The sequence below is a fragment of the Pleurodeles waltl genome, chromosome 2_1, assembly GCF_031143425.1.
Source record: "Pleurodeles waltl isolate 20211129_DDA chromosome 2_1, aPleWal1.hap1.20221129, whole genome shotgun sequence".
In the NCBI taxonomy this organism is placed as follows: Eukaryota; Metazoa; Chordata; class Amphibia; order Caudata; family Salamandridae; genus Pleurodeles; species Pleurodeles waltl.
In genome coordinates, this window is record NC_090438.1 from 814,390,575 (window position 1) to 814,462,663 (window position 72,089).

A 72,089-nucleotide genomic window follows, 5' to 3' on the forward strand; every position below is an offset into this window, starting at 1 on the left:
GGTGATCCCATGCAACACCCATGTATTTTGACACATCCCTGGATTTACCAACCCTGGTAAACCTGAGATGCGCCAAAACCTTATACCTCCCCAGGTGAGGCACAAGGAGGAGAAATATGTTTATTTCTCTTGTTTTTTCCTCTTTCTATGTGTGCTGCATTTTGCAGCACACATAGAAAGAGGAAAATGCCTCCTGGGATTGCTTTTGTGCAAGAAGGTACCCCTTCCTACACAAAAAACAATCCTGCATGAAACACAGGTACCCTTGCCCCAAGGTGCATGGGTGCCCATGTTGGTTCTAGGCAAGAGGAAAGGACAGAAGTGTGCTGTATTCCTTAAATATGGTGCATTCCTTCCCTTTCCAATTAAAGCAATGCAGCGCAACAAAGTGGCTTGCTGCACTGCACTGCAAAACTTTTTTTCATAAATCTGACCCTTAGTTTCCAGACAATGGAGCAGATTTAGGGCCAGATTTATTGAAAAGTGGTGCAGCGCGGTACTGCGCAAAGATTGGCAGCGCCGAGCTGCGTCACTTTAGAAACGTAGGGATGTGCTGTATTTAACTGAATACAGTGCACCCCTGCAATTCCCCCTGAGCTGGCGCTAAATTTAGCTGCCAACGCAGGCATCCTTGCACCATCGTGCAAGGATGTTTGTGTTGAGGGTGTGATTGTTTATGTGTGAGAAGGTGTCCCTTCCTGCACATAAACAATCACTACTGACGCTTTGGCACTTCTGTGTGTGCTGCACAATGCAGCACACACAGAAGTGCCAAAGCATCATGTTCAAATGATTGTTTATGTGAAGGAAGGGACACCTTCCCACACATAAACAATCATTTCTGGCATTTTGCTCTATCTACGCGTACTGCAGAATGCAAAAGTATTCCTCCTCGTTGCGCCATTCTAGTGCCTGGCGGTGGCTTTAGATTTTGGCACTGCCTCAGGTTTATGAAATTTCATAAATCTGAGACAGCGTCAAAATGTAATAGGTGTTGCTGTGGCACGCCCACAGCAACACCAATTGCATGCCCCTTCCACGTACAGTGCTGCGTGGGAAGGGGCCATATTTACAAGGTGGCGTTAAGCCGCAAAAAGTGGCTTAACGCCACCTTGTAAATACGGCGCAGTGCTTAGCGCCACAGGAGCATCACAAAACATGACGCTGCAGTGGCACTAGGGGCCTATAAATACAGCCCTTAGAGTTTGGCGGGAAGAGGTAAATCCGTAAGTATGATGGAGTACCAAATTTAGGGCCTCATTTACAAGAAACTGATGCGCTCTCTAACGATTCCCTAACAATGCCATGGATGCACTGTATTTACTATACAGAGATCCATGACGCACCTTTCTACAGATGTGTCAGAAATTGTAATGCATCTGTGGCGCTAAACTGATGTATTGCTGGATTAGCATAAAAAAAATTATGCTAGTCCAGCAATGTGTGGAATGCTTCCATATGCTTCCATATGAAAAAGCCCTGCATCAGTTTAACGTCTGCTCTGAGCAGGCATTACATATTGAGACGTAGTGAACTCGCAGAACGATGCAGTGAAATGTTGTAAATTTTACTGCGTCAGTTCTGCGAGACTTTTTGCCAGGGAACGCCTACCTTGCATACATTATATCTGGTGCAGGTATAATGTGAGGCAAGGCTTTACAAACTAACGCAGTTTGCCAAATACATCAGTTTGTAAATATGGAGCACTGCTTAGCGCAACCGCTGCGTCAAAAAAATGACTCAACGGTGGTGCAAAGGCCTTGTAAATGAGGCCCTTATAGTTGTCCTTTCGCCCTGCAGACAACTATAAACATTAGCAGGAACTGCAATCACAGTGGTTCCTGCCAAAGTATTAGCGTTTAGCAGATGGTACCAGCAAAATTATGGTATAAGCTTTTAACATGTAATTTGTTTGAAAAAACAAACAGTGGTGACTTCCACAGCATGGGAGTTTTCTCTCATGGTGTGGCGGTTATTTGAAGGATTTATGTTTTTCTTGGCTTTCGACCACCCATTTTAAATGAGCAGCCAAATGGCCAAACCTCGGATGGCCCTTAAGCCATCAGGCTGTCGGAGGAGTATGTTAGTGACAGAGATGAAGTAGTCTCAATAGCTGACATACGTAAGGTCTGCCCGCCTGTAAATCAGGTGGGCAGACCTTCAATTTGGTGGAGAAGGTACTCCATCACCTTGAGATAGAGTACCCTCTCTGTATGGATTTATGGTAGCCTGGATTCACCTCCATGACTGAAGAGGAACCTTATAGAAAGAACCAAAGCGCCATATAACTAGCAAAAAGGGAAAGATTATTACCTTTCTTTTCTAAGGTTTATTAAAGAAACATCACCACTCAGGCCTTTAGAATACCTTATGCGTGTGATTTACAGTAGGGGCAAAAATACAGATTGGCTATTGTCTCTTGTGATACACCGTGGGGAGGTCACCGTAACACACATTATACATGAAACCTTAATGCAATGTATAGTCCCCCTTCCCCACCCCATGTGTGTTGTTTGTTTGATCTAATCTTCTTCTCCTGGTAATTTCTTGTGGAAGTTCATGGTGGGTAAAAGTGGACTAACCGCACATTCATGGAGGGTGGCACAGGACCAGAAACAATGGGGTATTGGGTTAGCAGCTCACCTCCTTGGTGAGGGCCTTCTCTTGTTCCCCTGCCTTTGCCTTCTTCTTTTTTATTTTTAAACGGGAGCCCTTTCTCTGTAATGCTGCTTCATTCGTTTTTGTTTGTAATTGAGTTTTCTCCCATTACCCTTTCTTTAAAATGAACTGGGCATCCAGTTCCACCATGCTTGTCCTCCCATTCTCTATTTTTTATGAGGCGAAGAAAGTGTGACATTTGGATAGAGGGTGCACCAGCGGTATTTATTCCGGTGGCAGAGATGCTGCGGCAAACAAATGCACATTGTCATTTGCTAGGGGATCTTATATAGGTAGTGGCTGATGAACCTAACATTTGGTGGAGTGTAAATTAACACTTGAAATGAACCCTTCAGATGAATCTGTCTTGGGGATGGGGGAGTTCTCTCATCAATCTTAAAAAAAGAATCTATAGGATTTTTAATCAGCTTTGAAGAGCATGAAATGTATAATATTTTTATGCTGTGCCATAAAAGACCGGGCTTCCTAAGGGGTGTTAACTTACCAAAGAAAGCTCAGTCAATTCACATAATCTGTGTGCACATTTGACATGGACTCCTACCGGGTTTTAGGATGTCTAAACTTTTCACTAATTTTTTTTTTCATTTTCTCATTCAGTACCTTTCAAGTAGATTTGCAGTCATATTTTATGATAGAGAAATTTCTTTCGAGGGGAAAGGTGGAAAAAGAAGTTACACAGAAATCTGAATCTCAGTTTGTAGCCAGGGGAGCTATCACTCAGGTTGGAAAAATCCCACACACTTCGAAAATAGAGCTACCACTGAGGGTAAAGAGACCTAACACGTTCATATAACCAATGCATCCTTGGCCTTTAACTGCATTTATGATGATACACCAATATAGTACCTCAGCTCTTTACTGGGCACCTTCTATGTGCAGCCTAAGCAGTCACCATTTACCTAATCAACAGGGCACATTGACTGATGCAGACTTCTACATAATCTTTGCAGAATGAACAAAACGATTGCAACAGCAGCACCTTCCTCTCTTACTTCAATCTCCCAATAATAATGGAAAGCATGACTATGAAGAAGCCTTTCAGGACAAGTTGGAAAGTTTTGCCTCGTCTCCTCACTCAATCCAAACACCATTTACAACCCATACTTGAACTGACTATTCCTCAATATCCTTCAACCTCCTTCACTCCAGACCTACCCATCAAAGACAGTCTATGCCAGTGAAGCACAGTTAAGAAATCTCCCAATCAATGTCTCCCAGCATAATGTAAGGGCTGGATTTAGTATTCGGCGGACCAGTTACTCCGTCACAACGGTGACAGATATTCCGTATGCAGAAATCGAAATCCCATAGAATGTAAAGGGATTTAGATTTTGGCGGATGGGATATCCATCACCATTGTGACGAAGTAACACGTCCGCCAAGCTCTAAATTAGGCCTTAAATTCCTTTACAGCATCATCGGAAATTAGCACAGGCAGATGTGGGGGCAAGATGTTGACTGCAAGTTAGCCCCCGCTATCAAATTTACTGAACACTGGATTTCTGTGGTACCAACCTTTTGCTCCACACAGCTCAGATTTGCCTCTGTGGCTCAGGCTTGGCATATCTAGCGGTATGGAGTGAGACTACAAACTCCTTAACCACTTATGTGCTGAGGAACAAAAATCGATTAATGGAGCAGGTAATTGGGCAAGTGGTGGCAGCAGCCTTGACAATGACCTCAACATCAACAGCACTAGGCCCAGACAGTTCAGCAGGGCTCCTCGGTACTGAGGAGAGGAAGGCTGCTTTGTCGTCGAAGCGTTTTCTTGTTCCCACCATAGATAACGTGTGACACTTTAAAGTGCATCACACATAAAAAGAGGAAGTAACAAGGAGAAAAAATATATTTGGTGAAGATGTGGAACCAGTATAGAGGCTTGCAATGTTCATAGTTGGAAGATTGTTATATACAATGACATCCCAGTTTCACAATATTGCCACTTGGTTCTCTCAGGATATTGGTCTGGATACTGAATTGGTGAGGGAGATGATAAAGCGCACCTCATTGAGGATTTTCTTAGTGGGTGCAATGGCACCTTAACCTCACAACCAATAGATTAGGAGCACCAATGGTGTTGGCTAACTAGGAAGATCCAAGTAGCAATCTTACTGCCTGCAATAAAAGCCTCCATTCACTGCATCCTTTCTCCTCCTATTAACAGTGCTCACCTGCATTGCTTTATTTGATTGTCTTCGAGCATCACTCCGCTCTCATTTTTGAACTTTGACAAATCTCTTTAGAGTGTGAAGCATCCCTTCTTTCTACAAGCACTCTACATCAGTGGTTCTTAACTTGTGGTCTGTGACACCTGTTTAGGGGGTCCATGATACCTACTTCAGGGGTCTGCACCTATTCAGACAATTAAATATTAGTAGCAGATTAATAATGTGCACATTCATACAAAAAGCAAATGTGAAGAAATTTGAAAGTGGAATCTATAAATTAAATTGGTATTTTTAGCTTGCTTCGTGGGAACAGCAAACGAAACCTAGTATGGACGATTGTGGGCCTCGGCTGAAGCCCTGATATGTGCCGAAAAAAAGCCTGTAGTAAGAGCAAAAAAACCAATGTTCTATGCCTGAGCCTAGCCTATTGCTTCATATATTAGAAATACAACTGCATTTTGAAGAGCTCAAACTTTCTAATTAAAATTTTAATGTTTGTATATTTTTGGGATTTAAATAAAATATTTTGTAGTGTGTCCATTTCTTCGATACATTCTTATTTCAGTATTTTTGTGTATTGTTTGCACGTTTGAATCGTAGAAACTGCTTAGGCTGGGGTGCCCTGCTTCCAGTAGTGATTTGGTCCGGGTGCACAGAAGTCAGAAAGGTAAGAACCATTGGTCTGGAGTTTTTTTAACCCACTTTCACCCAGTCAGCTACACTTTCATTCACCTGCCCACTGGTTTCTCCCTTGGGTTAGCGTCTTCACTGCCTAAACATGCTCTGCAAAGCACCATGAGTGACATATGAAACATGTTTGTTTCTGCTCTGACATACAAAGCTGTCTCCAGAGAAACACTCCATGACATGCCGAATTCGCCACAATTTCAATTTCTAACATCACCCAACAAAATAAGCAGTCTTAATTTATATTGAGGGCTGTCTTTACTGTGCTGTTCCTCAGTTTTCACTAGAGAATAAGAAACCAAATCACTTAATTATAATTGTAGTGAAAAAGTACAACAATGTGATTGCATTACTCCCACTCATTCGCCAGTGCTGGCCTTCACACCTTGATGAACCAGCACTGTTGACAGGGAAAGGTAGCGTGCAAGCAAGAGCTGTGGCAGCAGCTTCGAAACGGAGAGTTAAACTACCAGAAAAATGACAGCATTGTTAGTAAGAACAATTTGTGTACATCTACCCCTTGCGGTCAGTTTCTGTGGGCCGGAGCTGGCCCAGACAATCCCAGACATTCATCTCCTATTAGTCAGTAATGCCTGTTCCTAAACACAATGTCCATTCATTGACAGACCTTGAAAGAATTCAGGGCAAACATTAATTAGCTCGTTGTGTAGCCTACACAATGCCCACTCTTTGTTTTGTGGAGTGAAACTGAGCATTTCACTACTTGCAATACAAAACAACGTTGCACTAAGTACTGTCCTGTTTAGTTCTTTAACAGATCACTCAGGCATATAGGGCCAGATGTAGCAAAGGGTTTTACCCATTCTGTCCTTATGGGAAAATGTGTTCGTACATCTGGCCCATAGTTATTTGCAGCACTTCACAAAGATATTTCCTTCCAGGTTATCATAACTCTCAAACTGGAAATCTGATTCCAACAGCAAGAAGCCTTATAACATGCACGAATATGTATCTCACCCAAAGATTATGCACTTACAGCCAGAGGCGTAGCAAAATAGCTGTGAGTTGCAATGCAGGCAAAAAATGGACTCTGTACCATGGATGAGATATAAAATACAAACATGATCAGGATGCAGTGCACTCCAACACCATGTGCCCCGGTGTCACTGCACCTACTGCACCGTGGAAGGATGGTGGGTGATGGAGAAGGAATACTAATTGGCTGAGGGACAGATGAGGGAAGACATCTTGCTTATCATTTGGTCACCCTTCTTCCTCCTAAACCTCCCTGCTTCTCTCATCCAATTGACAGTGGCCTGAAGGTGTGCTGTAGTGGTGATTCAGGTGAATGAGGGAGAAGATGTGCCCTGTTAAAGTGGCCCTTATTTAGATGTGCAAACAGAATTTTACACTCTTTAAAGTGCATTCTTATGTGAAGTGTTAATTTGGAGGGTCACAACAGTAAACTTGTGATCTATTTGATTTAAATTGTGTTAAATACTAAATGAAGAGTCAAATTTAAAATGAGTGCAAGTACCATTCTAACCCTCAAAGTGTCCTCTGATCAGCATTTTACACTTATTTTTTTCCATAAAATGACAATGTTCCTGCCCTTACTCTCCAAATATTCATTCAGTCCAAATAATTGTAACTGAAAAATCAAGCTGGACCAACTTTTTATTGCCCTGGGAAAGGATCCTCATGTGTGAATTTTCTTAGTCATAAAGTCTACTGCATACCGAAAGACTGCAACCATGACATCTCCCCCCAACCTTCATATGAAGTGTACTGAACTATCTTAAGTGAAGGGACAGAGATTGTAGAAAGTCATGTAACTGAGTGGAAGGTGCATCAGCAGTCAGTAGTAGTATCTTTCTGAAGGTCTCGTTCTCAAAGGGGAGTTAGGGAAGTGGAGGTGGGGAGGAGGCAGAGGTTTGCAGAATTGTTAGAACCTGGAGATGTCAGACGCAGGGCCTTGGCATATTGATCTGGGGCCGAGGACAGGCACAGGTCAAGGGATAACCCTGGCTCAGGTTAGTCTGGTCTATAAGGTGTCGGAGGAAAGGCCAGCTGGGGACCTGAATCAGTGAGGAGATGGAATTTCCCTTTGGGCCCAGCTTCAAGGTACCGCTTAATCCAAGAGATGCTGCAGCCTCAAATGGTCGGTTTTGAGGCATTTGGAAATTTTGATTGGGATGAAAATTGGATAAGAATCTGATCTCTGTCTTGTAGGTTAGTGGGCTTGGCCTTCATTTGGCCGTTATTGTGCAGTCACTTGTTTTAATTGTTGGCAAAGTTGATAACTGCTGTGATTCATGACGGGTGTGAAAGGATCTTTCCCTGCATAGAAGAGGCTGCCAAGGATATGGTGGAATATACTTTAGCACAGTGAGTTGTGGAAGGGTGTTCTCTCAGGGTCTGATGCTCTTCCAGTTCAGCATTCTGGTATTGTTCTGCTGCAATGAACAGTGGTTTTGTAAGACTTTTCTGTAAGTGTTTTCTGCATATCCATTGGTTTGGACTCACTGGTTTCAACATCTGTTTACCTACACTCTAGGGTTAACAGTTGGTAGGGTCGGACTGGGGCAGAAAATAGGCCCAGGCACCAAAATTAAAGGGCTTCCATTAGCAAACCAAATAGCTACAAAAGTGGCCCACATTTGGTAATTGGGGTGGATTTGAACTTGTAGAGACACTATAGATGTTTTCCAAGGTGTGGGAGACTGTATGAATTTGTTCTAGCTGTTGGCAATGTTTGTGGTAGTATCAGGGAACTTACCGGTAAGCACGGACCTACCAGACCATTAAACATGCTCACAATCACCAACAAATCGGCCCACACATTGTCCTAACGAACCAGCCCTTTTGGCACTGCCAGACAGACCTATAAGCCAGTCTGACCCTGACAGTTGGTGCAACATGCCTGTGCCACCCTGTTCCTTATTTCATTGTTTCCCTACAACATTGTATGTGTTTCTGTTCAGAGAAACTGGTTTCATGAATCACTAAATGGTGCTCCACGTTATTTTTGACTGTTGCTTCTCAGCAGAGTTCTAGAATCTGCTTGAAGTGGACGAGCAACCTATTTTTAGGTTGCAGTCTACCAGACAGCTCAGCAGTCTGGTTTGCTAAATACATTTTGGGGACATTCAGAAAGTTGAACTAAGAATGCATTCTACCTGTTGCTTACCATTGGCTTTGTGGTTTGTAGCTCACATTTGCTGGCTTTATTTGCTTTAGGCTGTCCAGCTTGATTTTGTCTGTCCCGTTCCCTATAATTATTTTCTGCATTCTTCCACAAACTCGATTTCTGTAAAGAGGGCTTTAGATCTTCACGTTTGCTTGGGATTCAAAGACAGAGGTCAGATATCAGGCTGTCTTCCAGGGAGCTTGGTGTTTACTTTGATTTCACTGACTTAAAAGAACGAGTGTTCATAGGAAAGATGAATGGAGATTACTCTCCAAATCAAGCCCACTCATGCTCTTCCTACACTCCAGTGTTCGAGGCTGTAACATAACCTTTACATACGGATGACAGTGTTATTTTGTGAGTTACTGATTTTAACACAGAGATCCTTTTGTTAACTGCAGTTAATAAACTGTAATCCTTCTAACATAACGCAGTAATCTATGAAGGACATGTGACTCCTGCACATTTTAGCCGACTATTTTATGCAACAAACATCTTGTACATTGAGGTACATACTTACATGAGTTTTTGTCAATGTATAATATGTATATTATGAAAAATGCTCTGACACCCTGCAACGGGATGAGTAGAGCTATAAAAGAAATAAAATAGTGGTATTTACATGGTTATTTGTACAGCTACTGAAACAAACAAACACACTTGACATTCTTACAGTGCTTGCATTTCTCTTGTACATAGGGACTGAACAAAGTCAAAATGCCCCTTATGCATCTGTGAAGTGAAAACAAGCTGTGAGCCTTTCTTTCCCCTCCGTTCAATTTGCATCTAAGTGTGAGCCTTCAGACCGCACCCAGCCAGGATCAGATTGGAACAAAGGGAGGCCTGATGGCCCATTATCTTCGACCTTTATCTTTCGCCCAGCTGGAGGTGAAAATAAATTCAAAAAACCTTCCCTGCCTGCATGTTGCTGCTTGGAATGGAAGCAGACAACAGTGCAGGCTTTGATAAATGTGAGGTGGTGACTGAAAATCACAAGTTCAGTATAGGCAAAGTCGTTCTTCACGAACAACAACAACAAAACATTACTGCTCTTCTAAGGACCAAAACTACCTTCTCCTTCCCTATCCTTTGAACACATTCTTCCAGGAGCTTAATTTATTATTAGCTTCCAACATATTTAACTTTGTGAAATACCCACTATGCTGCCATAAGCACAGTATATTAAAATATAAAATTCCTTCAGTCACAGTATATAAATGTATACAGAAAACAGCAGCCAATGCACAAACCATAGCTTAACCGATTCCAGATTAAAATATATATACATATATAAATAAATCTATTATATCCAATATGGTCATGGGTGAACACCACACACAATCTGCTGGTGCCGGTGGCAGGGAGAGATCAACCCCCTCACAATACTGCATACAAAAGAGGGACCACCACCCTCTAGGATCTCAAAAATATTGCATTTAATGCAAAGTAGGAACTGCAAACACCAACGAGATTTGACTTCACTGAGTCTTGATCACGTTTAGTAAGTCCTTCCTTACTGTTTACTTATATACAAGACTCCCATCCTGCTGTTAATGATGCATTATGGGTGCAGTAGTAAATAAAGATATTTAGGGCACACTATTTCCACATGTGCAGTATCCACATAAAAGTGGTGTGTACAACCATGGCTAAGTGCCTGTCCACCCTCAATTGAGCATGTAAGGTAAAAGCTTTCATGGTGTATCACAGCAAGTCTCAGCTATGATGGTCATGTTTGGGTGAAATAATCAACCATTAATGCATTAATTGTCTCCGAAACACTGCTGGACATGTTCATGTGGACAATGCTGTGTGTGACATTTCGGGATTTTACAATTATATATATCTATCTATCTATCTCTATCTCTCTCTCTCTCTCTCTCTCTCTCTCTCTTTATATATATATATATAATATTCACTTAAAAAACAAAGCTTACAGGGACATTAGGACAGTATAGTTAGGCTCACATTTCAAACATACAAAACCATAGACATTCATCTGTTATAATTAGATTTATTTCAAGTAACTATAACTCGTGCCCTAAGGTAACTTTAACTCGCCCCCCCACCCCATAGGAAGTGAATTTCTATGTTGTTTTAATTAGTTTTCCTAACTATACCATCCCTGTAACCTTTACTTTTTTTCAGTGAATTTCAGTTGTTTTTTTTAACATAAAGTTATTTTCATTATTATACATTAATCCAACCACCGTTGTGCACGGCCTTCGGCCAGGTCTTGAAGTAAACTTCCTGTAACCACTCAACCCCACGCCATGCATGGCACGGGGGTTGGCTGCAAGGCCTGGCCGCAACCCCTTTCAGCTCCAAAACCCATGCCACGCACAGCCAAAGGGAGTTGGAGCTTGAAAGGGGCAATATTAAATATATTTTTGTATAGGGAACACAGATGCTCTTTTTAAAGCATTTGTAGGTGGTTGGCACAAGGACCCCACCTCCCAGCACCACCAACTCCCCAGGGCAATTTTAAAATTATTTTGGGTGGGGCTGCAAGGGACCTCTCAGGGACGCACCACCTCCAAGGGGTGTTTTGAAATTATTTATAGGGGGTACCACATGGACCCTACCGAGCGCTGGGGACTGCAACCTCCCTGGGGCTCCGTTTTAAAACAATTATCTGTGCAGACTACCCACCCGGGCCCCGGAGACCCCCACCTCTCCAGGGCCAAACACTCAATGTAAAAAGGGAGGGGGAGCATGTGGCCTCCCTCCCTAGGCTGTTTTAGGCCTTGGGAACCTCAGCCCCAGGGCCATGCCATGCATCCATGGGTGCCCTGGCCCCACCCAGGGCACCCATCTAACAGTTATGGGGACGATGGGGGAGCCTCAAAGCCCCCATGGTTTCATCTCCTGTCTCCTGCAGGAGCCGGCATTGCTCCTGCATGCAGGTAACTGCTTTAAATAGACTCTTCCTGCGTGCAGGAACAATGTTTTCATCTCTTTCTCTGCATGGGAAAGAGATGAAAACTTAACTATCAGCAAGCCAGAGCTGTTTGACAGCTTCCACTGCTGAAACCGGAGATATATTTGTTTTTGCTTGGCAGGAGCTCTGAGCTCTCTCCAAGCAAAAGCAAACAGCTACCTTCCGAGATTGGGCACCTTGGGTGGTAGCAAGAGCCGGCCCTGGGGGGGGTGGCGGTTCCCAGGGCCATGTATAACTCCAAGAGGGGGGTTGTGCAGCCCCCCTCTACCTTTTGAAGTTCCCCTCTGGGAGGTGGTGGTCCCCGGGGCAGAGGGTCTGCACAGACCTCCTTCTCATATGTTATTGTAGCCCCAGGGAGATGCCCCCCTCCACATTTCTGTTTGTTTTTACCCCGCCGCGGTGGCAGTCCCGGGAACTAAGAGTGCCACGCAGCCCCCTGCATGCCCCCGGGTCCTGGCGCACCAGGGGGCTAAATTAAAAGCAAGCGCAGGAGACCACCAAGTCATAACTATATAGTGATACATATATATATATTAATCCTTCCGTTTCCTCCTTCCTCCTTTAAGAAAAAACGCCTCTGTCACTCAATGTCGTCTTGCAAATCAATTTATTTCGGCAAATACAAAAAATCACCCAAGGCGTTTCGGGAGTCGAAGCTCCCTTGTTCACGAGCAATCTTAGTCCATACTTCCACTGCTATATGTTCCCTACACCAATTCAATAACATAAAAAAACGGTCCACAACCTTCTTTCAAAATACAGCGGCCATCTTTAAACATGCTTTCCCTACCATTAAACAAACTTCATTATAATTCATATATTTTTAGTTTTTCAAACATCAATTACTCATACAATCTGCTATCCCATATTTTCTAACACTTTTAATATTTGTTGTCCGTCATTTGCAATTTTATCAACAAAAGGTTTCCACTTTTACCAACCATTCTCAAAACATTTCCAAATATTCTCAAATGCTACCTATAATCTCGACGGTATGCTATTCACATTGCTAATTTTATGGAATTTTTTACCTTCCATTCAGAATCAATTTCAAACCTTTTATCCAACTCAAATCATTTTAGCATTACCGTCTATTCCTAACCAACTTTTAATATTTGTTAGCTTAACCCAAGTGGGCAGTTACAGTTCAAGCATCCCCATGAACAACATATATTCATCTCTATAACAAGAAACCTTTAGTTACTTTTTCTCCTATTCAGTACATATTCCAGAATAATCAAACTTGATTTGTGCAGAAAATCATGAACTGCAGTATTAAATTTTATCATCACCAAATGATCTCTATATGATATAGTAGCTCCTCTGCCTTTCCAATGACCGTTCATATTTTCTTCTTCTCTCTAAAACAAAGAATAAACACCTTTTATTGAAACCAAATTGTGCAAGAACCTTCATTTAAAATTCATTATATTCATCTAATTTTTCAATTTTTTTTATTTTTTTCACTACATTAATTCATTTATCATTCAATACATAGTGTACAGCTAATTCTTCATCCTTATTTAATCCTTCAGGTTCCATGGTATTACAGTCAATGATTAGACGGGACTCCAGTTTACTTAACTCTAATGTTCTATTTCCTCCTCGTATATTCAACATGATTTTATCCAGTACCACAAATTTTAATTCTTTTACATTATTGCCATGATGTTCTTTAAAATGTCTGGCTACCGGATATGAGTTATCCTCATTTTGGATTGCTCTCATGTGTTCTAATACTCTTTTCTTCGCCATATGTATAGTGCTCCCTATATAGAATTTGTTACAGTGGCATTTCAAGGCGTATATACAGTGATCCGAATGGCATGTTACATGTTTCCTAATTTGAAACGGTTTTATATTTGCTGTAAATTTTATTTCTTTACAATTTTCACTGTGTTTGCATGCTTTACATTTCGCGCAAATAAAAAAACCCTGAATAGGATTTTTCTTTTCCATTGCTGGTATCAAACATTGACTTAATGTGTCCTTTAGGGATCTACTTCTCCTAAAAGTAAATGTGGGATAGTCTTTAATCACCTTTGCTAAATTCTCATCTGTTTTCAATGCTGGCCAATATTTATTAAACATCTTTATTATTTTTCTTGTTTTATTATGATACGTTGTAATAATTCTCATTTGTTTTTCATCTTGCTTATCAGTCTTAGATTTAGTTACTAATAAGTCTTCCCTTTTAATTTGTTTAATTTTCTTCAATGCCTTTTCTATACTACTCTCTGAATATCCTCTTTCTCTAAATCATTTAATCATAATGCATGCTTCTTTGTCAAAAGTAGTATCCAGACTGCAGTTCCTCCTTGCCCTAAGTAATTCTCCATACAGAATACTCTGAATTAAGTTCTTAGGGCGATTGCTGGTAGCATGGAGTAGGCTGTTTCCAGCCATGTCTTTTCTCAATAACTCACATTCTAGCTTTTTCTTAACCACACTTACTTTCACATCCAAGAATAACAACTCCAAATGATGTATTTCGCTGCTAAATTTCAAATTTAGAGAATTATCATTCAATGTTGTTACAAATTTCATAACAGATTCCTTTCTACCTTTCCAGACACAAAAAATATCATCTATATATCTCACCCAGAGAACTGCCTGATCTTCAAAACCAGAGATGTCCCTGACCACCTGTTCCTCCCCCCAGCCCAGGTACAGACCCGCATAGCTGGAAACAAAACAAGTGCCCCACCCCAAACCCTTAATCCACCCTACCCTTAAAAACTACCCCCAACCCTGCCCCAGCCCCACTTAGCTGACGTGCCCTCTCCCGATCCACCCTAAAAAAATAAATCCCCGACCCGCCCCTAAAAAAAATAGCCCAACCCCCACCTCCATCCCAACCCCTTTATCCACCCCATCCCTAAAAACTACCCCCCAACCCTGCGTGGGCCCCCATCCTAAGCCCTATCCTTAAAAAAAATCCCAAATTTCCCCCCAACCCGCCCCCCAAAAAAATAGCCCAACCCACACACCCCAAGCCCTTTATCCACCCCACTGCTAAAAACTACCCCCAACCCTGCCCCAACCCCACTTACCTGACTGCGTTCTCTCCCGACCCACTCTGCCTTAACCACGCATATGTGTAGTTCAGCACATGCGTGGTTAAGGCAGAGAAAAAGCCATGCGTTTTTCCAGCAAGCTTGGTTACGCCTGCATGGGAAACACCTGCATTGTTCCCAACGCGTTGTTCAGGACGTTTCCCATGACACACATTCCAGCATGACTGACATAGTCGCAATGAACCATGAGACAAATAAAATGAAAAAAATGGAAGACTTGCACTTGCGTTCAATCCTGCCTGCACCTCAATACATTTAATACATTTAATAGAGCAGCAGTCAAAAGACAAACACAATAATGTTTCAAAGCTCAAGTTTAGCATGTAAAGCTTTTTAAAACCTTTCTTTTTCAAGTCAAACAACCCTAAGAACACACCAAACAATGCAAGTCATCAGTTACATGTGCTTCCTGATCGGTCTACACTCTCCCCACCCTCAGTGTAACATCCAGAGAGATTACTACAATTAAAAACAGGTCGGTAAGCAAAACCAGTACATCCATATTGTAACTACTCCTGGCTTCCAAATCTCAGTTATACACGTCCATGCATAGTGATTTTATTTGTCTGTAACGTCTGAGCCCGAGTCAGTACTATGCTCGCCATGATTATTAAATCATTCCAAAAGTAACTCCCACGTTACCACCTCCCCAGGAGCTTTCTCATCAAACCGGGACAGCCTTATATGCTGCTCCTCTGACACGCCCATTCCAGCACATTAACCCAGAGTACTACCTGTGACACATGGGACCACAGCCACCCGATTGCTACCCAACGCTTTACTAAGAGGAGTGCAAATAGCAAAAGGAGATCTTCCTTCCTTTGGGCCTTGTCACTACCCCCAGCAGACAGGCCCCAGGGGTGAAAGGGATTGTAACTCCTGTAGTTGTCTCAACTCTAGGCATCACCTCCGTCCAATATTTGTGGACGTCGTCACATAGTCAGGTGATATGTAAAAGCATGGCTCCATCTTCACCACATGTAGCACATCTCGCTGTCCTAGTGGGATACATTTTGCTGAATTTGTATCTTGTCACATGTCTGATGAAGTTATCTAAAATGCAAAAGTTTAAACCTACTATTACAGGAGATGTGGCAGCCTAACTCACACACATGAGTTCAATCCATATCCATAAAGGTTTCCCCCAACTCTCCCAGGCAAGCAGGGCTCTAAAATGGGGCCTGTTCAAGACCCCTTATGAGCCTTACTGAAGAGGGTAAACAAGTGCCTACCCTACCCTCATCCGTGTAAGCCACCCAATTCTTAAGATGGTATTAGCACTGCTAGGAAGCCACAACCTCCCTCTCCCCAGTGTTCCATGGACATACCTAAGTCCATATTGTGAAAGGGTGCAAGTTGCTATAGACACAACTCCCTATCAAACGGAGCCCTATGGAGTATTTATTAACAACTATCTTCCATATTATAGCTGTATGTCATACCAAATACGGGATTGGTAACTCCAAGTGACCCCCTCTAATCAGCAAGCATGCCAGTGTCTCATCCCCAGCATTCCCTATAGATGTTTCTCCCAATTATCGGACTCTACCATCCACTTAACTGTGTGCTGTAAGTGTGCTGCATAATAATAGAGCTTTATATCTAGTATAGCAATTCGTCCCTTCTCCATGTCTCCATGTCTCTTTTCAGCACTGGTAAGGTGACTTTGCTTCATTTCCCTGCCCACACCAGAGAGATCAACAAGCTATTCAACTTCTGAAATATGCCTGGATGAAGCACCTACAATGAGCTCTTAACCGTATACAGGCATCTTGGGAGGAAAGCCATCTTAGCGATGGCCTCCCTACCCATAACCGCAAGGGGTAGTGCATTCCAGAAGTCTGACGATTTTGAAAGGCCCTTCAGTATCTTATCCACAGTTAGGTGTTTATGATTAGCCTCCATGTGGATAATCATGATATCTAGGTAGCAGAAAACTTCAGTTTTCCACCATATTCCAAGCTCTAGGAGCTGTTAATAGTGTCTTCCGGACATTAGACTGCAGACCAGATACTTTGCCAAACACAACTATATGCCTCATCAGCAGTTGCACTGCCTCCGTAGTGGAGCGAACATAAACCAACGTGTCATCTGCTTATAAAGAATTGACATGAGTGCAGTCGCCCACTCGTATGCCTGAGGTTCCATCTCCTTGCACTAAAGGACTGCCAAAGTCTCCAGTGCTAGGCAAACAGCAGCAGCGAGGGGGGCAGCCCTGTTGGGTGCCCCTCTCCACCACTCAGCTATCCAAAACCGTGCCCCCCACCCTTATGCGGACCCTAGGATTCATGTAAAGCAGCCTCACCCAATCTCTGAAGGCATCCCCAAAACACATCCCTCACAGCACTTCCATCAAATAGTTCCAATCAACAGTGTCAAAAGCTTTCTCTCAATCAATAAATACCAAAGCATGTCTTGGTACACTATTGAGGTTTCATGAAGGACATGGGCCAGTTGTCAGAGACTGAATGCCGTACTGTGGGCTGGTATGAAACTTGAAAGGTCTTCTGTAGGAAAGTGCCCCTTTTTGACATGATCATCCCCACTTTTTGCCTTTCAATGCAATTTTGACTAAAAGTGCACTGGGCTCCTGCTAACTAGGGCCCCATAGCCAGATCTCTTTTCCTAAAACTGTACAGTTGTTTCCCAATTGGCAATACATTTGGTACCCCTGCAAGTCCCTAGTAAATGGTACCCCAGGTACCTCAAGCATGGGTACAAAAGGGGGTTCCCAAGGTCTGCAGCATGTATTGTGGCACCCTCTTGGACCCCTCACCTAGCACATGCAGACTGCTATTGCAGGTTGCGTGCCTTGATGCAGCTAATAGTGAAAGCATGACATGGCACACAGTCTGTGTTCCATGCCTACTACCACTGCATGCAATATATGTGAGTCACCCCACAGCAGGCCTTCCAGCCCAAAGGAACATGCATTAAATTACGTTTGGACATAACTGCAAGAGCAGATCTACCCCTGCTATGTCTTTGTCAATTCATAGACATAGTAAGTGATCAGGGAAGTCATTTTAAGTACATGTAGACACTGGTCAATACGAGTTCCCCAGCTACAAGATGGCTTCACTGAAACTAAGGATGTTTGGTACCAAACATCTTGTATTAATAAACCCTCACTAAAGTCAGTGATGGATTTATTAATACATGCACCCAGAGGGCACCTTTAAGGTGCCCCCTGAAAAACCTATCAGATATATTGTGCACTGTCGACAGGTTTTAGCCGGCCTGCCACCAAAAGATATGTTTGTGCCTCCGCTCTCGGGTAGTCAGGAACAAAGCCTGCTCTGACAGGGTTGTTAACACACTCATCCCAACAGGATGACCTGCAAATCTGCATTTCAAGGTACGGAGTGTCAAAGAGCTCACCGCCTTGATATGCCAATCTGGCTTCTCTCTGGGGAGATGCAGATCTTCCCCGAACCAAGGCCCATTTGGCACCTGGATAGGTGGGAAATTAGTAGCCAGAAAGGAGTGTCTGCCCCTCAGGTCAGTCCCACCCCTAAGGTGAGCTTGCTGATGCGGACACAAAATGTAAAAGTCTGCCATCTTGGGGATGGCAGAACTAGGAATTCTGGTGCAGTGTTATACCCACTTCCCACAGGAAGTGGTAATATAGGGGGAATAATGACCCCAGGGGTAAGTAGCCCTTTGGCTACTACCCTACACTACTCCTAATACCTCTAAATTCAGTATTTAGAGGAGCACCAGAAAAGCAGATCCTGACAACCTGAAAGAAGGACACTGAAGAGATGCAAAAGAGAGAACTGAAGACCAGTGATTGACTTGGTGCTAAACCTGCCAGCCTGCCTGTTTACCTCGACAATCGTTGCCTCATCCTGCAGCTGCCTGTGCCTCCAAGAGCCTGGTAGGACTGCCAGTCTTCACCCAAGAACTAGGAACTCCTGTGGAACAGCAGAACTGCTCCCCTTCATCTTGCTGAACTGAGAGGACCCAGGACCACCAAAACCCAACAGCGGACAGCACCACTGCACCTGAGCCTCCTAGGCTGAGCTGAAGTGGGCCAACACTGTCAGCCTAGTTCCCAAGCCCTCCAGAGATGAAGGTCACCTTCAGTTTGCCTACTGTGGATTTCCCAACATAGCCTGCGGACTCTTTCTGCAGGACCCACTCAACCGTGACAGCCTCCGGTGAGGGGAACCTGATGGTTCACTGCACTTCTGTACCCAGCCACCCCAGACTGAGTAGAGGAGGATTACTGGTGCCCCTACTTCCTCGAGGCTTGTGAGACTTGAGCCCACATGTTGGTTTGGTCAGACTGGACCCGCAGTCCACACCCACAGCCTCTTTCTTCAGGCCCTCTCTACCGCAAACACCACCGGTGATAGAACCTGACAATCCAAGAACCCTCTGCATCTGGCTGCACTGGACTGAGGAGAATAGGGCCACTGGTGTCCCTAGGCCCCCGTGCATCACAAGAACTGAGCCCGCTTGGTGGCTCACCTGAACTGGTCCCTCAGTCCCTACCTGCAGCATCTTTCTGACTGAACGGATCCCCATTGACTTCAATGGGGCACCCAACGCTGAACTTCACCACTGCACCCAGCCCCCCGAATGCCGCCTGAGGTGATCTGTTGGTCTGGCCTAGGGCTCTGCTATATCCTCAACTTAAGTCTGGAAGATTGGTCATGTACGTTACTGTGGAGTACCTATTTTGCTGTATATGTTTTCTCTTCCATAGGGCAACATTGCAGCTTCAGAAAATTGCAGTATCGACTTTTCAAACCTATGATAATTTCTATTGCAAATCATACTTAACTGATCATATTGATTCTGGTGACTAAACATATATAAAGACACTTCTTATTTTTGTAAATTGATGTGCATCTCCTTATTGAGTTGTGTTTCTCATTTATTGACTGTGTGCCTATGCTAACTGTCTAACACTCCTCTCTGTTGAACTTAAGGCTGCTCGACCACACTTCCCCCTAAGAGAGCACCTTGGGATTGTTAGAGCAAGCCCCTGTCCATTTATAAGGGAACCCCTGGACTCTTTGCGCAGTATACCTCATTTTGGAATCCGACTTAAAGAACCAGCTTCCTATATTTTCGTGAGCCAATTCCTGTATCAGACCTTACAACCTAGCTGCCAGGAGTTTACAAACGATCATAACATGACAATTTATCATAGTGATAGTCTATAAAAAGAGGGATTATCTGCGTCACCACCTGGTCTTACTGTATAGATAATGCCCTCACGCAAAGTAAGGGGGAGGATTCTCTTCCTCTGGGCCTCTTGAAATACCTCCAAAAATCTTTCGGTGAGTGTAAGGAAATGCCTCCTTGGCATGGTTACCCCCTGACTTTTTGCCTTTGCTGATGCTATGTTTTGAATTGAAAGTGTGCTGAGGCCTGCTAACCAGGCCCCAGCACCAGTGTTCTTTCCCTAACCTGTACTTTTGATTCCACAATTGGCACACCCTGGCATCCAGGTAAGTACCTTGTAACTGGTACCCCTGGTACCCAGGGCCCTGATGCCAGGGAAGGTCTCTAAGGGCTGCAGCATATCTTATGCCGCCCTGGGGACCCCTCACTCAGCACAGACACACTGCTTGCCAGCTTGTGTGTGCGGGTGAGAACAAAACGAGTAAGTCGACATGGCACTCCCCTCAGGGTGCCATGCCAACCTCACACTGCCTATGCAGTATAGATAAGTCACCCCTCTAGCAGGCCTTACAGCCCCAAGGCAGGGTGCACTATACCATAGGTGAGGGCACCAGTGCATGAGCACTGTGCCCCTACAGTGTCTAAGCAAAACCTTAGACATTGTAAGTGCAGGGTAGCCATAAGAGTATATGGTCTGGGAGTCTGTCAAACACGAACTCCACAGCACCATAATGGCTACACTGAAAACTGGGAAGTTTGGTATCAAACTTCTCAGCACAATAAATGCACACTGATGCCAGTGTACATTTTATTGTAAAATACACCCCAGAGGGCACCTTAGAGGTGCCCCCTGAAACTTAAACCAACTACCCGTGTAGGCTGACTGGTTCTAGCAGCCTGCCACACTAGAGACATGTTGCTGGCCACATGGGGAGAGTGCCTTTGTCACTCTGTGGCCAGTAACAAAGCCTGCACTGGGTGGAGATGCTATCACCTACCCCAGGCAGGAGCTGTAACACCTGGCGGTGAGCCTCAAAGGCTTACCCCCTTTGTTCCAGCACCGCAGGGCACTCCAGCTAGTGGAGTTGCCCGCCCCCTCCGGCCACGGCCCCACTTTTGGCGGCAAGGCCGGAGGAGATAATGAGAATAACAAGGAGGAGTCACTGGCCAGTCAGGACAGCCCCTAAGGTGTCCTGAGCTGAAGTGACTCTAACTTTTAGAAATCCTCCATCTTGCAGATGGAGGATTCCCCCAATAGGGGTAGGAATGTGACCCCCTCCCCTTGGGAGGAGGCACAAAGAGGGTGTACCCACCCTCAGGGCTAGTAGCCATTGGCTACTAACCCCCCAGACCTAAACACGCCCTTAAATTTAGTATTTAAGGGCTTCCCTGAACCTAAGAATTTAGATTCCTGAAACTTACCGAAGAAGAAGACTGCTGAGTTGAAAACCCCTGCAGAAGAAGAAAGAAGACACCAACTGCTTTGGCCCCAGTCCTACCGGCCTGTCTCCTGCCTTCTAAAGAAACCTGCTCCAGCGACGCTTTCTCCAGGACCAGCGACCTCTGAATCCTCAGAGGACTGCCCTGCTTCCAAGAGACCAAGAAACTCCCGAGAACAGCGACCCTGTTCAACAAAGACTGCAACTTTATTTCCAGAGGAGCAGATTTAAAGACCCCTGCAATCCCCGCAAGAAGCGTGAGACTTGCAACACTGCACCCGGCGACCCCGACTCGACTGGTGGAGAACCAACACCTCAGGGAGGACCCTCCGGCGACTCCGAGACTGTGAGTAACCAAAGTTGTCCCCCCTGAGCCTCCACAGCGACGCCTGCAGCGGGAATCCCGAGGCTCCCCCTGACCGCGACTGCCTGACTCTAAAATCCCGACGGCTGGAAAAGACCCTGCACCCGCAGCCCCCAGCACCTGAAGGATCGGAACTCCAGTGCAGGAGTGACCCCCAGGAGGCCCTCTCCCTTGCCCAGGTGGTGGCTACCCCGAGGATCCCCCCCCTTGCCTGCCTGCACCGCTAAAGAGACCCCTTGGTATCCCATTGACTCCCATTGGAAACCCGACGCTTGTTTGCACACTGCACCCGGCCGCCCCAATGCCGCTGAGGGTGTACTTTTTGTGTGAGCTTGTGTCCCCCCTGGTGCCCTACAAAACCCCCCTGGTCTGCCCTCCGAAGACGTGGGTACTTACCTGCTGGCAGACTGGAACTGGGGCACCCCCTTCTCTCCATTGAAGCCTATGCGTTTTGGGCACCACTTTGAACTCTGCACCTGACCGGCCCTGAGCTGCTGGTGTGGTGACTTTGGGGTTGTTCTGAACCCCCAACGGTGGGATACCTTGGACCCCAATCTTAACCCCGTAGGTGGTTTACTTACCTGCAAAACCTAACAATACTTTACCTCCCCCAGGAACTGTGAAAATTGCACTGTGTCCACTTTTAAAACAGCTAAATGTGTTTTATGTAAAAAGTATATATGCTACTGTAATTATTCAAAGTTCCTAAAGTACTTACCTGCAATACCTTTCAAATGAGATATTACATGTAGAATTTGAACCTGTGGTTCTTAAAATAAACTAAGAAAATATATTTTTCTATAACAAAACCTATTGGCCTGGAATTGTCTCTGAGTGTGTGTTCCTCATTTATTGCCTGTGTGTATGTACAACAAATGCTTAACACTACTTCTTTGATAAGCCTACTGCTCGACCACACTACCACAAAATAGAGCATTAGTATTATCTCTTTTTGCCACTATCTTACCTCTAAGGGGAACCCTTGGACTCTGTGCATACTATTCCTTACTTTGAAATAGTGCATACAGAGCCAACTTCCTACAGTGAGCAGTGTGGAATTTGTTTCAAACAATCCCAAAGGGTAGCCATCTCTGGAATCTTTGATGCATTGAGCACCCACATTGCTAATTTCAGTTCCTCCAGCATACAAATCATTACTGCTGACCCATGACAGGCGTGGTGAGTCGACCCTCGCAAAGAACACCTCCAGAGTCCTCCCTTGGCATCTGTTCCTAGCCTGGTAGACGTCTTGAAAATAGGCCTGAGGGCATTCAGCATATCCTAGCGGCCCATCACCATCTTCCTCCCTGCAGTCCAGATAAAAACAAGACCTCCTTTTTGAGCTTTAATGTCCAGGCCAGAAGCTTTCCCTCTATGTGTGCCTTAATGTAGGTAGGATGAAACTCCACACCAGGTGAAACCAAGATTGCAACCCCCCTAGCATAGGAGGGATATGTTGCTAAATTAAATTGCCCCTCCACTTTTTTCGCTAACTTCTGAACCTCGCATCTCCTGTAGGCAGGCAATATGGACCTTATTTTGTTTCAGTAACAAAGGAACCCTATACAATTTGGTGTACCCTTGCAAGCCCTGTACATTCCAGGTTAATGTATTGCTACAGTCAGCCATGAAGAGGCACATTTCACATTCCGGAATGGGTCTACACTTGGAGGAAAGATCCCATCCCAGAACTCCCACTCCATAAAATACATAGGGGGTCATTCCGACCGCCAGGGCCGCGAATGACGGAAGCACCGCCAACAGGCTGGCGGTGCTTCCTTGCCCATTCTGACCGCGGCGGTAAAGCCGCGGTCAGAAAACCGGGGCCGGCGGTTTCCCGCCGGTTTACCCCCGGCTGGGCGAATCTGCCATGGCAGCGCTGCAAGCAGCGCCGCCATGGGGATTCTGACCCCCTTACCGCCAGCCTGTTTCTGGCGGTTGTCATCGCCAGGAAGAGGCTGGCGGTAACGGGTGTCTAGGGGCCCCTGGGGCCCCCTGCACTGCCCATGCCACTGGCATGGGCAGTGCAGGGGCCCCCTAACAGGGCCCCATTAAGCTTTTCACTGTCTGCTTAGCAGACAGTGAAAAGCGCGACGGGTGCAACTGCACCCGTCACACCCCCGCAACACCGCCGGCTCCATTCGGACCCAGCTTCTGTGTTGCAGGGCTCCTTCCCGCTGGGCCGGTGGGCGCTACCTTGGGTAGCGCCCGCCGGCCCAGCGGGAAGGTCAGAATGCCCCCCATAGCGCCTTGAAGCATATCATGCACTGCAATGACAACCCAAAACTCCTCAAGAACTAGAAGTGTAAATACAAACAACTTCCCAACCCCTCCATCCCCAGACAACCAATCCATAAGATAACAGTCTCATTCACCCATTTTATCAACGCTGTCAGGATCAAATACATAAACCCAACCCAATCAAGCAGGTCCTTCCTCAATATGTGGGAGTAACTCCCTAGTATCCCATTGCATCATTTAGAGTCTAGTACCAATGATATGTAATCAAGTATTCCTATGCATGTGCCAGCAAATAATCTAGAGACATCTTGAGCAATTTTCACATGCTGCCCTCCCTTTCACAGAACCACCAACAAGAGGCCACATAGGTCGATCAGACTCTGAATTGAGCTGGTGCATTACCCGTCTTCATGTCCATCATCAGTGTGAAGGGCCTCTATACCCCCAGTTTGGTAGATGACAAGTCTACTGCCATAGTGCCATCTCCCTGGATCACAATCCTCAAAATCCATTGTATTGGCTACCCAGCTGATCTTTGTCTCCTCGTGCCCTCCAATCACGCTTGTACAGCCCTTTTCTCGCTTGGTGAGTGATTTCTCCAGGACCCCACTTTGTCTCTTGGCACTACTTTCCATATCTCTAACCACCTGGAAACATCCTCAGGAAAGTAAAAAACAATTGATTTCTTGTCCAAGACAACACACAGCCTTGTAGGTCACAGAAGCATGTACTTGAGTCCCATATTCTTCAATTTTCTCTTGACGTCCAAAAATGATTTCCTATCTACCTGCACTCTCTGCGTGTAGTCCAGGTAGATTTTGTGATTCTCATATTAGGCATTGTCAGTTTCTGATGCTGCAAGAAGTACACTGCCTCTCTCTTTATAATTCAGCACACATGCTATGATCACTCACTGTGACACCTCTGGTTGCGGCAGGACCAACAATACCTTATGTGCCCTTTTGATGACAAAAAGGCCGACAGATAGATTGGCTTCAGTATGCCCCATATCCACTTTTCCACAAATTGTTCCATTGAGATCCTCTCAGCCCACTAAGTGAAGCCCAGCAAGCGGACATTATTGCGGCATGACTTCCCTTCTACATCCTCAACTCATGCATCCAGGACTCCAGTTTCAGCTGTAATACTAGCCACTTCCTTTTTAAGTGAGGCCACCTTCATTTTGAGCTCATTGTTGATCCCCTTACCCTCTTCAGATACTTTTCTCAAATCTACTCAAAGGAGATTCACATCTATGGACACTGTTTTGAACTTTCCCTATAGTGCCACACAATAGCCTTGAATGGCTGCCAGTATGTCCGCTCAGGACGGTTCCCCTGGAGGCGATTTCTGTACAGAATATGTGCGAGTGCTCCCCTGGTGGGTCGGCTTCTGCGAGACTGGCACCTAGGTGGTGTACTGTTCCATCATTTTCCTCTGCTCAGAACTAGGTGGTTTTCCCTTCCCCATGAGGAGCATATTGCATGCAGTATTGCAGGCCCAAGTGGAGGCACCCAGGAGGACAAACAGTCACCGTGCTCAATGCCCACAGCACTTATGGTGCACCCTAGATCTGTCCAGGTCCCCCCACAACAGGGGTTAGCCTCCCCTCTCATTTTTCAGCAGCAATAGACATGCCCTCACCCCAGAACCTCTATGACCAGTGTCATATCAGACATGTCCATCTGGCTCCCATGTATCAATCGTATATGGGTGCCACAAGCCCAATGTCAGATCTCTCCACCACCAGAGGGCCTGCGTGCCCAGAGTGTAAGCAGCACCCCAGATGTAGGCCCCTGCCCTTAGTCCCAGCCCGGGCTCACACCAGGACTCAGATCGCAAGTCGCCATCAGTTTCAGACTCCACCGCCCTTCAATCTTGCAGATCAGAGTTAGCTGGGACCCCCCCGCAATAGCCTCAGCATCCACTATGACCCTCTCCAATGGGCCCCCACCACATTTCCACTGGGCTTTACTGGGGCCCACCACCACTTGAAACCGCCAATGGGCACCAGGGAGTCTTACAGCCAAAACTTGTCCATCCTGGGCCTCAGGGACCATGCAGCCAGCCATGAAATAGCCTTCTCACCTCCCACTCCTCGAGAGTGTGCACCAGCAAGTTCCAGCCTAGAGGAACTGGGGATCCATCTCCTCTGCCAGTCGCTGCCATTCTCTCTTCTCTGGAGCTGGTTACTGCAGAGGTTTCAGACTCCAGGTCTGCCTCTCCCTCACAGGAGTCTCTGATCACCACTCTCACCTGGCGCATACCTCAGCATACACGTCCAGGCCTTCAAGCCCTTGCAGGGGCCTGCGGCACCACAGCTCTGCTGCAGATCCACTCCCTTTAATCCACGGGACACCACCTCCTCTGTCATGCGGCCCCCTTCCAGCACCTGAGCCTCCACCTGGGTATAAGCGCGGCTATTGCCATCTGAGCCTGCAGCTCCACTGGCCACCGGCAATGCAGCAAGGTATCAATATCATGCCCTGTGACTCCGCTATACATGGGCAAAAACTGAAGCCATGCAGCAGGAAGGCCCATCCAGGGGCAGGATCATCTTCCACCCTACAGGCTTGTAGGAGCTTGATTCAAGGAGTTGGAGGGGCACCAACAGACCCCTGTCTCAATCCTCGCAATAATTAGACAAAATGTGGTACAGAACAGGATTATGCAGGGCATACTACGAAGAGCTACTCAAGGATGTATCCAGTTGGCCATCTTGCGTGCCCATGTCCCCTCAGCATGTAAAATTCAGAATAAGATTTTAAAGAGGTCGAATATTCACATTCAGAAGAGATTGTGTAGTTTGCAAATTACTACTATTACCTTTAATGATATTGTACTTGTAAATAGGAGTTCTCTTCTTTTCAAAGGGAATATAACTGACTGGATACTCAAACATTTTAATTACATATTGTAACTAAGGGCCTTATTTAAATTTTGACATATGGTACTCCAGTTGTCAGGGTGGCGAGGAACATTACCTCGCAATCTTAACAGACTAGCAGCAAGAGATAACGGGAGACTCACTGGTCATCTCTGTAGCTTGAAGGTAACAATCATCACAGGGATTCCCTTTTATCGTTTTTTGTTTTTCAAATACAAGCTCCCAAAGTGGGAGAAAGAGCACTGGGTTACTGTTTGCATGCCAATATATGTTCTGGTGAGCCACAATGTTTACTTGGATCTTACATGTCTCTATTTTTAGTGCGTGACTACAGGGTGTCCCTTCTCCCATGGGACAACTAAACTAAATAATCAGGGTAAATGAATGGTTGATATTTTTAAGAAAGTGGATTTTTATTTCAGGTGGGTGAGTGCCCATCTCTAGGAATAATAACACTTCATGTCAGGGTGAACCCTTAAATCTCTAAATTAACCTCTGAGCTCAAACCCTGGTAGCTATGGCACAGGGCAAACAGGCTTAACTTAGCGGCAATGTGTAAAGTGTTTATGCAGTACCGAAAAGATAATATACCAAAGTTGAAACACCAGACAAACAATAAGTCCCAAGCTGAGTTAGATAATTAGAGTAAAATTTAGTAAATAAAATGATAGCAAAATGATACTAATCCAATACGAGGAACCAGAGATATGCAGTGTTAAATGTTTGAGTAAAAATAGCTCCAAAAAGCATAATGTGGCAATGTAGTCTATGCAATAGGTGGATCAAGCACTAGGTACGATTTTAGGCCAGCCATGATGGAGCCCTGGTCAGATGCAACAAGTGGATTTAAATTATGGAAGTAAAAAAAAAATCTAAAAACTTTCAAAGTCCCACTTCAGAAAGGGGCTTATTGCTTTTTTTTAAAGAAAAGCCTTGAAAGTTCTTCTAGGTCCCAATGCAGAAAAAAGACTTGGTCACTTTTTGAGAAGAAAAATCATGCCTTAGTTGGGCGCTGCTGAAATCATACCCGCTGCAGTGAAATCAAAGGATCTCTGGAGATTTCTTGCTGAAAATGTTCCCAAAATAGAATGGGACCTGGTCTTTTTATGGTGGTGCTGGGAGTCTTGACTGCGATGAAGCTGAGATTCAGTCTGACACTGTGGAACTGCCACTTTTTTGGTGGATCATGTTTAGGCTCTGGAGCTTAGGAGAAAATGTTTTCAAAGGGTCCAGACTTTCATCTGGTGCCCAAACAAAAACAGAAGTACACTTCCAAGGGGCGTAGCACTTCAGAGGAGGCAGTGGCCAACAGGTCCCGTCCCTTCTAGGCCCATTGCCACTAGTCAGCTAAGTACTCCAGGAAAAAAGCCTTTTGCAGCTTGGTGTGTCCCTGTAGCCACACAAAAGGTCAGCTAACTTTCCCCTCCCGTGGAGTCCATTTCTTTGTCCAGGGTACAAGGGTGTGCAAATCCACTCCTTCAGGGATTCTGTCAGATCACTGATAGGACGCCCAGTCCTCTTCTTATCTTTTGCAAGTCCATTAAACAATCTGTGAAGGTGGCATGGTGTGCCACATTGCTACATTTATACCAGCCACTAGCTAGTTGGCAGGGGTTACTTCTGGGCACTCCCTATTAAATGGGTTAAAAGTTTCCAGGGGCAGCGCTACCCACTTTTGCAGCAGTTCCTCTTCGCTCTACTGCAAGCAATCCCACCGTGCCCCTCAGTCTCAAAATTCAACATTGTGCCTGGGTAATGAGCAGTGCCCTATTCTGGGGTCACTCAAAACCATTTTGGGGGTAGATTTCCTGCCACTGGCTTTGGTGCCAGTCTCACTATGGATACAAAGGCTAGGCCTTTCCAACTTTCACCTAATGTCTGCTTGAGACAGGGAAGGCACCAATGAAGATTAGCCTCCTGCAGTTTCAGGCAGGGTAAAAGTATCTTTCTAAAGTCAGACTTCGAATATATTTAATAAACATCCAACTTCACCATTAGACTAGATTTTTATTCAATATAAAAATAAGGGGCATATTTATACTCTGTTTGTGCCGAATGTGCGTCAAACATTTTGACGCACATTCGGCGCAAACCGTGCACCATATTTAAACTTTGACGCCCAAGCCCGCGGACGTCAAAATTCCTCCGTGTGAGTCATTTTTTGGATGCGGGAAACTGCCTTGCGTTAATGACATGCAAGGTAGGCGTTCCTGCCCAAAAAATGACTTTAAGGCCTGTGCGCCTTATTTATACTCCTGTGTCATTTTGACGCCCAGGAGAGGGCGGGCCTTAAAAAACAGCACACAGCCTGATGTTCACTGTTTTTTAACGCTTGGGTGAGGGCAGGCGTTAAGGGACCTGTGGGCTGACTTCCATGGTCTCTGATTATGGATGGAGTCCAGAGGAGCCCTTCCCTGCCCCCAGGGACACCCCCTGCCACCCTCGCCCACCCCTGGATGACACCCATGGATGGGTAAGTACAGGTAAGTTGAGGTGAGTATTTTTTTTTTTTTTTTACAGTGACATGGGGGGCCTAATATGGGCCCCCCTACATGCCACTGTGCCCAATGGCCATGCCCAGGGGACAGAAGTCCCCTGGGCATGGCCATTTGGCAAGGGGGCATGACTCCTGTCTTTGCTGAGACAGGAGTCATTTCAATGGGGGTTGTGCATCAAAAAATGGCACAAGTCCGGTTTGAGGCATGATTTTTGCCTCAAACCTGACTTGCACCATTTTTTGACGCACAACCCCCATTTTCCCCTAAGTGGGCGCTGCCTTGTTTGAGTCATTTTTTTTACTCTGACCAGTCCGCAGCACCGGCTAACGTCATTCCTTAAATAAGGCACCCGCATGGCGCGTAGGAATGGCGTTAGCCGGCGGTAAATGTTTTGACGCAAACCAGCGCTGTGAACATTTCAGCGACAACATTACTTTTTAAACAAAAAAACACTGAAATTCACCAGTTATAGTTATTTCTTGTAACTATAACTTGTGCCTTAAAGTAACTAAAACTCGCACCCTTGCCATGCACTGCTAATTACCTCACATATTACATCACTCATGACGTGCTCTATGACACCACTGATGACATCACTGTAACATCTGAAATGAGGTAGTTGAGGACAACACTGTGCATGGCGGGGGCAAGAGTGACAACTTACTGGTCGCCTGGTGATGACTTCCTGCATTGTGTGGCATTTAGCTATCCCAGAGTGCACTATTCTGCCCACTCCCAAGAAGACAGGACCCCTCTGTCGGTGTGATGGGTTTGGTGGCTAATGGCCCACCCTAGAGGGCTACATGCCCTTGGAAAAATGGTTTGCCAACCCATTTACCACAACAAAAAAGCTCACCTTTTGGGCTCTCATCCTCTGTGGCTTCCTACCAGACAGAGGTAACACCTCTACCAACAGCAGGCCTCCATTGTTCTTACTTCTGGGAATCATTCACACTTCTCCCCAGGAAGGCAGAAGGCTGTCTTGTGGCCAACATCTATGAGTGGCCACAAGAAGACTGGGTTACAACTTTCTAAAAATTGCATTTCTGAAAAAGTTGTATTAAATTCAACCTCCGCAACAAGTTAGTTTTAATGCAACCATCATTTTGATACCTTTTGATACATTTAATTATCAAGTTTATCAAGTTTAGTAGTCCCAGCCAGAGGTTAGCACCGATGAGTTGTCAGCCACTGGGGCTACTAACGTTTCCATAGCAAAAATGAAAAGTTGTGGTTTTTACTGTTAGGACATATCAAAATACATGTCCTACTCTTTAATATACTGCATCCTTCCTTAGAGCACAATAGGTCTGGTTTAGGGGTGACATATATTTGAAAAGCATTAATTGAATCTTCCAAATCAGGCGCAACTTCGGATCCCTGCCTGTGGCAGGTCCTTCATCCTGTGTCAAAAACAATCTCAATCCATCTCACTATGCTCCTGGACAGGATTATAATCCATCAATGTTGAAAAAAGCACCCATACTTCCACTTTAAAAAAACCCTCACTGGACCCCCTTGAGGTAAAGAATTACAGGCCGATTTCTCGCCTTCCCTTACCTGCTAAGATCTTAGAAAAGGCCATGAATCTAGAGCTCATGACCTTTCTTGAAACTACTAACCTCCTTGATTCACGGGTTTAGACTCAATCACTGCACAGAGTCCGTTTTAGCAAAAGCCAAAGAAGAAATTAGAGCCATTGCAGACAATGGAGGTAAGGCTGCCTTGATCCTGCTTGATATTTCGACCACATTCTATATGGTTGACCATACTCTTTTGGTTAACCATCTTGAAAGCATCAGCATCAAAGTGTCCTAGGACTCTAATCACGGGGGTAAGACTGCTGAGTGTGAGTGACTGAGTCAGTTCCACACCGGATGGAGGCCGTTGGCCTAATTGCATCGGTTAGTTAGAAGCACCTCACCCGAACTTAAGAAGTAAGGATGATTTCCGGCAGCTTAGAGACATAACACTCAGACTCCTCAGGGAAGTCGTGAACAACAGATCATACCCCTTTCTCTCATCTACACAAAGTCTCATACACATGAAGGCAAACAAAGAAATGCAGCGAAAGTTTCAATACATTTTATTGAAACTACTGCATCCTAGTATATGAAACATGGACTGCGATTATTAGAAGCATGAAACATAGAACAGCAATGTTTGTGACCATTAGTGTGAAAAATATAAACAGTCACAACATCCTGGAATAAGCATGAAGCTAGTGACTCCTACATATTCCCGAATCCCTAAACCAGAGAGCATATTGATGTGTGGCTTGCTCCCGTCCAGGTCTAAAGGAGGAGTTCCGACCCCACACGTGAAGTGAGACAGGAGTTTGTCTGTTATTCTGCTGGGTCTCCTACTGATTAGGTGGAAGACAAAACTAGGGTCGGAGTAGCAGTCGACAAGATGGCAGACAGCATGCAATAGCTATGGCTAGAATCCCCTTGTGACAGGAACCTAGAGTGGAAGCCATGGCGGAGGGCAGCGGAAGCACCGCCAACAGGCTGGCGGTGCTTCCTGGGCTATTCTGACCGTGGCGGTAAAGCTGCGGTCAGAAAAGGGGAACCGGCGGTTTCCCGCTGGTTTTCCCCTGGCCCAGGGAATCCTCCATGGCGGCGCTGCTTGCAGCGCCGCCACGGGGATTCCGATCCCCTTCCCGCCAGCCTGTTTCTGGCGGTCTTCACTGCCAGAACCAGGATGGCGGGAATGGGTGTTGTGGGGCCCCTGGGGGCCCCTGCATTGCCCATGCCACTGGCATGGGCAGTGCAGGGGCCCCCTCACAGGGCCCCATACAGATTTTCACTGTCTGCTTAGCAGACAGTGAAAATCACGACGGGTGCCATTGCACCCGTCGCACCCCTGCAACTCTGCCGGCTCCATTCGGAGCCGGCTTCCTTGTTGCAGGGGCTTTCCCGCTGGGCCGGCGGGCAGCCTTTTGGCGGTCGCCCGCCGGCCCAGCGGGAAAGTTGGAATGGCTGTAACCGCATGAATGACCGCCTTAGAGTTGAGATATATTATTCAAATGAGAACAAAAACACAGTATGGATTGAATAATAATGATGAGGAGGTTTTTGTACATTTATAAAAAGAACCATGAAAAATTATTTGGAGTATATATCTTGGTACTGTATCGGCATCTATGTCGACCCATTGGATTGTCAGAATGAGAAAAAACACTTTAATAATATTTTATGGTTCTTAAACAAATATTAAGTATATTGGGCTCTATGAAAAAAACATCAAAGATTCTTTAAAACCATTGAGAATTATAAGCAAATAAACCATTCTTGAGAATATTGATTACAACATTTGAATCTTACAGGCTTTCACTCTTAAATGTATAGCTAATTCAATTTTGTAAAAGTAATTTGTGTGGATCTTTACATTTTCAATTATATTATGTGGTATTACAATATTTGAATTGATTACATATAAAGTAATTGTTTTGTTTTGTTAGGCACTACTATTCCCAGAATGCATTGTATTGGCGATAATTATGTGAGAATATAAAAGTGAACAGAGTGATAGGACTTGTAAACTTGGAAGGAGAACGGTTGGTCGAAACACACCAGTTTTGTTTTTGCTGCACTGATTAAAAGTAAAGGATTAAGACTCAACACAGTGCGTTGCCAGTATCTTTGTGGTTTTGCAAATAAATTGAGGGGACGTTCTGCCCTCAGGCTCCGCACCAGCTGTAAGAGCGCGCCACCATTTCGACTGCATTGCTTTGAAGATAATAGATATATACATATGTACACAAAAAGGGACACAGCCTAGTCCACAATGTTCGTAGGTCAAATGGCCACAGGCCAAAGTCCAAGGCCACACATGTCACCTGCATCAACATGGAGAGAACACTGCAGGGGAATCAGTTGGTAAATAGGCAGGCACAGCAGGGGGAGGGGGAACGGGGGGCACCTCAGCCGGGAGATGGAACAAGACCACTGGTTCTGGAGGGGACAACATGACCTGTGCCTGGTCCTGGGGAGTGCAAGGCCACAGTCTCTTGAGTGGATGACTTGCCCACTTGCTCTGGAGGAGGCAACATGCCCTGTGCTTGGTCCTGGGGAGTGCAAGGCCACAGTCGCTCAGGTGGGTGACTTGCCCACTTGCTCTGGAGGGGACAACATGCCGTGTGCTTGATCCTGGGTAGTGCAAGGCCACAGTCTCTTGAGTGGTTGTCATACCCACTGGTTCTGGAGGGGGCCTTGTGCCCTTTGTTTTTGATTCTGGGTAGTCTTGATGATGTGAGTGTCATACCCACTGGTTCTGGAAGGGGCCTCGTGCCCTGTGTTCTTGATCCTGGGTAGTCTTGGCGTTGTGGGTGTCATACTCATTGGTCCTGGAGGGGTCCTCGTGCCCTGTGTTCTTGATCCTGGGTAGTCTTGGCGATGTCGGTGTCATACCCACTGGATTTGGAGGGATCCTCGTGCCCTGCGCTCTTGAACCTGGGTAGTGTTGGCAAAGTCAGGTGAGTGTAATACCCACCGGATTTGCAGGGGGCAGGCCGCACAGCAGGCCATGGAGGCAGGATTACATACCGTTTGCCGGCGGTGACGGCTGCTCAGTGGTGGTGGTGCTGCTGGTGGAGGAAACTCCTGCCCATCAACTGCAACCTCAGATGGCTGCCCACTGGAGGTGGTGTTGCTGCTTAGGGGGAGGCTCCTGCCAATCCCCTGCAGCCTCGGATGGCTGCTCAGTGGAGGTAGTGGTGCTTTTGGGGGGAAGGCTCCTGCCCATCCCCTGCAACCTCGGATGGCTGACCAATGGAGGTGGTGCTGCTGCTGGGGGGGGAGTCTCCTTCCCATCCCCTGCAACCACGGATGGCTGCCCACTGGAGGTGGGGGTGCTGCTGGGGGGGGGAGGCTCCTGCCCATTCCCTGCAACCTTGGACGGCTGCCCACTGGAGGTAGTGGTGCTGCTGGGTGGGGGAGGATCCTGCCCATCCCCTGCAACCTCGGACAGCTGCCCACTGGAGGTGGTGGTGCTGCTGAGGGGGGGAGGCTCCTGCCCATCCCCTGTAACCTCGGACGGCTGCCCAACCATGGTTGGTGGTGGGGGCTCCATCGCAGTTCCTGCCCCAGGCTCCTTGCTCTTCCTGGCAGCTGAGTTAGGCTCCTTTACCTTCTTAGCAGCTGCTGGGGCAGGCTCCTTGGTCTTTCTGGCAGCTGGGGCAGGCTCCTTTGTCTTGAAGCTGCCTGGTGGAAGCTCCTTCACCTTCAGGAGATGTGGCCTGGATCCTTTTCCACCATTAGTGGATGTGGTGATGACTGGGCCTGTGGACTGGGTGGCTGAGGTGCTTGGCTGGGTTCTCCGTACCCTGGCCATATGTTCAGGATGGGGGAGGGGGAGGGAAGAGGTCACTGGAGGATAGAAACAGTTTTTTAGGGACATTGGGGTGGGAAGAGGGAGAAGGAACGGTAATGGAGGAAGAGGGAGTGGTTGTTGGAGATGTCTGTCTGCTGATATTGGGTGCAGGTGCATGGGCTGGATGCTGTTGTGAGGTGGATGGCTGTTGGGTTTCTGAGTGCTTGCGTTTGTGTACCTTAGGAGGCAGGGGCAGACACAGTGGGAGAGGACACAGGGGATGCGTTAAGTTGTGGCTGTTGTGGAGGGGTCTGCCAGTGAGGTGTGTGTTCTGCTTGGTGTGATGATGATGCTGGCAGTGGATGATGATGTAGTGCATGCAGGTGGGAGTGTAGACGGAACTGGGAGGGATGTGGAGGAGGAGGAGGGGGAGACAGTGGAAATAGTGGATGTTGGTGTGTCTGCATCAGGATGGTGTTTGTGTGAGTGCCTGTGGGATGAAGTGTGGTGCTTGAGTTTGCCTGAACCACTCGTGTGTTGTTTTGTGTGCATGCTCGTCTGTCTGTGTGGTTGGGATGGGTTGGGGTTGAGGAGAATTGGGCTAGGAAGAGGAAGTTGGAGGTGGGAGGGTAGAAACAGGGACAATGGCTGCCATGAGAGAGGAGGCCAGAGCCTGGATCCATCTCTGTTGGGCCGTCAAGCCAGTGTGAATGCCCTCCAGGAATGCATTAGCCTGTTGCATCTGGGCTGCCAGCCCCTGGATGGCATTCACAATGGTTAACTGCCCTACAGCGATGGATCTCAGGAGGTCAATAGCCTCCTCACTCAGGGCATCCAGGGCTCACGTAGGCAGGGCCTGAAGTGACTGGGGTGAAGGAGATGCCCACCTTCCTGGATAAGCGGGCACAGGCAACTCGATGAGGGTCTGCTGGGAGGACCGTGCTGGTACAGGGGTGGCCGTGGTACCTGTAGCTGGGGTAGTCCCAGAGGTGTCTGCCACCACCAGATAGCTTCCATCAGAGGAGGTATCTGTGTCAAAACTGTCCCCTCTAGTCTCCGTTGTGGTGTTGCCCTTGCCCTCTGTCCCACTGGTTCCCTCATCGCCGGTGGACTCTGCCTCCTGGGTCCTGTGGGATGCAGTTCCCTCCCTCGTCGGTGCCTCTGCTCCTCTGCCAGATGATGCTAATTGACATAAGGACAGGATGATAAAACAAGAAAGGGGGAGAGAGAGAGACAAAGGACACACTGGGTCAATGGCTGCACCAACACCACCGTTGGCGTACACAGCACCCTCACATGCAGGGAACAGCCCTACGCAATATGCCATAGCACTACTAGAGAAATAGTTAGCAGCTAAGCCATGGGGAGGGGCACACACCGCCAAATGCAGCACACCTGGTACCCACCCAGCCCTGACCATTTTTGGATGCCTACTAGCTAGATAGCAAGATTCTCCATTCTGAACCCTAGCCTTCAGGGGACCTATGCTCCAATGTCAGGCCTGGCCTAGGGGCACCCACTGACACACATCCCCAACCCAGATACCACCCTTCCATGCGTAAGTTGTAATGATGGTCACTGTACTCACCCCCTTGTGGCTGCTGGGATGCCCTCAAGCGCCCATCCAGCTCCAGATAGGCCACCGCCAGTATGAGGGCTATCAGGGGGGTCAGGGTTCGACGGACACCCCTTCTTCGTTGGGAGGCCATCCCCAGCTAGGCCTCCGCCATCTTCCATTTCCAGCGTCTCAGGTCCTCCCACTGTTTCCGACAGTGGGTGCTCCGCCTGCCGTAGACCCCCAGGGTCCGCACGTCCTTGGCGATGGCATGCCATATACTCTTCTTTCGATGGGCGCTGACCTGGAGAGGCAATTCACACAGGAAAATGGAATTAGTCAAACAGTCCTGCATGTTACACTTATGACCCACCATACCACTTCACATCACCATTTACACACACATGGTCCAGCACACAACCAATAGGCTGCCCAGAGGACATCTACCCAGCCCCCTTACACGAGGCCTTCACACACACCACTCCAAGCATTCATGCCACATGCATCGTGCCCACAGTGCACTCACCTGTTGGTCTGGAGGTCCATACAGCAGTCCATACTGGGGTAGGACCCCATCCACCAGTCTCTCCAACTCCGCCGAGGTGAAGGCTGGGGCCCTTTCCCCAGTCACATGGGCCATTGTAGGTTCCAGACACAGGTCACAGCAGTACATGCAGTGTAGGTCCTCTCCTGTTGAAGATCAGATAGCAAGTGAGGGATGAGATAGAAAATGGCAGTCACGTCCGCGGCGGTGCACACCGTCACCGCTGGCGTAGATCTCCATTGGCCACAGTAGCCCATAGGGCCCAATGTTAACCAATGAGGAGTTGCATGTCGGTTCCCGATCGCCTCCCGCAACTGTGCACAACGTCAGCGGAATCACCTCACTTCCACCTGTCCCGCCACACAGGACAGGCGGACACCATTTTGGGGGGGGCAGGCCCTGGATAATTTCTACGTCACTGGTGAAATTAGGACATACTGTACAAATCACACTGACCCATTACAAGTAAACAGCATGCAAAGTTCTGTTGTAGCCCCAGTGTTCAGTTTTTGACTGGCTCCTCACTCTTTTACCTCATAGAATGCTACCGCTGCGGATTAATAGGAGATGGAGGCATACCCCCATGTACAGACCCCTGGTGGACTTGGCAACAATGGAGGACAGGCACATTACCCTCACCTATAGACCGGATAGGGCCACAATCACAGAGCTGTGTGCCCAATTGGAGCCTGACCTGATATCTGATATCCGTCACCCCACTGGGATCCCCCTCTTGTGCAAGTTCTATCAGTGCTCCATTTCCTGGCAACTGGTTCTTTCCAAGTGACAGTGGGCTTGGCAGCAGGAATGTTACAGCCAATGTTCTCAATAGTGCTAACAAGAGTGTTGTCTGCCCTGATTAAACACATGTGCAGCTACATTGTATTTCCCCAGGTTGAAGATTTGGCCACAGTGAAGGGTGAGTTCTATGCAATGGGAAATATCCCCAACATAATTGGAGCGACTGATGGAACACATATTGCATTTGTCCCCTCCCCCGTCAGAATTAAACAGGTGTTCAGAAATCTGAAGAGTTTCCACCCTATGAATGTACAGATTGTGTTCTTGGCGGAGCAGTACATCTCCCACATCAATTCTAAGTATCCTGGGTTAGTGCATGATGCCTTTGTCCTAAGGAATAGCAGCATCCCAAATGTGATGGGCCAACTACAGGCGTACAGGGTGTGACTATTAGGTGAGCGCTGGTTCCCACCCAGTAGATGTTGGGATATGGGTATGGTGTGGGCCATAAGGGATATGTGTGGCTAAATGTTGTCCCTCAAAATTTGCAGGTGACTCTGGTTACCCCAACCTATCATGACTCCTGACACCTGTGAGGAATGCCAGGATAAGGGCAGAAGAACGTTATAATGAGGCACATGGGTGGACCAGAAAGATAATTGAAAGAACCTTCAACCTCCTGAAGGCCAGGTTCAGATGCCTGCATCTGTCAGGTGGATCACTGAGCTACTCTGCCAAGAAGGTTTTCCAGATAGTAGTGGCATGCTGCATGTTGCACAACCTTGCCCTGAGACGCCATGTGCCTTTTCTGCAGGAGGAGGAGGCTGGAGATGCCCGTGTGGCAGCAGTGGACCCTGTAGACAGTGAGGATGAGGAGGCAGAGGATGAGGATGAGGACAACAGAACATCAGTGATCAGACAATATTCCAATCACACACAGGTAAGACAGTGTTACTTCACTTTTTTATGCCCACTTACCCTTTGCCAATTCATTTTGCAGATGTTGGTGACCTCACATATGCTCCTGGTGTGATCACTGCAGCCAGCTACAGGTCATCAATCTATGCTAATTTTCTGTACAGTTGAATTGCAATGTTTGTACCTGTTTCAATAAATACATACTTGAAAAATTTGACATACTCCATGCTTCTTTTTTTCCAAGGGTGTTCATTGAAGTGCTAAAATGTAGAGGGCAAGTGCAATGGGATGAGGTAATGATGGAGGAAAGTCCGAGGTATTGTTCCAGTCTGTTTGTAGCACAGCTGCATTGTCCAAGGGGACATAGGAAGGGGAGCAATGGCAGTTCAAGGTGGACAGGGTGACAGAGTGGGACACAAGTGTGACAATCAGGAGAGTCTTATTTTCTGGCGGGGTCTTGGCAAGTGTCTCTGGGTTCTGTATGGATCACAGGGAATGTTTGCGGGTGGTTCTCCTTCTGCAGGGGGAGGGTGCTGGTGGCCTGTGAGTCCTGTGGCGGCGCCTCCTGGCCACTAGTGGCAGCGGAGGTGGAAGGCTGTTCAGATGTCTGGCTAGTGGCAGAGGTCCGCTGTTGTGTTACTCACTCCCTCATAATATTGGCCATGTCTGCCAGCACCCCTGCTATGGAGATCAGGGTGATGTTGATGGCCTGCAAGTCCTCCCTGATCCCCTGGTACTGTCCCACCTGCAGCCGCCTGTTCTCCTGCACATTGTCCAGGATCTGGCCCACGTTTCCTGGGAATGTTGATATGCTCCCAGGATCTCTGCAAGTGCCTCCTGGAGAGTCGGTTCCCTGGTCCTGTCCTTCCCCTGGTGTACAGCACTCCTCCCAGTTTCCCTGTTGGCCTGTACCTCTGTCCCCTGAACTGTGTGCCCACTGCCACTGACCCCAGGTCCCTGATTGTCTTGGGTATGAGGTGTAGCCTGGGGTCCCTGTAGAGGTGGACACACTGCTGATTGACGTGTCCTGGGGATAGAGGTATGGGGACGCTGGGTGGGTGCTGTGGTGGTGTTTCCTGATGGGGGAGGCTCTGTGGTGGTGTGTGACTGGGTCTGGGTAACTAGCTATCCATAGGTCCCTGATGGGCCAGTTTGGTCATCCAGATCCAGAAGACCAGAGTTGCTGTCATCACTGTGGGCTTCTTCTGTTGGGGGACTGGATATTGCTGGCACCTCCTCTCCCCTGACATTGGTTGGGGTACCTGTGGGGGTATAGTGATGTGTTATGGTTCCTGTGTCTGCCATATTGTGCATCCGTGACTTGCCCTCTTTAGTTGTATTTGCCCTGGCATCTTTCACTTGTGTACGTTGGTGTATGGTGGGATGATTAGTTCTCTATAGTATGCATGCTTTAGTGCTGAATGTCCATGCAGGGCTATGAGTGGTGTCCATGCATTGGTAGAGCATGCAGGGCTTGGCATTGGTATAAGTGAGATGTGATTGTGGGGTGTGTGGGAAGTGGTCGAGTGATGGGAATGAGGGTAGTGGTATATAATGGCATGCAGGTGGGGGGGGTGATAATAGTGGACAGTTGACTTACCAGAGTTCAGTCCTACTCCTACTCCGGCCAGGTCCTCAGGATGCAGGATTGCCAAGACTTCCTGCTCCCATGTTGTTAGTTGTGGGGGAGGAGTTGGCGGTCCACCGCCAGTCCTCTGGACAGTGAGCTGTTGTCTTGCTACAATGGAACGTACCTTCCCCCGTAGGTCCACAAAGCGCGACTCATAGAATGCATCCCGCAACAACCAGAATGTCAATGGACTTATCAGCCAATTAAGCCTCATCGAGAACATCATTAGATCTACGTTCAAAGGAGATACTTGTTGCAAAGCAAGACACACTTTTGTTGCATGTTCGAAGAGGCCGCACACAGTTAAGGATCAGTTGGAATGACAGTGACCAGTTCCTGTCAGTTCTTCCAAGAGCAATGCTCAAAAGTACTGCAACATGCAATCACAATACAGGTTGACTGATGAAAGCTCCATTATTTTTCATTGTTGAGATTGGGCAGCCATTGCAAATCAAAAATAGCAACAGCAGAATAGTGCCAATAAATTCCAGAGTTTAATGGAACTATCCCAAAAACACTTGAAAAGAGTAAATGGGTGGCTGAAGTTATAACTCCAAAGACAGTCTGGATAGTGCTGACAAATCCAGAATCAACAGCCTTAAAAAAGTGTACAATCCCAGCAGTGTTAGACAAATTAAAAATGTGTCTGATCAACTCACCAAAATGTTTAGGAAAGCTGGTATTTAAAAAGGACTGTATCTCTGCGGATGACCTTGCCACTTGAAGGTCATAGGTTTCGCGGGTTGATGTGAGTGCATGTGTTTTTAAAACATAAGAGCCTCAGTCTTCTCAGCTTGTCAAAATGTACATTATAAGTAGCAATATGAGGTCATATGGCTGCTGCTTTTATCTCATGTGTAAAGGGAAAAGGGATGTTTCCAGCAAATAGTAAACATTTTAGAGACTGAAATTTCTATTAGAAACGCCAGGTCTCATTCCACAATAGCCTTGACCGCTCAGCATTAAGTAACTCCCATTCGAAAGCAACTGAAACACCAGGCATATCAAAGGCAAGGGGTTACCCTCCAGATAGCAAGCCAAATTTGTAAACAAAGCGTCAAATGCTCCTTGCAAGGACATCTGTTTACAAAACATTGAAGTCTTGCATTCAGTACCGCTAAGAAAGACCTCTTTCATGCCATAGAAACAACTGTAATCAAAGGGTATCTCCTACACCTCATGGATGTAACTGTCTACTAGTTGTTTGAATCTGCCAAGAGGAAAGTGTTTCAAACACAAAGTGAATTGGAATGTTTCAGTAGGCAGACTAATCACTCTATGTATTAATCACAACGGCGATGGCATTTCTACCACAGTAAAAGTCAACTTTTCTAACTTTCAATGTTAAGCATGATGTAACTAGCTTCTTTCATGGTCATTATATGTTGATTCCTTATGAAATGAAGGGGGTCATTCCGACCCGTCGCGGATGACGGAAGCACCGCCAACAGGCTGGCGGTGCTTCCTGGGCCATTCTGACCGCGGCGGTAAAGCCGCGGTCAGAAAACCGGGTCCGGCAGTTTCCCGCCAGATTTCCCCCGGTTGCCCAAATCTGCCATGGCGGCGCTGCAAGCAGCGCCGCCATGGGGATTCTGACCCCCTTCCCGCCACCCTGTTTCTGGCGTTTTTTACCGCCAGGAACAGGATGGCGGGAACGGGTGTCCTGGGGCCCCCTATCAGGGCCCCAGCCTGCTTTTTACTGTCTGCCTAGCAGACAGTGAAAAGCGCGACGGGTGCTACTGCACCTGTCGCACACCTGCAACACCGCTGGCTCCATTCGGAGCCGGCTTCAGTGTTGCAGGCCCCTTTCCCGCTGGGCCGGCGGGCGCTAACTTGGCTAGCGCCCGCCGGGCCAGCGGGAAAGTTGAAATGACCCCAGCGGTCTTTTGACCGCGGAGTGGCCATATGGCGGTTACCGCATGGCGGGCGGCTACCGCCGCCCGCCACGGTTAGAATGAGGGCCTAAGTCTGGAAAATAACTCTGTAGAGTTAACATGCTGCCAGGGCACGAAACTGTTAGGGTTTGTGCACAGCAAAGAGCATGTCCCCTCTCACTGCACTAGTGGGTTCTGTAATAGCTCCCTTTTAAACTTACTATTCAAACCCTTTCTTGTTATCTCACCTTCCCCCCCCCTTAGGCTTCTGTGTATGTTGTTTAATGTGCTGTTTTGTTTACACATTGGGCCTTGCTTTTACCAAGGCTTCTTTAAAACACTCCTCCTTAGGCCATGTGTTAATTCAACTCATTTGCATAATAACTGAAACTCTGCACACCTTTCAAGAACATGTGCAGCATGTGAGGACCACACCCAGCCCTTCAAACCACACCCAGCTCTTCGAACCACACCCAGCCCTGTCTATAAAAGGCAGCCCCCGAGCCTCACCCAGTGCTTGTGCTCGTCTACCTCCCGCTTACCTGAGAACAGATCCCTCGGCGCTGGCACTCCTGCTCTCTACAGACTTTCATTGGCTTCAATGCGCGCAGCTGCTGGCTCTTCCTTCTTCTGGTTTCCGCTTCCTCCTTGCCTCAGCCTCTCTCCTACAAACAACCTGCAAAAGAGAAAGAAGACAAGGTTAGACTGATCAGTATCTCTTGCCAGCAACAAGTAAGTGCAAAACTTTTTATTACCTGAAGGAACTTTGACAACAATTTCTGGATTCGTGTGTGGACGGTTTGAAGCAAGATACCTTCCACGAACATTGTGATTCAGGCTCTTTGTTGCAAGAATACCTTGCGGAGCTTTGTGAAACAAACATTGTTTTTTTTTATGGAACTTTTAAGAATCGAACAGTGGAAACCATTAACAGCAAGGCAAACAGTAAATCAAGGACTTGCACAAATTACATGCTGTATTTTGATGTAAAAGTACAGTATTTGTTTTCCAAAAGATTCTGGAGATATGGGAAAAGTGAGTCTGCTATTGGGAATTTAGGCTTTAGTTATATTAAGATGAATGTTTGATATTGGTAATTCTGATAACGGTATTTGTTTAATGTTTTAGAAGCTTTACAGTAATAGAAAGCACATCCCAGAGCAGTAACACATTCCAAACCTGGAAACTCGAGACCAGGATCCAAGAGGTACTTTTAGAAGAGAATTTCTAATAAATAAAGGGATAGTCAGGAACCCATTTAGGAATAGGTTGCACTTATCTGTTCTTTGTTTATGTTTCATTAGGCACCAGTTTCTACGGAAGTCAGAAAGGGCCGCAGATTTGTGCAGCACTTCAACAGTGGAAACGCAAGAACGGTGTTGTCTCTCTTTTTTTATTTTATCCACTTCCCCCCTACCCTTGAGCTTCTGTTCTTAGTGCACTGTGTTAAAAACTAGTGTGCTGGAACAAGCAGTTTCAGGGTGGGGTCGGATTGTCTTCAACCTCCATCAGAACTGAACAAGAACTCAGGTGAGCTGGGCTTTGACAGAAGCACAAGCCTTAAAAAAATTCAGTTCTGGTGGACGATGAATACCGGGGAAGAAATAGAGGGCATTGACGTCACGGATATGGCGCAGGCCCTAAATGAGGACTTCCAACGCAACAGCATAATTGACCTACGTTGACTCTGTCCATTGTGTAAAGGTGACATGTAATTTTGAATGATGTCCATTGCATAAGACACAATGGCCCTCATTCCGACCCTGGCGGTCATAGACCGCCAGGGCCGCGGGTGACGGAAGCACTGCCAACAGGCTGGCGGTGCTTCCTTGCCCATTCTGACCGCAGCGGTAAAGCCGCGGTCAGAAAACCGGGTCCGGCGGTTTCCCGCCGGATTTCCCCCGGCTGGGCAAATCCGCCATGGCGCGCTGCAAGCAGCGCCGCCATGGGGATTCTGACCCCCTTACCGCCAGCCTGTTTCTGGCGGTTTTTACCGCCAGGAACAGGATGGCGGGAACGGGTGTCCTGGGTCCCCTGGGGGCCCCTGCACTGCTCATGCCAATGGCATGGGCAGTGCAGGGGCCCCCTAACAGGGCCCCAGCATGCTTTTCACTGTCTGCCTAGCAGACAGTGAAAAGCGCGACGGGTGCAACTGCACCCGTCGCACACCTGCAACACCGCCGGCTCCATTCGGAGCCGGCTTCAGTGTTGCAGGCCCCTTTCCCACTGGGCCGGCTGGCGCTACCTTAGGTAGCGTCCGCCGGCCCAGCGGGAAAGTTGGAATGGCCCCAGTGGTCTTTTGACCGCGGGGCGGCCAAATGGCGGTTCCCTCCAGGCGGGCGGCAACCGCCGCCCGCCGGTGTCACAATGACCCCCAATGTTTTTAGTGTGTAAATGTGGTTGTACAATGTGTTCATACCATTATCAACAATGGCTAGAGCTTTCTCCAAGTGTTCCTGATCTATCAATCTTAACTGGGCTGCAGCTTCCTTTTGTGAAAGCTTTCATATTTCATATAAGTAACGTTTTGAGCATGGGCTTCTAGGACCTAGCAAAAGATCTTGTAAGTCTACATCTTCTGAAAGGAGCCTAAGGTGTTCTTCTACAGCTGTTAATGTGGAAGGTTTTACCCATTGTTGACAAACTTTTCTGATTCTGTATGTTGTCACAATTTCAGAGTGCTATGTGGTGACGTAACAAGGGCCAGGGCTGCTTGCTCTAAATCGCCGTGTGGAGTTAACAAAACGTGCATGACAACCATCTGTGTCCACTGGCAACAATAACCACCTTTGGACCTGAAAGTGGTGAATTAAAGGTGCCATCCTAAACCCAGCTATTGAGCTGTTCTTCAGTGACATTTAAAATATTTTGCCAATTGTCAAATTTAGCTGGTGAAGGAATACTGGATGCATTAATTTCTTTTAATCTTGCTAATCCTGGGCAAGTGCCTGCTCAATGGTGTCATCAAGAAACATAGACCCTCATTACGACCCTGGTGGTGGGTGATAAAGTGGCGGTAATACCGCCAACAGGCTGGCAGTAAGTTCCGCTAATTATGACCATGGTGGTGAAAACACCCATAGCCAGCCAATGGACCACACCAACCGCCACAGCGGAAATATCAGCCACCACGGCACTAGCCACCAACAGCCAGGCGGAAGACAAAGTACCACCCACCATATTTTGACACTGCAATCCACCACCTTTTCCAGGGCGGTACGAATGTCAACAAAAGCCTGGAGGAAACAGAGCTCAGAAGTGAAAGGACTCACCATTGGAGACACAGGGAAGAACCACACCGCCATGAACCCCGAACTGCATGTTTTCCCGATGATCTACGCTATGCTCCACCTGGAACACCAACGCTGACGAAGATGATGACGTTGAGTACAGCCGCCTAGCACACAAGGGAGGGTGGGAGGAAAAAGAGAGTGACACACACACGCACCACACACACCCAACACACACACCATACACAGAACCAGCTGCAGACGAAAAACAATTTGTCCCCGAAAAACAGCAGAATAATGCAAGGACAACAGGAATTGACTAAAGTGAGTGTAATCAGATCAACATCAAAATTGATAATTTGATTTGTCAACGAAACAGATATGTACACAAAGGGACACTGCCCAGTCCAATGTTCAAAGGGCCCACCTGGCCACAGGGCACAGATTAGGCCCCAACTCGAATACTGACCCCATCCGGATAGAACTCTAAAGGGGCATCAGTTTGCCAATAGTCAGGCACCTGAGGGGGAGGAGGGCCACCTCAGCCAGATGAGGGAACAAGCCCACTGGTTCTGGATGAGGCAACATGCCCCTTGCTTTGTCCTGAGGAGTGCAAGGCCACAGTCTCACAGGTGGGTGTCTTGCCCCCTGGTTCTGGAGGGGGCCGCCTGCACAGTAGCCTCTGGAGGGTAGACTACTTGGCGTCCACCGGCAGTGATGGCTGCACTGTGGTGGTGGTTGAAGGAGGCTCCTGGGCAGACCCTGCACTCCCTGATGGCTGCATTGTGGTGGTTGTTGGAGGAGGCTCATGGGCAGCCCGTGCACTCCCTGATGGCTACATTGTGGTGGTTGTTGGAGGAGGCTCCTGGGCAGCCCCTGCACTCCCTGATGGCTGCACATCCACAGCTGGCGGTGGGGGCCCCGTGAGAGCTGGTGGTGGTGGCGGTGCTAGCCTGACAATGTCTGCTGGCGTAGAGTGCCTTGTCTCCTCCTGTTCATGGGTTGGGAATCCCTTACCCTTCCTGGCAGGGATGGATGGGCTCTTCCCCTCTCTGCCCGGTTGTGCAGGCTCCTTCACCTTTGTGACGGGCCGACCTCCTCTCGGTCGCGCCCGCCATATCCCTGGGGCACCAGTTCGGACGTTGTTCCCAACCCAGATGGGAATCGGGCGGGAACCTATCCGACTCCACTTCTGGGTGACGATGGGCTTTGTAAAGCCCTTCTCGCAACAACCAGAGAGAGGTGAAAAAAGGAGGAAACAGCGGGCGCGAGGAAGACCACGGTGGCGGCTCCTGAACTAGCAAAGCCAATCAGAGCGATGGCAGGACTCAGAGCTGCGACAGCAGGACCCGGAGCTGCAGAGGCAGGACCTGGACCCGCAGAGACACCAGGAGCTGCGGCGGCAGGACCTGGACCCGTGGAGGCACCAGGTGCTGCAGCGGCAGGACCCAGACCGGCAGAAGCATTCGGACCAGCAGCGACACCAGGACCACCAGAGGCTCGTCAGCAGATGGTAGCGGGCCAGGTGGCAGAGCAACCCAGGACCCGGTCACGCTCAAGGAAGAGCGTGGCCCCAGCAGGTACATGGGATTAAGGACAATGCTAGTTGTTTTTGTTTGTTTTGTTTTGTTTAGGTTTTGTTTTGTATTTTGTACTCTAACTTTTCTTCCCAAGCTTAGCGGGAGGCGTGAGGGGTTGATTTGGGGCCAGAACAAGAGAAGGCAGTTGGGAGTTCGGTTTTTCAGCCAATATTAGGTTTTATTGATATTTTTCTTGTTGCGTTATATCTTAGCATTTTGTTTGAGGTTTTTTTTCATTACTGGAATAGTTGTATAGGGCCTTCTGGGCAGCCTGCAATAAAACTCTTTAGACAGAGAGGCAGCAGAAAGCGACAGATAAAAGAAACAGAGTACTAAAGAGAATAGAGAAAAAAAGGAAACCTACAAGAGAGACAGAAATAAGGAAACAGAGAAAATAAAGAAAAGTAAAAGGAGAAGAACCAAAGGTATAGGAAGAGAGCAATAGATAGAAGAACAGAGAGAGAGAAAGGGAGCCGAAGAATAGCAAAGACAATAAATAGGACAAGACAAGAATAGACTAGAAAGAATCATAGTAACAAGAAGAAAACTTACCAGACTACTCATCGAGGTTTTGTTCTGTTTTCTCCCACATGTGTCTCCTGAGAGCCCATCTGGAAGAAAGAAGAAGAAGAGAGTGATCACCCGGTGAACCAAGGCGGACTTCCAACAAAAGAAAGACAACCAAAAATAATTCATAACATCATCTACAACCCATAATCCACTCAATAAAGACCTTATGTGCACCACATATACTGGCTACTAGTTGTCATTACGGTATCCCTGTCACAGTGGTGTCAGAAGTGGGATTCTTTTCCGCAGAAAGATCCAACAAACAAGGGACCGTAATGGAAGAGAAACCCTCCCTCACTGATATGATAGCCCAGTTGGCAGAAGGACAGAGGCATTTCCAATTGGTCTGGGAGGAGCAATTGAAGGAAACAAAGGAGGAAAGGGAAGCATTGCAAACCACCTTAAAGAGCCAGGCCACAATTATTGCAAACAATCAACTGGTGCATGAAACCACCCTGGGGAAATTGACAGAAACTACAGCCCATACCAGGGTACACCCCAATGTTCCAAGCAGTGTCCTGCAAAAATATCAGTTTAATGAGGACCCTGATTCGTTCTTTACTAATTTTGAGAGGGTGGCAAGCTCCGCCAGCTGCCCGGCTGACAAATGGGGCCAATTTATCGCCCCTTTACTAACAGGCCATCTACCGGCGGCATATCAAGCCATCAACCCGGGAGGGGTAACACCATACAGTGAGATTAAAAAGGCAATCCTTGAAAGGATTGGACTGGACCAGGAAAGCTATCGTGTACGGTTCCGCCAAACAAAATGGCAGCCCCAGGAAAATCCACGTACTCTGTACTATAAGGTATACCATGCAGGAGGGAAGTGGGTAAACCCCACTGAGACAAATAAGGACGTAATGTTTGAGGCTGTCATTTTAGAACAATACCTGGATGCCCTCCCGCCCGCCACTCGCAACTGGATCAGACAACATCCTGACCTTAGTAATTGTACTGCCATTGTCCTGGCCTGTGCCTTTCATCGAGCTCCTGAATTTCGAGGTGCTCATCCTAAATCTCTTCCCATGACCTTGCGAGCCCCTGCTTCCAAGCCGTTATATACCAAACAACCAGCAAGTTCCAATATTAGTCGAGCCAGTATCCATCACCTCACTCCTTCGAGAGAAGTCATGACAGGTCCCCAATGTTTTCATTGCTCAGAGTGGGGACACATAGCCCGACACTGTCCATTAAAAAAAGATCCAGAAGAACCTATGGAATAGGCATGATGAAGGGTCGAGTTCTATGGTCGGGACATCATATAACGAAGTATACCGCCTCCATGTGGCTTAATAATGAAGAAAGAAATGTGCTAATCGATTCTAGGTGTAGCCAAAGTGTGATAAAACAAAAATATGTCCAGTCAGATCAGTGGGTCCCAAATGCTCAAGTACTAATAACATGTGTACATGGAGATCGGAAGATATACCCCGTGGCTACCGTCGTGATAAATTGGAGAGGGCAGGAGGAGTACCTTTCCGTAGGCGTCATTTCAGAATTAGGTGAAGACATGCTTATAGGAACTGATTATGATGCGTTTTCCCACTTACTAAACACTGCAAATCAGGAACATATAGCAAACTCCTGGCAGAAGGAAGCTCCTTTCGTATCCTTTGATATAGAGGAAAGTAATCCCAGAAGAAAACTCAGCAAAAGACAAAAAACTTGAACAAAAAAGGGTATATCAGAGAGAAAATGGTCCACTACAAACCCTGTCTCTGTCATCCCAAAGGCCATATTGTCCATAGCAGGAAGATTTCAGCAGGCCCAACGAGAAGATCCTACCTTGAAAAATGCTTTCCAACTAGCCTTAGCCCCAGACGGGTCATCAGTAGGTCTTACATTTACACTTACTAATGAGTTATTGTGTATGAGTTGTCCAGACGTTCCAGGGAAAAAAAAACAATTAGTGGTACCCCAAAGTTTTTGAGACCAGGTTCTCCACCTTGCATACGGGGATAATTTTGAAGGTCACTTAGGGAGAGAGAAGACAGAGGAAGCTATTCTAAAATGATTCTATTGGCTAGGTGTCTATGGGGACATTAGAAAACATTGTCAGGTATGCCCAAAATGCCAACTCATAAACCCGTCCCAGGACCGACCCGCTCCTTTACAACCTCTACCCATAATAGATGTTCCATTTTATAGGGTAAGGATGGACTTGGTGGGACCCCTAATCCCGTCAGTAAAAGGACATCAGTATTTGCTAGTTATTATAGACTATGCTACCAGGTATCCAGAAGCCATTCCGCTAGCCAGCATGAATACTAAAACCATAGCCCAGGCTATGATTGAGTTTTTTTCACGCTTAGGTTTTCCAAAAGAGATCCTTGCTGATCAAGGCACTTCCTTCATGTCGAGACTAATGACAGAGGTAGGCCATACCATCGGGGTAAAGCAAATTCGGACTTCAGTGTACCACCCTCAAACAGGCGGTTTGGTGGAATGCTTTAACAAAACCATTAAAACACTATTGAGGAAAATTATAAGTGACTCCAGAAGGGATTGGGAGAAAAAAATACCCCTGGTCCTATATGCATTACGGACACATATACAGTCTTCTACCGGGCATAGTCCATTCGAACTCTTATTTGGTAGACAGCCACGTACTTTATTGGAAATGCTGGCTAAACAATGGGAGGAAATGGAGGAAGACTTAAAGGATGTCCTCACTTATACCATAGACCTCAGAGATAGCTTATATACCATATGGGAAGAAGCTCATAAAATATTGAAAGAGGCACAAGTAAAACAAAAGACCCAGTATGACCTACACAGTAGCCCACGTAGCCTGACCATAGGAGACAAGGTGTTGGTACTCTTACCCTCTACTGAAAATAAACTGTTGGCACAATGGCAGGGCCCTTATACGGTCCTAGACCAAGTTACACCTACAACAGACAAAACTGAAATACCGAGTGGGTCTGGAAGGGAACAAATTTACCACATTCTTATGCTCAAAACTTGTTATGAAAATAACGAGGCTCATACAAACATGTATATCACTACCGGAAGTAAAAGCGACATTCCAGAGAATCCCGTAGATGTAAATAGACCTACTGAACCAGTAATGCCCCAACTAAGTGAGAAACTCTCGGTAGAGCAAAAGAACCAACTGGAAAAAATAGTCCTGGCGAGTCTAGATGTCTTTTCCAAAACCCCAGGCAAAACCCATTTGATTCAGCACCACATCCAAACTATAGGGGATAAAGTAGCTAGACAATGTCCATATAGAATACCAGAAGCTAAACGACAGGTGGGGGAACAGGAATTCAGAAATATGCTAGACGCCGGTATTATTGAGCCCTCCATCAGTCCGTGGTGTTCCCCTACAGTTCTGGTCCCGAAGCTGGATGGGACCACCAGATTTTGCATTGCTTTTAGGCAAGTAAATGCTCTGTCTCACTTTGATTCATACCCCATGCCCCACATTGATGAATTATTAGAATGGTTAGGACAGGCTACCTATATGACCACCCTGGATTTAACAAAGGGTTACTGGCAAATACCCCTGATGAAAGCAGATAGGGAACAAACAGCTTTCACCACTCCCTCAGGGTTATATCCGTTTATTGTCCTACCCTTTGGTTTCCTCGGGGAACCAGCCACTTTTCAACATCTCATTGATATGGTCCTACGACCCTTTCAGACATATGTGGCCACCTACTTGGATGATACTGTTATTTATAGTTCTACCTGGGAAGACCATCTCATACATTTAAATCAAGTTGTGCAAGCACTTTTCACTGCCAACCTCACTGTGAACCCTGAAAAATGCAGGTTGGGTTTCAAGTCCATTAAGTACCTTGGGTACATTATCGGGGAAGTGACGGTCCGACCCCAAATTGAGAAGGTGCAGGCTATTACCCATTTGCCTTTTCTGTGGCCGAAAAAGGACATCTGGGCGTTTTTTGGTATGGTTGGGTATTGCAGGCAGTTTATACCCCATTTATCTGAGATAGCGGCCCCTCTTACTGATTTCTTGGGGAAAAACAAACCCAACCATATTGCTTTTCTTTCTGACGCCAAAAAACACAGTTTTGAGCACCTGAAGACTCTTTTAATCTCTGAACTGGTCCTTTGTTGTCCGGATTTCCATAAAACCTTCCAGGTTCAAACGGATGCATCAGATCTGGGGTTGGGTGCAGTTTTTGTCACAAACCGATGAGGAGGGTTTTTTCCATCCCATTGTCTACATCAGCCGTAAACTGTTACCCTGTGAGCGCCATTATCCTACTCTTGAGAAGGAGTGTCTGGCAATCAAGTGGGCTGTCGAATCCCTGCGGTATTATTTGGCTGGGCGTCCTTTCATGTTACTTACTGATCACGCTCCTTTGACTTGGTTGGCTCGGCATAAGGATACTAATGCTCGGGTACTTAGGTGGTTTTTGTCACTGCAGTCTTTCTCCTTTCAGGTTCACCATTCTCCTGGGTCCCGACAGACTAATGCAGGTTACCTGTCCCGGTATCCTTCGGATATGTGTCTCTATCAGCCACATTCTAGGGCGGGGTGAATGTGACGGGACGACCTCCTCTCGGTCGCACCCGCCATATCCCTGGGGAACCAGTTTGGACGTTGTTCCCGACCCAGATGGGAATCGGGCGGGAACCTTTCCGGCTCCACTTCCGGGTGACATGGGGCTTTGTAAAGCCCTTCTCGCCACAACCAGAGAGAGGGAAAAAAGGAGAAAACAGCAGATAAGAGGCAGACCACGGCGGCGGCTCCTGAACTAGCAGAGCCAATCAGACCGGCGGCAGGACTCGGAGCTGCGACTGTGGGACCCGGAGCTGCAACGGCAGGACCCAGACCCACAGAGACACCAGGAGCTGCGGCGGCAGGACCGGGACCCATGGAGGCAACAGGAGCTGCAGCGGCAGGACCCAGACCGGCAGAAGCACTCGGACCAGCAGCGACACCAGGCCCACCAGAGGCTCGTCGGCAGACGGCAGTGGGCCAGGAGGCAGAGCGACCCAGGACCCGGTCACGCTTAAGGAAGAGCGTGGCCCCGGCAGGTATATGTCGCGTTATATCTTAGCGTTTTGTTTGAGTTTTTTTTTTCATTACTCACATAGTTGAGTAGGGACTTATGGGCAGCCTGCAATAAAACCCTTTAGACAGAGTTAACTTGCCTTTTCATGCCAGAGAGGCAGCAGAAAGCGACAGATAAAAGAAACAGAGAACTAAAGAGAATATAGAAAAAAGAACCAAGGGAAACCTAAAAGAGAGACAGAAATAGAGAAAATAAATCAGAGTAAAAGGGGAACCAAAGGAAAAGGAAGAGAGCAACAGATAGAAGAACAGAGAGAGAGAAAAGGAGCTGAAGAATACAAAAGACAATAAATAGGACAAGACAAGAATAGACTAGAAAGAATCATAGTAACAAGAATGTGCACCACATATACTGGCTACTAGTTGTCATTATGGTATCCCTGTCTCACCCTTCTTCACAGCTGGTGCAGGCTCTTTCCCCTTCTTCTCAACTGGTGCAGGTCCCCTTCCCCTTCCTCACAGGTGGTACAGGACTCTTCCCTTTCATCCCTGGTGGTGCTGGCTGCTTCGCCTTCAGTGTCGTAGATCTGGTATCCTTACCACCATGAGTAGGTGGTGCTACCACAGTCCAGTGGATTATTTGGATGAGGACCTGGGCTGTGACCTTGGTACCCTGCCCACACATGCAGGACGGTGGGGTAAGGAAGAGGTCAATTTGGGGAATGAAAACCTTTTTAGGGACGTTGGGGTGGGAGGAGGGAGGAGTAATGGAAGTGGAGGATGAGGGAGTAGTTGTTGGAGGTTTATGTCTGCTTGATTTGGGTGGAGGTTCTTGGGCTGTATGCTGATGTGAGGTGGATGGCTGTTGGGTGTCTGCGTGCTTGCATCTGTGTCCTTTAGGAGGGGGGAACAGACACGTGGGAGAGGACAGAGGGGACGCGTGCATGGCTGTTGTGAACGTGCCTGCCAGTGAGGTATGTGTTCTGCTTGGTGTGGTGATGTTGATAGTGGATGTAGGTGTACTGCATGCAGGTGTGAGTGTGGATGTGACTGGGAGGGAGGTGGAGAAGGAGGAGGGGGAGACAGTGGAGGCTGTGGATGTTGTCGTGTCCTTCCTCTTCTTCACAACAAACATAATACTCTACTTGATGAGGACTGCTGTAAGTCTTGGTTTTTCCACTCCACATTCGTGTTTCCCTTGGGATGATAGTAAGATGAGAACTGTAATGCAACACCTATCATAGCCATGGTATCTCTGAATGCCCTGGTGGCAAAAGCAGGGCCCTGGTCCGAGTGGAATGCCACAACTGCATCACGTCCTGATGAAGACTTGCAAATCCTTAATAACAGTTCAAGTGTCAGACGGTCATTGTGGCCACACCCATAGAAATCTGGAGCATGAATCTACAGCAATTAGAATGTATTTGTATGCACCATCAGATTCAAAGGGCCCACGATGGTCCAGGTACACAAATTATAGTGGTTTGTTGGAAACCAAGAGAGGTGTCTGTGGTGGATGGTTAATGGTGGACCCTTTAATCTGTTGGCAAGTGTCACAACTAAGGATATACTGCTTGGTCTGTTTGTAGAGGCCAGGCCACCAATAATATTTTTTGCAATTGGGAGATGGTAGCCTCAACACCAGCATGGGCAGAAGCAACCCCTTCATGTGCTGCTTTGATTTGATCTAGTTTTTGATCTAGGTTGGGGATCACACCATTACCCACCTCTGGTATTGTCGAAAAGGTAGTGTTTTGGGCACCTAAGTGGTAGGAGTATTTTGCAGGATTTGTTTTTGGTAAGGGCTTGCCGTCAGCCAAAGCTTTTACATATCCCAATTTTTCATCGTCCAACCTCATCTGGGAATGAGTAATTGCAGCAACAGATGCCGTAGCAACTGCAGATTTGGCAGCTTCATCAGCTAAAGAATTTCCTACAACCTGTATTCCAGCATGTTGATGACTTAATGTATGTAGTACATGAGCTCACAGCAGCTCCTCTTTGAGATCAGCCACCATCACCCACAAGAATTTGTGTTTGATGGTGTTTCTCCTAGAATGTCTGAACCCATTAAGGCGCTGAAGTGTAAGTATACATTGTATGATTGGACATGGTAATATGAATCACAATCAACGTAGAAAGTTCTGGATCTGTGTGTTCCAAAGCCAGAATTAATGCTCTAAGCTCTGTAAGTTGTGCTGTGCAGCACCCTTGGGTCTGCGTATAAATCCCTTGAGAGTGGAATTCACCATCCCTCACCACTGCACAAACAGCTGTGCAAACTGCGGAGTATTGGTGTTTGGTAGCTACACCTGGTTGAGCTGAACTATCAGTGTAAATGATGATTCTATATTGGTCAAGATGCAAGGTGTTAGTGGTCATCGGATATTCTAGTTCATATTGTAAAAATTATTGGGTCTGAAGTGTGGCATCAAAAAAGTAATCAACATCAGTGGCAGCCAGGGAAGTTGCACATTGAATCCAACTTGGATGTAATGCTTTAGCTTTAGGAGCGCTTGCTTTAGTTACAGCCTCAAGGGCTGGTATCTGGTTAACGGCAATGATGCATTTTCCCTGGGCTAGTGGTCTTTCCTTTATGACCACCATCTGAACTGCGGTCAGTATTGTTTCAGTGGGTGCAAAACACTGTTCTGTATTGGAGTATAAATTTGATTTGTATGCTATGGGTACAGTGTCACCTTCATTGAATAGGTAAACGCTATGGCACCAGGAATTACCCATATTACCAAATTTGTTTTGTTGTCACATGTGTGTAGAAGCTTTGCTTCAAGCACATTAACTTGTAATGCCCTGACCATTCATGTGTGTTGTGGTGTCCAATGTTTGCTTGAAAAATCTGGAGGAATTAAGTCATAAAGTGGTTTTATGCATTCTGCATATTCTGGAATATACGGTCTGCCAAAATTAAAGAAACCAAAAAGTGACTTTAGTTTCTTAAGGGTATTTGGAGATTGTAACTGCACACATTTTTCTAAAAACGGCGGAGCCAAGCTTTTTCCCTCGTTTGAAAGTTTGTATCCTAAAAATAGGACACTAAGAAAAGCAATTTTTGTTTTCTTGAAATTTAACTTGTAGCCCAACACGGCAAAGCCCAAAACAATGTGATCCATCCGGACTAAGTGAGAGTTGAGATCGTAAATTGTCAAATAGATGTCATCGTCATAGGACAACGCCTCAGCATCAATATCATGTAATATTGATGTAACACGGGCAGCAAACAATCCTGGGCTGTTCTTATACCCTTGAGGGAGTCTACAAAATTTTCCTTGAGTCCCTAGTGCTGTGAAAGTACTTAAATCCTGGATTTCGGGTGCTAGATTTTGGCAGAAAAAAACATTGGAAATATCCCAGGTTGTTTTGTATTTTTTGTGCACTATGTTGTTTCTCAGTGTTGTGCTATGTGGATTTTGTTTGGCATAGCTGCGTGTATGACTGTTCAAGTGTCTATAATCTAAGACTTTCTATATGAATGGTCTGGTTTCACTACAGGAAACAAGGGTTTATTCATTGGGGAGATGCAGGGTTCCATTACTCGCTGGTACTTGAGTTGTGACAGAATTTCTCTCACTGGTGCTTTAGCCTCATGTTTTATAGGATATTGAGATTGTATTTGTGGAGAGGACTGTGTTGGTATGACATGATAACAGGAATCCCTATCCCACCCCACATGATTGTGGAATAGCGCTGGTACCTGCGCCAAAGCCCAATCAGAGGTGTAAGCCTCTTTTATTGTGTCTGGAACAAGGACTGAGAAAGAAGGCAAAATGACGTTGTCCCCTTGTAGGACTGTGAGGAAGAATTCAGGTTGCCAATCTTTTTCTGCCAGGAGAATATCATGACTAAGTGTTAATCTTTCCCAAAAAATTATTCTAATGATGCGCTATATGTCTCCCTCAATCTGTATACGTAATTTATAAACCCTGTTGGCTGGAGAGACGTGCCTGTCTGCTGTTTCAACTTCAAGGAAATTGTTAGTTGTTGTCACATCCAAAAGTTCTATAAGATTCTGGCAACATATCACGACCTCTGCTGCACTATTTTGCAGTCACTGTCCACGTACTGCTCTTCAGTAGTGTTCTCAATACGTGTGGCATGTTTAGCCGAAATAGCTGCAACCTTTTTCTTTTTAAACTGGGGTTTTTGTTATGGAAGTTTCTCTTCCTTTTTTATGAAGATCTCCGAAGAGAGGTGTGACTTCTTTTTTGGTTTCACTTACTGGTTTCAGTGCTTTGACTGCCCTCCTCTCTCACTCCGTTTGTCAGGTATGTCCTGGAAGGAGTAAGATGGGCGAGTATCAGTCATCAGTATCATACTGATATCCGTCAGGATTTTTTAAAGTTTCCATATTTCTTAAATTATAGTGCTTTTCTGAGGTATTATGCTTGCTTGGTATTTCCTTACTGAAATTACCATGTAATTGTGGTTGATTTGGTCTGTCCCCCAGACTATTCCGAACTATACTAGTATAAGTTTTGGATATAATCTTTGCCAGCTTTCGCTCCTGATCTTGTGTAGTAAATGTATCTGAGCCACTGCTGTATAGCCAATGCTGCTTCTTCCCCTTTAATATTACTTAAAATAATTAAGGATACTGTCTCAAAGTTACGCATTAACTTCATCCCCAAGTCCAAGGCAGGGGCTGCCCCCTGTTCCTATTGAATTTGTTTTAACACTTCTGGAAGATTTAAAAGTGTTGTTGTACCATGTGTAGTGGTATAAATGGCAGCAAAGACTGAGCTCCATGTGGCACAGTCGCGTATTGAAGGAATCATCCCAAAAGGCAAGCACATTTTGAGAACTCTATGTTTATCTTAGGGTACCAGGTGGAGAAACCCTGCTTCCAGCTGATTTGTTTTTTGTGAGATCCAAAAAGGAATTTCCTCCTGTTTGGTGGGTGGTTTACTCATTACTGTGTGTACAGTTTACAGATTTATTCCTGCAATAGCCTACTTATGTTTAGCTGGAGTAGCCCTTGCTGTGGCAGTGTTTAAAGTCTGCATTACGAATTGTATTAAGCGTATATATATATATATATATTTGTATATATATATATATATATACCTCTGAGGTCAGTATATAATGTACGTAATTCTGCTACTGGCATGGCTTGTATGTGTTGTATATGTAGCCAATGTTGGTCCTTCATTGCTTAAAGGACGTAATCTAACATGTTGGACTACATGTGTCAGAGCTCCTGTGAACCAATCTTGGTGTTTTTGATAAGTTTGAGGTATCTCTAGGTATTGGTATGCTCTGTATCGTTGAGGTACATTTGCAACTCTATCTTATGAAATGTACGTTTATCCCCATTGACTGCAGGAAAGTGGACCCATGAGTAAAATGTTTCTGTTCGGAACGCATGGTGTGCCTCTACCACAAACATAACTTCCCCACTCTCATTGGTGAGACCATTAGCAAGTAAATACTGTGTGACTGGTAGTGTACAGTTTGCTGTTATGTTTACTGGTTGTGGTTCGCCATATTAAAAGATAGGGTTCAGAGTCTGGAACACCAAAATAGAGAATCCTTTTAGGGTTCAAGCTTGAACAAGCTACAGCCTGAGATTTAGCTGAGGAGGATTTTCCCAAACACTACTCTACGTAAGGTAATTAGGGTGCTGTTAATTTGTGAGAGACAGAGATACTCAGGAGATCTGTAAAATGAGTGCCTTACCAACGTTGTTGATGTCATGTCATAGGATTCTTACCATGGGGGTAAGACTGCTGAGTTTAGGGTGGCACCATTACTATGTGTGAGTGACTGAGTCAGTCTTCCATTGGACAGAGGCAGTCAGACTGGCTGCATCAGCTAGCTAGCAGCACCTCACCCATACCTAAGACTCCTCAGGAAAGTTGTGGTCGACAGATCATACTTCTTTCTCTCATGTACACAAAGTCTCATACACATGAAGGCAAACAAAGTGATGCAAGGAAAGTGTCAATACATTTTATGGAACCAACTGCATTCTAGTATGTGAAACATGAACTGCAATTATTAGTAGCATGAAACATAGAAAAGCGATGATTGTGACCATCAGTGTGAAACATACAAACAGTCCCAACATCCTGGAATAAGCATGAATCTAGTGATTACTACCAATACCCTAATCCCTAAACCTGAGAGCATGTTGGTGTGTAGCCCTTCTGCCCATCCAGTCTAAAGGAAGAGTCCCAACCCCAGACCTGAAATACAGCAGGAGTCTGTCTGTTATTCTGCTGTCTATCCTCCTGATTTGTGGAAGACAAAACCAGATTCAGTGTAGCTGTCGATAAGATGGCAGACAGTATGCGATCGATGGCTCTGGCTGGAGTCACCTCTAACCTACTCCAGCCTGTGTGGTGCTTTTATAACAAAACGTGTTGTGTTCTGAGAACAGGCCTGACATGATAATATGCCTAGGTTTTGAAGATTGTCTCCATACTCTTGGGTCGGCAATAGTAGGTAAACTATTTTGTACATCCTTGAGCAGAAGTACAGAATAAAATATTGCGCAACAATGCATTCACAGAAAGGCAGCTGATTATAAAATAAAAAAGAATCAGACCATGCTAAAATGTAATAAAATGAATAAATGAAATGAATTATGTATCTGGTTAAAAGAGCACAGGCCCTATGCCTGAAGCTCAAATAAATGTGCCCGAGCAAGGTGATAAAATGAATCCACGACAAAAGCTCCGGCCATAGAATTGATTAGCTACTTATTGTCCAACAGAGAGCAGGTGGATCTCATTGAGTCCCACTCTTTTTACTGTGTACATTATCCCTGTGATCAAACTTATCCAATCAAGTGGCTTTTCAGTATTCTCCTATGCTGACGATACCGAGATAGTAGTGTCAGTCTCTTCCAAACCAGAAAAAGGAGCCAAATATTTCAATATCTGCATGGCTGATGTCACTGATCGGATGCAGAAGAGTTGTTTGAAACTGTTTTCTGAAAAGACTGAAGTATTGTTCTTTGGTAGTGACACCTCTTTTTGGAACACCACCTGATGGCGCCCCAATCTCGAGTCGCTCCCACTTCCGGTGTAAAAAGCAGATGTCTTAGGGATCATTTTTGACACCAAGTTAGCATCTGCAGACCACATTAAGCAGGCAACAGCTGCCTGTTTTCGTACTCTAAAAATCCTAAACAAAATTCTTCCCTTCCTCCCAATGGAGTTGTGAAAAACAGTTATAATTGCTTTGGTAATTTAAAAATTACACTATTACAATGCCTTATATGTAGGTTCCCAAAGTTGCCTACAAAAGAAACTGCAGACACTCCAAACCGCAGCACTCCACATGCTGATGAATCTCCCTAAATTCTGCTCTATCTACCAAACCATCAAGGACCTCCATTGGATACCAATCGAAACAAATTAAGGCCCATATTTAAAAGAAAATGACGGAGCGCGACGCTGCGTCAAAATTGGGAGCGCAGTGCTCCATCATTTTTACAGCGCAGGGATGCGCTATATTTTATTGAATACAGAGCATTCCTGTGTTGTCCCGTGCGCTGGTGCTAAATTGAGCTGCCTAGTGCCAACACAGGCATCCTTGCACCATTGTGAAAGGATGTCTCCGTTGAGGGGTTTGATTGTTTATGTGTGGGAAGGTGTCCCTTCCTGCACATAAACAATTCCCAATGGCGATTTGGTACTTCGGAGAGCGCATCACACACAGAAATGCCAAAGCGTAATTTTTAAATGATTGATTGTGTGCAGGAAGGGACACCTTTCCGCACATAAACAATCATGTCTGGCATTTTGCTCTTTTTATGCATGCCTCAGGATGTAGCACACTTGGAAAAAGCAGAACCCCTTGGGTGGCGTTAGATTTTGGCTCTGCCTCAGGTTTACAAAATCTCATGAATCTGAGGTAGCGTCAAAATGCAATGGGTGTTGCTGTGGCACGCCCACAGCAACTCCCATTGCACACCCCTTCCATGCAAAGGGCTGTGTGTGAAGGGGCCGTATTTACAAGTTGGTGTTAAGCCACAAAAAGTGGCTTACCGCCACCTTTTAAACATGGTGCAGGGCATAGCACCACTGGAGCATCACTAAAAGTGACACTCCGGTGGCTCTAGGAGCTCTTAAATATGCCCCTGAGTTCAAAGCCCAGTGTTGGGCCCATAAAGCCCTGAACAAGGTCGTCCCTCTCTTTCTTCAGAAGATCTTCAAATGGTATTTACTTAGAAGCACCCTGTGGTCTAGTTAAGAAAGACAGGTTGTCATGCCCAGAATGAAAAAGGCATACTGGGGAGGAAGAAGTTACTGTTGTTCCTCGTATTCTACATATAAGTAGTGGAATGCAATGCCTGACCACCTAAGAGCGCAGCCAAACCTCCTAAAATTCAGAAAACAACTGAAAACCTGGCTTTTTTGCCCCACTGCTTAACTAACTCTTTTTCTGCCTTCTTCCTTAGGTTCATGTGTGACACCAGCACCATAGAGCCGTTTGGCATTCACATACTCTACAAATAGTACCATTAACATTAAAGAGAGAGGTTTGGGCTTTGCTAGTAGCTTAAATGGCAAAGACGAAGTAGCTGTGGGTCACTCTAACTTAGGGTCCTTGGGTACCACTGGTACCATATACTAGGAATTTATAAGTAAATGAAGTCATGCTATTGACTGGATCAGACTATTGTTTAATCAAGTCCTTAGCTTCTGAATCATGTTACAGAAATAGGTACAGGTTGGTCTAACCACTTTGACCCTCATTATAAGTTATGAGTCTAGGGCTAAATTCCAATGTTTGTGGGAACACTTGTTGCAAGTCAAACCTGCCAAAGTTTATCAGTGGAAAAGGCCGATAGAAAAGACAACAAATGCAGAATTCGGTGTGTTAAACACCAGTCCCGCATGTTATGCCTCATTTTCCTGTTGGATACTCAGAATAGGAGGGATTTACCACATGCCGTAAATACCTCACCCTGGGTAATGATATTTACCATGTGAGTCAAATATCCCACACTATCCTGAGAAGCTAGTAGTGAGGGCATCAGAGTTTTGCAAGTGTACCCAGCTCTTTTTGAGCTCCAATCCCCTTACGTAGCTGCCATCTTTTTTTCACCATGATATGGCAAAAATCGGATCGCACAAAAAAGGGTCAATCATCATGTGGACAGTAGGGTGAGCTTTTTCGTAAATAAATTGTCTGAGGAAGAAGTTCCCCATATGTATTAATATAGCTTTAGGTCAGTCAGTGGTTGTAGCAGTGTCAACAGATGTCCAAAACGGAAAGTGATGTGATCACTGTATCTTGGAGTTAAAACCCCAGCTGCACAGCACATGGAAGGATTTCAGGAAAAGGTCAATGATAAACTGGCTGTGTCGTGCCTCTCCAGAGCTTCCTTGTCACCCAGCACACGAAGATTGCTCTGCCTTTTTCTATTTTTAAGGCCTTTGTTCTAGCTAAACTTGAATCCTTGTAGTTTATTCCTCTGTTGTCAGCTATACACTGTTCAAATTCGGTGACTCTGTCTGTTGTACAAATAGAATCCGCAATGCTTTGTATAGTTTCCTGTGCCTTAGTGTTACCAGCTTTGATCTCAGCATATCTAGTGTGTGTTTCAGTTCAAAGAATCTGAATTAATTGGTAACCATACCCTAGTAAGAAACTGCACACCATGGGATTGTCTGAAATATCATTACAGCGGCTGCTATTATTTTAATTTAAAAATGGTATTTGCTAGTCAGGAGGGATTGGTTCACCTACAAAAGTCGAAGTGGACACATTGTTATTATCGTCGACTCTTTCAGTTAACACAGATTGAATAGGTACCTCTTCGCCTGCAGCTTCTTTTGAAGGTACTGACTGTTGCTGAAGCAGATATGTTAATTAAACATTTTAATGAGTGTTTATGAATTTTGAATAATAAAAATTAAATTGTAGAAAAAATTAATGTTGAAAAATATTGTGCACGTTTGAAAATGTGCCCACGGAGAATGGCTACCAAAATTCACGAATTATATTGAAATGACTAAAAATATGTACAAATGTTGAAAATGCATAATAATAATGTAGTAATATGTCATATTGAGATATATAACGTATGTTTTGCATTATATTATAGAGCTAACTTAGCCAAAGTTGTGGCCTAGTTTTGCCAGGCCTCCTGCAGAAGCTGAATAATCATGCAATGTAGAAAGCTGATGTGTTGAACTGACCCTGAACCACTTGTGGTAATAAAATTTTCTTAGCTAGAATATTCTGCAATGAACCAACGGAAAGGAGATGAGGCACTAGAGTATGTGATCACTTCAGTGTAAAGCAGACAAGATGTACTTTCCCGGGACTCGAACAATAGAGACACTAACTGGAGAAGATGCAACATTTTCGATACCTGATGAGCCATATGATGAGGACATCGTACAGTGAACCAATCGACACCCTGAGAACAGCGTAATATTAGAATTCATAGATTTGAAGAACTGAATGTATTGTATGCCGTCGCGGGAAGCGCTGTGTGTTCTTGGAGGCGGGGCAGGAGCCCTTTAAAAACTCGTTCGCGCTCCCGCCGTCGCGGGAAGCGCTGTGTGTTCTTGGAGGCGGGGCAGGAGCCCTTTAAAAACTCGTTCGCGCTCCCGCAGCGCGGGACTCGCGCGGGCGGCGCCCGGGCGAAGCCCGGACCAAGGGCGGGCCCGTCCTGCGCCCGTCAGCGGCTGACAGAGGCTGGGCTGGGCCACTCCCCTAACATCTATCTCCCAAGAAGGCCATATTGTACTCAGTCCCTTTTGTTATTTCCTACTCTGTCTCCCCAGTCAGCTGCTGCATTTAATCTGACACCTTATCATTTAACCTTGCACCTACACTAACACCAGATGGGCAAAAGGAAAGCAATAGAGGCAGGGGCCGGGGCAGTACTAAAAGCCAAGCGAAAAAGGCATAAGCACGCAGCTAGCAACTGCGTTATGGATAGAATCGACTCTCTCCTAGGCGAATGCAACGGAATACTAACTAGCCCCCAGGGTAACATTTCTATTGCAACTGGGGAGGGGCCCACTTCAACTAGCAGGAAGGAAGGTTCCATGAAAATCGCTGAGATTTTCGTGAAACGTGGGCAACAAGTTACTGACTCTACAGGGGTGGGTGAAAATAGGAACGTTATCACCCATGCGGCCCCCTCCCTAGCAGAAGACCTACCACTTGCCACCAACGACTCCATCCAGCTCAGTAACCGCTTCAATCCCCTAACCAACCTCCCTGAATCACGCGACGACATCAACCCAGACACCCTGGCAGATGGGCCAGCAGCAACCAACACGCACTCTCCTCATGTAACCCCACAGCATATCGAATACATACAAGCTCTAAGGAAGGAAGTCACAGAACTCAAGCATATGGTTAACTCATTACTTGCAATAGTAAAACAGCTAACCCACGCAAATAACACGACCACCAGTAACCTTGCCCAAAATCCAATCCTATCAGGCATCACAACAAACTCGCCCAACTCCTCTGCTTCTAGCCACGCTGGCCCTCACCCTACCAAAGAAAAGACCATGAACTCCCACCAGACTCCCCTCTTCCACAATTTAGGCACAGGAAATTCACTAGACATCTATCATAATACCCTCAAACCCATGAGCAACACCGCCTCAAAATACTCTACGCAACCAGCCACTGACCAGTCCCATTTAGATAATATAGTTCTAATGGTTAACGTTCCCAAGTTAACCACATTGGCGCGCAAGGAAGGGGTAGACTCTATCAAAAACAAGGCAATCCACTGGATTCGCCATGTTAGAGGCTGCCGATCCATAATACGTGAGGACCTAATTACCGTAGTACGACGGCCAGACCCGGGAACTCACTTTGATATCCTAAAACTGACACTCAAGAACAGGACCATGGCGAACAATCTGGTGGCCCTAGACGCAAGAACAAGCCCACCTGCACACTCACGCATCCAGTTTAAACAGCCCAGGTCACCAACGCTCCACGAGGAATGCCCGAGTTATCACTCGGCAGAAAACCTATCCCCTCTTGGTAAACATGATTGACTCACAGCCCCACATAAAATCTATGCAGGCAAACCTTGCAACCTTCCAACATCTATCACCCCCAGATCCTCCTTTTACCCCACCACTGTCTGTCCATGTATTCACCCCCCTACCCATGACACGGCGACCATTTCCGGCTCACCGAGCAATCATGACAACGATGCTCCACCCATCTTGCAGGCACATTGCCCACCAAACTTAGAGCTGCTGTCTAGGCCGGCAAGCATCTCCTTGATCAGGACCAGGCCTGTTCCAACAGAGGAACATCACCAACCACCACAAGCTTCACGGGCAAACATTGGTATCAACCCATCTCTGCTTCCTCAGCCACATCTGCCAAACCAACCCCCGACAGCCAACTTCACAAACCCCGGGCATTTAGGCAGGACAACTCAGTCACAATCTGGGGTACGACTTGTCTCATGGAACGTGGCAGGTCTGAAATCTATTCTTCCCCTTCCATCCTTCTCCTCATTTATTGACGAACATGACATATGTCTCCTACAGGAAACATGGTCACTCGACCCACTCTTCCGAACAGGCTACTCAAATTTCCACATCCCCGCTGTGGCCAGCACGAGAGGCAGGCCCTCAGGGGGTCTGACCATCTGGATCAAAACATCGCTTAGCTGCCATATATCACAGCTACCTACTGCCTCTCCCGACCTGTTAGGCCTTCGTCTATCCTTTGGGCCTGACTCTGTGGTGAACATCTTTAATATCTACGCTCGAGGGGTCAGGGGGGTCAAGTCTCCAAAACCCTCAGCGCCCTCGTAGCCCTCTTACAAAATTATCCCCGCCATCATAAAACCATTGTGGCTGGGGACTTCAACGTCACATTCGAACCCCTTGACTGGGACGATCTCAGGTCCACCCGCGAGGAAGATCAAGCCTGGTCTATCCCCGCCCTGTCAATTCCACCCATCAAAAGGTGGACGTCGGTTGCCATTCAGGTTAAATCATTGACCATGGAGTTTGGACTCAGGGCGCTAAATGGCAGAACTAATTCAGACACCAACGGTAGTCACACATACAACAAAATGAACCACACCAGCAGAATCGATTATTGCCTATTCGATATAAGATTATGGCCTCTAGTCATCGATATGACAATCATCGAAAGGACCGAAAGTGATCACAACCCTCTCTCTGTCCACACATTAGCCCTAGGTAACCTCCCAGCCACGTCTAACCCCGCAGCAGTAGCACCCGAGGGTATTAACCTGGCCAACAACAAAAGACACCTAAAATGGGTCAATATTGTGGCCCGGCCCGCACTCATCAATGCTGCCAACAACACCCTAAAATCCACACTAAGGGACCTAGAGGCGGGTTCTGCAACACCCCATCAGGAAATTAGCTCAATCCACACCTCCTGCTTTAGGGATATCGCGGACCACTTCTCAGCTTCCCCAGCCCACGACGACAAACGACCCAAAGCCAGGCACCGCTGGTTCAACAAAACGTGCCGGTCCCTAAACAAGCGCCTAGTTCAAGCCATTAAATCCAAGGACCCCATCGCCATCCGCGTAGCTAGGAAGTCCTATAAATCTGCAATATGCATAGCCAAGCGTGATCAAGATAGCAAATGGTGGACAGCACTCAGCGACGCTGTGCGCAAGAGAAATTATAGTCTGTTCTGGTCCCTGGCAGCGCGAGGCCCAGAAACCAGTGGTTTGGACATCACAACCAATATTGCCCCAAGAGACTGGATAGCCCACTTTAGTAGTCTGTACTCCCCTGATCATGATAGCCCCACCTCTGTTTGTACGGGTCCCCTCCTACTTCACTCATTAGCACCAACCACCGCAGCACCCCTGTTGTTCTCCCAAAGTGATATAACTTATTCTCTAAGCACTCTAAAACGCGGCAGGGCCCCTGGTTCAGACTGCGTCCCAGCAGACCTATTCTCAACAGACCTAGCATCCTGGTCAAGATATCTCACCATTCTAGCTAACGCAATAGCATCTGGGGCGCCAATTCCCGACTCTTGGAAAGCGGCCATTGTTATTCCAATCTTTAAAAAGGGCGACAGATCTCTTCCCTGTAACTATAGACCCATTAGTCTAATTGACTGTGTCCAAAAAGTCTTCTGCCACTGCCTCCTAGGGAAGATAGAAGAATGGATAATTGACCACGATATCCTTAGCCCCCTCCAAGCCGGTTTCCGAAAGAAGATTTCCACCACTGATCAAGCCCTCAGATTCCTATTATTATATTGGAAAACAGTGTTCATTGATAAAGGCAGCCTTTATGTAGCTTTCGTGGACCTCAAATCTGCCTTTGACCTAGTACCTCGCAACAAACTGTGGGTCACTCTCTCTCGGATGGGAATCCCGGAACACATCCTTGCCATTTTGATACGACTCCACGAGGACAACTACGCACAAGTCAGGTGGGGCAACAAGGGCCAACTTACCGATAGAATCCACGTCTCTAGGGGTGTGCGGCAAGGTTGCGTACTTGCCCCGACCCTCTTTTCCCTGTACATCAACGAAATTGTCCCCTCCCTCCTCAGACTGCAGGCTGACGCACCTTCACTTGGCACACAAAAAATCCCAGTCTTACTCTTTGCCGATGACACTCTTTTGATATCTAAGACCCCTAGTGGTCTAAGGAAACTCCTTGCGTGCTTCGAGCATTTCTGTTCATCCCAGGGACTCGAAATCAACGCAACGAAAACCAAACTAATGACCCTTAATCCCCACAGATCCTTCAAAGGGAAATTTACTTTAGAGGGCTCCTCAATCGAGAAGGTGGGCATTTTCAGCTACCTGGGCATAACACTCACTGACAACATGTCCTGGAAGCCACACATAGGAAAACAAGCCCTTAAATTAAGACAAACAACTCGGGCTCTACTAAAAAATTTCCACCTCTCACACACAAAAACAATTCGCCCAGCATTACAGTTATACGAAGCCCAGGCAGTTTCCTCAGCGCTCTACGGGGCTGAACTTTGGGGTTATACCAAAACCCAAGACCTAACCATCGCTGAAAACAACTTCTTAAGAAACCTTGTGTCCCTTCCGCTAAGCACCCCACTGTTCCCTCTTTTCAAGGACCTCGGCATCAAACGCATTGGTCACAAAGCCCGCCTGCGACCTCTGCTGTACTGGCGGCGTCTCTGGACCACTCCGGAACTTGACATCTTCACCGAAGCTCTACAGGTCATCCTAAAAGCCGACCACCTGCACAGAATCCCCTGGCTACGATCCATCAAGGATTTACTTCACTCTATCGGGCTCGATGATCTCTGGAACTCACCAGCCACGTCAGTCTTTCCCTCGAAAAGCGAACTAAAGAAACTTTACTGGCAAATGGCCAACAACGAAGACACTCGGGCTGCACTCCACACTACATTATCTTGTGACTTTGCCAACCTAAAAGAGTCATGCAAGTACGAATCTTTTTGGGACCTAATCACGGTCCCAAGGGAAAGGAAACTGTACTTCCAGCTCCGCATTGGAACACTCCCATTAAGACTTTTCACCAGCAGCTGGTCACACAACGAATCCACCGCATGCCCTGCTTGCAAAGCCCCCGTCGAGAATCTCCCTCACCTCCTTTTTGCATGCCCCGCGTATACTGCCCCCCGTAGGAAATGGCTGGCCCCGGCATGCAGACTACTGGGAGCACGCTGCTCTGCGCTAGCTCTGCGAATCCTTAGATCAGACACCAGGCCAACGCTAGTGATCGCTATCGCCAAATTCCTCGGAGCTAGTTGGCTTATTAGAGGGAAAACTCTCCTGGACAAAGACTCCAAATAAGACTGTCCCAACATCCTGCACAGTGCATTTCATTTCATTTCATTTCATCTAATTTTATTCCATTTTATTCTATCTCATTTTTATTCCATTTTAATTTTTATTTATGTTTTACTCCCTTTTATCACCATATTTACCTGCAATTTTATTTTATTACGTGCATTTACTTGTATTTATTACTGCTCGCGCTTTTTTGGCTCTTGTAGCCGCAATAAAGCTTCTTTGAATTGAATTGAATGTATTGGGTAGCGTCGCATATGGTGACTAATTGACCAATTAGGATTTGGGGGATAGTCTGGGCAACTTTAATATATTGCTATGACGGAGTGAAAAATCTTCAGAATTTATTTTGAAATTGATGTGATATTGGGGGAGAAGAGATTTGAGATTCTGTCCTTGGGCTCATGCTCTTGAGAGCCTGATGCATTGCTGATCGATTGATGACCTGAAGACGAAGACTGACTTTGTTGCTGATCCATACTATGGATAGGTAGCTATGACAATGTGACTGATTGACTTTTGTGCCTATTCTTTCTAGGTACCAACTGTGCTGTTTTTTGTGTTGTAATTCTTTATTTAAAACTCAAGATCAAAATTCAAAATCAAAAGCATTGACATGGTACATAAATCCCGTTCAGCATAAAATAGGTACGTATCTCTCATTAAGGCCCAACATATACATATATGGAGGAGTCTACAATCATGAAAGGGTAGCAGGTGAACCGAGGCGTACAAATGTCGTACATGACTTCAAAAACAATTGTCGTACTTCCAGAGTGCAATGTAACTGACAATGCAACACAGGCATTCTGATAAGTGTGTGGGGTTGTGTTTATGGCTCCGTCTGTATCCCAGTGGTAGTGTACATGAAGGACCAGTATTCCGGGCATACCCCCGTCTATCAGTTCTCCCTCACTTCTCCACACCGCAGCAGCCGCCACCATGAGTAGGGGCAAGCGAAGTAGTACAAGGAGGTTGCTAGCGGGGAAGCCCTTAGGAAGGGATGAATGGTTCCTCTAGGCCGTGGGAACCAAAAGGCGGGGACGGGGAGAATAGATCAGAATAGCAAGAGAGGATATATGGCATTCAGACCCGAGAGAAATGAATATATAGACATGTTGGAAGAATGGGGGCAGAAGAAGATAGGAGGGGAGATAGCATAGCTGGCCACCCATATAATAACACAATGGAGGGTGCAAAGATGCCAAGGATGACTTAACACACTAAGTGGGCCTCCAAGCCAATATAAACAATACCGACTAACGGGGGGGATAGGTGCTGGACTTGGAGTACGAGGTGAATCTAACAACTGATATGTTGTGTTTCACAGGGGATATTAGCTTTGGACTATAAGGTGCGAGGACCACAAATAGGGAGAGAGGTGCTATAATAGGACAGTATTCGTGACAGAGGAGGAAGTAAGGTAGAAGAGAGAAGAGGAGCAAAGGAAGGGATAGAGGGAAGAGGGTAGGAAGTAGGTGGAAAGTTTAGCAATAGCAACAGTAACAGGGGGGGAAGAGGATGGTAAGTACAGTAGGGGGGGGAGAGGAGAGATGGGACCCGGGGGGAGTGAGTAGGGAGAGGTAAGTACAGTAGGGGGGATGAGCAGGTAGGGATATTTTACCTATAGCAAACCACAGCCCAGCCCAGGTGGAAACGCTTGGCAGAACTGTGTGGGAAGAGAGGGCAGCACACTAGCATGTGAATATGGAGGTCCCCGGTGAATATACCAACCTATTAGTGCTGATTGTGATGCTTACAGATGTCCGTCAACCCTCCGGCACGGAGAGAAAGGGGGTCCACATTTGAAGGAAGACATCCAACTTATCCTGGAGGCCATAAATGAGCCTGATACATAGCAGTGACCCATTCCCCATGAGGAGGGACAGTGGCTGCGCGCCAGTGCCTGAGGATACACACCTTGGCCGTGGCGAGCGCGGTACTGCTGTGGTCGGGATATGCAGCCTACTTCACTGGTATCGTGCAATAACAATAGAGAAGGGGTAAGAGAGGGTGGCAGTGGTATTATCTCCCTGAGGGTTTACCCCACCTTCCGCCAAAAAGGTTGTATAGCTGGGCAATCATGTAGGATGTGGGGCAGATCACTGCGGTTGTTAGGGCATCTCCCACATGAGGCGTGGGATAATAACCCTGCCGAACAACTTCTGGGGGGTCCAGTACCATTTGTGCAACCTCTTGAAGAGACTGAATGTTAGGCGGGCCTCTCGAGCTCCTTGGTCCCTGCCGCAATCATGTCTGCCCAGTCCTCCAATTCAAATTCAGTCTGGAGGTGTAACTGCCACTTGGCCCTGGTGGAGAGCAAAAGTGGGAGGGAAACAAGGTGGCGATTCAGTTGAGTATGTAGTTTGGAAATTAAGCCACAAAGGGATCCCCAGGTTTCCAGGTAGTGGAGTATCAGGAATTGGGAGAGGCTCCAGGGGGGTTTCCCCAATCACCCCTCTAGACAATGTTTAAGCTGGACGAAGAGCCATAGATGGTGCGCCGGGAGATCAAATTCCTCCCTTAGTTCTGTGAAGGATTTCAAGGTGCCCCTATTCAGAAGTTGGTCAAGTTGTTGAAGGCCCTTCGAGCCCCACTCCTCCCAGAAGATGGCATTTTTCCCTATGAGAAATCCCCCATTGCCCCACAACGGTGCTCTGTCGTGGATCTGGGAGTCGATTTTGAGCAATCGATGGGCTTGTCGCCATGAGTGTCGCATGGCTATGATCATGGGGTTGGTGGTGCGCAAGGAAGTAGATCTTGCACTATAGAGTATCTGTAGCCCCGACAGAGAGTGAGAAAGTGTCCTTTCCGCCGTCACCCAAAAGGGTGGGTCCCTCACTCCTGGTATCAGGTAGGCTAATTGTGAGAGGTGTAGCACCAGTGTGTAATGTTCTACGGAGGGGAGACCCAGCCCTCCGTCCTCATGTCTGGCGAGTAATGCTGCTCTGGGTAATCGCAGACGCATTGATCCCCAGACAAAGGCTCGAATGCGACAGTCTATCTCTCGGAGAATAGGCAGAGGGATCTACAAAGGCAACATACCCAGGACATATAGAAAGCGCGGCAGGGTCACCATAGGTACCGCCTGAGCTCTGCTCCACATGGAGAGGCCCAGGTGTGCCCATTTGTCAAAGTCACGTTTCATGCTGGTTAACAACGGGTCCAAGTTATCTGCCACCATTTTCTCCAGTCCTCTATTAATGTATATGCCACGATAGTGAAGACGAGACCATTTCCATTTTACCGAGAGACCCCGAACTGATGCACTCACAGTTACTTTGGATAGCGGTAATGCCTCGCTCTTATCCCAGTTGATTCAATATCCTGAAAGGAGCTCAAATTCAGAGAGTATGGCGCAAGGAGCCGGTAGGGAGTTGTACAGATCGGTGAGGGTGAGCAGAATATCATCGGCATATAAATAAACAGTAGAACAACCACCGGGGACGGGTATCCCGGAGATGGTATTGGAACCGTGTATCGTGGCCGCCAGGGGTTCAACAGCCAAGAGAAACAGCAAGGGTGACAGGGGGCAGCATGGCGAGTCCCCCTACGCACCGGATATGTGTCGGAGAGGAACCCACCCAGTTGACCTGTGCGGTCGAGGAATCATATTGTAAATGCACCATTTTGATGAAGCTAGCCCCAAGGTCAAATAGTTCTAGCGTTTCAAAGAGGTGCCACCACTCCATTGCGTCAAAAAGTATAAATATGGGCACAAATTTTAGTAAATAAAAATATGGTTCCTGCTATTCATTCCTCACAGCTTTAGAAACAACATTTTGTCTGGACAGCATCATACTATCAGATGACGCTTGTTACACAATGGACAAGTCGTGTTAATAGCACTGACTAATATTTTCATGTCAGTGTTACATGACCATTTCCATCAGTTGTTTGATATCGTATTTTTTGGGGGGATTTTATTTAGTATGAAGGTACTCATTCTATGAAAACAGTCATTGTCTACAAGCCAGCCGATCCCTCTCCACTCTTGCTCTCTCTCAAATTATCTATCTATCTATCTATCTATCTATCTATCTATCTATCTATCTATCTATCTATCTATCTATCTATCTATCTATCTAACCTGGA